Genomic DNA, 60,948 nt, shown 5'->3' with positions numbered 1-60,948 from the left:
GTCAAACAAACCATTATTCTCTCATATTTTGATATATGTAACTAGCTTTTTTTATTAAAAATAATTAAAATTGTACTTCAAAACAAGAAAAAATTGGAGACTTTTTCAAATACATTATTAACTAATGCTTATGTATAATTATTAATATATGAAAAATATTTGTATACATTAAACAACATAATATAATATTTTTCATTTATAAATTTTAAAACTTTTAATCATGAATATTATAAACAAAAAAATTTATAATAAATTGTAAAATAATTTGTAAATAAAACTAAATTTGAGAAAAATGTCATGCTTGTTTTAATAGCAAATATTAAGATACACAATTTTTTTAATTTTATTTTAAACAAATATTAAAAGAAACATAATATATTTTTCATTCCATTTTTTTATCTTTATACAAACCAAAGGCAAACATGAGCATCATAGCCCATTGATATCATGTCATATTTAAAATAAAGTCCTCATACACGTAAGATGATATCCAATTTTGCCAACCAAATATACATATTGAAATCAAATCATCTTAATCGATGACATGCTTTTGAAATAGATTAGGTATTTGGTCAATCGACATACAGTCCATGAGATTTATTGGAATATTTAGATAAATTTTATTAAATTACACAAATGGTACATGTAAAAGTACACGTAAAAGGACACAATCTGTGAAACTAATTCCAAAGAGAAACCAGAAACGATGCCATGAGTTTGGTACCAAGTATCAAATATCATCTCCATCTTTGAAAAACAAATGGATGACGTACCTGCTTCCTCAGATGAGTTTTCTGGCCACTACATTCTATAACTCGGTTTGCAGTTCAATTTTCTTCATGAAGAATTGGGTACAAGATTTGACATATCTTCACAGCTTCACGTGTCCGAGGCCTCCTTTGAATGAGCCATACAGGGGTTGTGATTTTCTGAACTTGAAAATATCATCTATCTTAACTTGGATGGGTTGATTTGCTTCCTTTTGCTCCTCTGCATACTCTGAAGTATGTAGGCACCCATAAACTCGTACACTTAATGTCTTCTTCTGAGGTGCACCGACTTTTATATGTTCGTTGAAGAAATCTATAAGTTCTTTTTGGGTTAGCTTCTTCAATGCTGCAACCTGTTCATCGCCATTTGGAAGTGTTAGGTAAAAGGGTCTGTTTTGAATGGTTCATGCCACCTTGAGAAATCATGGGATTCACTTCTAAAGGATGGGGAAAAAAATAATTATGCTCATACCTCAGCTTCTGTCCTATCAAACTTGAGGGTCCCATCATAGATTTCTTGCCAGTAAAATCCAGATTCTTCCCATAAATTCTTGTACTTCTCGAGCTTCATATCAACGAGTGTATTCACATTACTCTGTCAATGATCAACTCAGCTGTTATTTCACTGTTAAAAGGGCCGTAAGCTCCCCAAAAGGGGACAGCTGTAATCATGGAGCCATTAAAAAGAAAAAGAAAGATATGCATGAAATCCATAATCACCAAGACGGAATACACATGCTTCAAATCAATCACTTCATCTACATTACCTTATAAATCATCACTCCAGTTGTTATTTCACATTAAAAGGGCCAGACCTCTGAGTTTTTAAGGCAGATGTATGGTAAAAATAATTCACCAAGAAGGTTCAGTTGAACTCGCCGTTCAAAAAAGACGAGAATAAAATCCATTGATACCCCATTCATGTTACCAAACACCTAAAATCTGTTCAATGTGCAGGATATTCTATGAGTCCAATTGCTTGAGTTCATGATCATGTGGGGGCAACAGCTGATAGGATTTGATAAACTTCCTAGCCCTCACAATATTTAAGTATTGCATCATGATTGGATCCCTCCTAGAGCAGCAGAGTTAAGTTAGATGCCTTTGGCTTACGATCTTATGTAAGGGAAAAGAGTCAGAAATTTTTTGTCTACGGACAAAAAACAGAGGTGAAGGTCAGTAGCTAAAATAAAAAATTGGTGCAGACACTCCTGCCTCTTTGGCCAGGTAGCGCTGTAGGTAAGATCCTCACAGAAATCCCATCCTTCCTTGCAAGTAGGTTGAAGGGTTCGATTTTACAAACTAGTTTTGTAGTTAGAAATATAGAAGGTTCAGCTTTTCCTCCACAAACAGGAAAGTCTAGTGTCTGATTTTGATTTACAATTTTCTCCATCTTATTTCACATTCCCATTTTAAGGAGATTGAAATAGAATATTAAAGTTCAGAGAAAACTTCTAAAACATCTTCAAAATTATTAGAGGGGGAAGAGGTATATCTACTTTCTTTATGGTTGGGAAGTGATCAAATAGATGAATTGCTTCAACAAGTATGATAGAGGTCATTACAAAAAACAGATCAGTATAGAAAGGAAAAATTACTGAAGACAAAATGGCATTATTTATCTCACCTTAAATTCATCTTCAGACATTGCATAAAGTTTAAACTCAAACATCTTTAGAAACTCCTCGATTCTTGAATCAATATGTCCAGGACCCTGTCAAGATCCAGAGAGTGTTTTAGATGCAGCAAATGGGGACATGCAAAGCAGAGAACTATTTTATGTACCTTTACTGTAGATTGAATCATAAACTGCACTCCATGAATACCAGAATCATTCCTACATTGAGAGAGATTTTAGAAATTTTAAATATAATAGAAGAGATTCTGAATTAAACAAGTTTAGGTACAATTTCTTTTTCATTTTTTCATTTTTTCATTTTTATTTTCTCTATACCTCAGCATGAGCTCAGTGATGTACCCAAGTTGCTCAACTGATCTAAGTTGGTGAAAAGCTTGTTGCTTTGCAATGAGAGCAAAAAGCTGAAGTTTCACATTTGGCAAGAAATCATCCCTATGCACCTAGACACAAATTACAATAATGGGATTGCATATCAGAACCTGAATTGGAGATAATACATATTGCTTGAAGGTCATAGGAAAATGAAGTTCCAGAACTCATAAATCAAACAGAAAGAAGCATCTTACATTCAAGTTTGAGTACTATCATATAATCATGCAAAAATTATAAATTTCAATGAGCTAAAGTCTATTTGTAAAGCAGGAAGTATTTCCTCTACATTGAGAAGTAGAAATGGAAAATTTGTGAACCGGAGAGGAAGCCAAGACCGTCTTATTTTATTTTGAAGCAGCATCCAGATTGAAGGTGAATTTGAATAAAAAGTGAGGTGCAGGTGGGGATATGTTGCGAGTTTGCTGGGCGTAGTGGGGGATATTGGGTTTTCTTGTATATCTTGGGCCGCTTTTCTGGAGGCTCTTTTTATTTTAATTTGAGTCTTCATTTATCAAAAAATATTGGTTCTGGAACTAGGGGACTTCATCGTACTATGTGACAAGGAGGAAATATACTTAACATGGGTTGATTGGTGAGGGCCAAGGAAGTGAAGGAACTCATTGAGTACGGTTAAAATAAAGTATGCTTCTAGAATAGGCAGGAACTATTTTGAACAGAGAGTTTACTCATCATTTCCTGTTCTTTTCTCAGGCAATCATCCTCCTGCTCTCTAAAACTTTCCTCCTATCTACACGTACATTCCTTAGATTGGTAACAGAATATATGGGTAGAGAGTTAGTATAAGAAACGGAGAACCCTAGAAATCATCTAGGAATCGCAACTCATCGAAATGGACCTAGAATTCCTTTCCTTATGTTTGCCGATGACTGTATCATCTTTGCTAAAGCATCTCAAAATGCTTGTGCAAATATCAATAGGATTTTGGATCATTTTTGTGCCATGGCAGGACAGCTTGTGAATTTTCATAAATCCTCAGTCCAGATTTCTAGTTATATATTCAAGGAGCTATGAGGAGGAGGCTTGGGGAAGCTCTAAGCATTCCTATTTCCCATAGCATTAGCAAATATCTTGGTTGTCCAATAATTCAAGGTAGTTAAAAGAAGCACTTTTTCTATAGTAATTCTCAAATCTCAAAAAAAGCTTGCATCTTGGAAAGCTCAGTTCCTTTCAAGAGCTGGTAAAATAGTCTTAATAAAGGCTAATTTGGCTAGCTCCCCGCAAAATGTTATGAATTGTTTCAAACTTACAATGAGAAATAATGAGGATCTAGATAGAATCAAACAGAAGCTTCCTCTGGTTATCAAATGTAGGGTCTAATGAGTCTAAAGATTTTCCTTTGATAGCTTGGGATGACGTCCGTAGACCTAAATCTAAAGAAGGGCTAGGAATTAGGAGTTATGAAGATGTTAATAAAGCTACAATTACTAAACTAGGGTGGAGAATCCTCACGAATAAATATAACATTTGGGCTAGGATAAAGAGAGAAAAGTATATTTTTTTTTGATAAGTAAAATATATTCATTCAAAAGGCAAGACGCCATAAAGTATACAGGGGGTATACAAGGCATCTAAGCCTCAAAAACAACAAAAAAACACAAACCCCTCCCTTTAAGTGGAAGCCATCCACTCAAGAAATCCTATAAGAGAGAACGCCTCCTCACCTACATACAGTTTGGCCCAGCTCCACAAATTGCAAACAAAAAAATTCTTTAACTTCTGAATATTCAACACCCCCCCCCCCCCCCCCCCTAAATGTTAATCTATTCCTTTCCTTCCACACCGTCCAAAAAATACACAACGGAATGGCTTTCCAAATCTTTTTCCTTTTGTTTCCCACAAACGAGCCCCTCCAACTAACTAAAACATCCTTTACAGTTTCTGGGAAGACCCATTTCACATCTACTAAACCAAACACTATATCCCATAGAACTCTGACCACTGTACAGTGTAAGAGAATATGATTTACACTTTCTTCCTCACAACCACACAGAAAGCATCGATTTGGAAGTTGTAAGCCTCTTCTTTGAAGTCTATCCAAAGTCAGCACCCTCCCCCACGTCGCCTCCCATGCAAAAAAACAAACTTTAGTTGGCACCCTTGTCACCCAAATGCTTTTTGAAGGAAAACTTGTATCATCAGATCTCACCAGCAAATTATAAGCTTCCTTTACCCTGAAGTGTGCCCTTCTTTCTTTACTCCACAGGACTGAGTCTTCTACCCCAGAGGGTTTGTGGCCCCTCAAAACCTGAAGAAAATCCCCCACCAACCCCATCTCCCAATCATTGAAATCCCTCAAGAAATTAAGATTCCAATTTCCGCGACCCGAATTTTGGTCCCACATTTCCTCAACCGTTGAGTTCCTTTGAACCGCCATAGCAAAGAGATGAGGAAAACAATGGGACAACGCTATCTCTGAACACCACACATCTGTCCAAAATCTGATTGTGTTGCCCTTCCCTACTTTGAGACTCATGTTATTCCAGCACCATTCTGATTCTTTCCAAATTTCCTTCCAAACCCCTACTCCCACCGCCCCCCTAGCCTTCTTTGTCTTCCACCCGAAGTCCTCCTGTCCGTACTTCATCTTGATCACTTGTTTCCAAAGGTTATCTTTGTCACTAGCAAACCTCCATATCCATTTGCCAAGTAACGCTTTGTTCAACAAGGCTAGCTTTCGAATACCTAGCCCCCCTCTAGCTTTATCTGTACAAACCACCTCCCAATTAACCAAGTGAGTTTTCCCCTCCATATGTCCTCCTCCCCATAAAAAGTCCCTTTGCACTTTCTCAATTCTTCTAGCCACCACCTTAGGCATCCTGAAGATTGACATTTGATATATTGGCATGCTAGCCAAGGTACTTTTTATTAAAGTAACTCTTCCCCCTTTAGACATATACTGCCTCTTCCAAAGAGCTAGTCTTCTCCTGACCCTCTTTTCCACCCCATCCCACATATGAGGCGCTCTATTGAGGACCCCTAAGGGTAGACCCAAGTACTGAGAAGGTAAAGAACCCACCTTGCACCCTAGCTCAACAGCCAGCTCTTCCATCCCCACCACCTCTCCCACTGGAATGATTTCACTCTTTGCTAGATTAATCTTTAGTCCTGAAGCCGCTTCAAACCAAAACAAGATCCAACTTAAATGAGTTAAGTGGTCCTTTCTGGCTTCACAAAATATGATGGTATCGTCCGCAAAGAACAGATGAGTGATATGCAAAGAAGATTCCCTACCGCCCCTTATGTTGCACCCTGATAGAAAGCCCCCCTCCACTGCTCTCTTAATAAGAACATCCAACACTTCCATTCCCATAACAAAGAGATAAGGAGACAAGGGATCTCCTTGCCTAAGACCTTTTGAACTAGGAAAGAAGCCTGCAGGCACTCCATTAACCATCACTGAGAATTTTGCTGAAGATAGACAACTCCACATCCACCCCACCCACTTAGACCCAAAGCCCATTTTCTGCATCACCTTCAATAGGAACTTCCAATTGATACTATCATAGGCTTTCTCTATATCCAGCTTGCATATAAGACCCTTTTCTTTTCGTTTTTGCCAGGAGTCTATCACTTCATTTGTTATCAGAGAGGCGTCAAGGATCTGCCTTCCCCTCACAAAGGCATTCTGAGAATATGAGACCACCTTACCAACCACTCTCTTCAATCTGTTGGCCAGCACCTTAGCCAATAACTTGTAGAGGCCCCCTAACAGACTTATAGGTCTAAAATCCCCAAGATCCTCAGCACCACATTTCTTGGGGATCAAGACCAAAAAAGTGTTGTTTAAACTTTTGAGGAAAGAACTAGTCTCATAGAATTCCTTGAACATTTCTATGATCTCCTCTTTCATAAACTCCCAACAACTTTGCCAAAAAGCCAAAGTAAACCCATCCGGCCCAGGGGCTTTATCCCCATTCATCTCCATTAAGGCCCCCTGAATCTCCTCCTCTGTAAAGGGCCTCTCCAAAATCTCAGCCTCTTCTTGACTGATCTGATCTATCTGGAGACTCCCAATATCCGCCTTCCACCCCGTATCTTCCGAAAGAAACTCTTTGAACGCATTAGCAATTCCTTCTCTAATTTCCTGCTCCTCTAGAAACCACTCCCCATTAATCTTAATTTTCTCCATGCAATTGTTTCTACGGTGCGCACTTGCCATGCGATGAAAGAAGCCCGTGTTTCTATCCCCCTCTTTCAGCCATATCTCCCTAGAAAGTTGTCTCCAGTGAGTCTCCTCCATAATCACCCATTTTTTGTAATCTTCTTTTGCCTCTTTCTTAAGTTCTGATTCCTCCATAGTCAGAACTCTATCCTTTTCCTCCCTGTCCCAAAATTCCACCTGTTGCAAAGCTGCAGATTTGTTGCTCTCCAGCTTGCCAAATACTTCTCTATTCCACACTTTCAGCTTCTGTTTGATTTCCTTCATTTTAATAGCCAACTTGTAGCTAGCACTACCCCTAACATCAATTTCTTGCCACCAATTGCGTACTAGCTCTTTAAAGCCCTCAGTCTTGAGCCACATATTTTCAAATCTGAAAGGGGTCGGCCCTCGTCTTATCCCATCCCCCACTAGCATAATTGGGAAATGATCGGACACCGGCCGGGGCAGCCGACACTGATAAATCCCACTGAATTGATCTACCCAACTAGGAGACACAAGAAACCTGTCCAAACGAGCCCAAGACTGATTATGAAGGCCCCCATTCCAAGTAAAGTCTCCCCCCTGAAGAGGAAGATCCACCAGCCCCAGATCATCCACAATTTCAGCAAAATTTCTCATTGCTGAATTTATCCTCCTCTGCCCACTCCTTTCCCTTGAAAATAAAGTAATGTTAAAATCCCCCCCTATGCACCAAGGATCCTCCCACAGCCCTCTAATCGCCCCAAACTCTCCCCACAAAGCCGCCCTCTCTTCCTTAGAAAAAGGACCATACACTCCCATAAAAACCCATACATTTCCGTCTTCTACATTGCGAAATCTGCAGGACAAGGTAAACTGACCCTCCTCCCAATCTAGCAATTCCAGAGCCCTTCTATCCCAGCATATAAGAATACCTCCCGAAGCTCCCTCCGCATTCACTGCTTTCCAGCCTAAGAATCTCCCGGATCCTATACTTCTCGCAATGCTATCCGTCATGCACTGCACTTTTGTCTCCTGAATGCACAATAAGTCCACCCTCTGATTTCTTATAAACGTCTTAATCACTTTTCTTTTGGAGCTATCATTTGCCCCCCTCACATTCCAGCTCAAAATTTTCACCTTCATTGGACAATTACTATTTGACGCCCTTTGCCCTGTACCAAACCTTTCTGTTTCAGCCCTCCCTCATAGTTTATGGAACATTCTAAACGTTTTAACTCCCTTTCAAATTTAGACTTTTCCAATAACTCTTTGCTATGTATTTTCTCCTTTCTTTTCCTGATCTTTGTCAAAAAATTCAGAATTTCCTTCTCTAATCCCTCCGTAGAGAAGCCCAGAAACTTGCTGAATCTTGCCAAACCACTCTCTTCCCAATTACCCTCCATCTCACTTCTCACAACTTGAGCATCATCTATATCGCCTGCCCTTTCCATCTCCCTACTTTTGTCACCGTTGCATTGGATACCTCCCGATTCCTTACATTCCTTGATTCTTTCATTGCATGCCTTATACACTGTTAGCCACAGTGATTTATCGGCCCAGCCCTCCTCCACCAAATCCCCAGAGTGATCGAAAGACTCCCCCCCTGGAGTCCGATCAAAAGAAAGAAGATTAAGATGAGAATTCCCCATTTCCCTTTTCCCCCTGAAACCAACCCCCTTTCCATACCTCTTTGATTCCTCCTCCAGCGCCCTATCCGTCTCTGTCAGCCTCACCCCTCCTTGTGACTTCCTTGTCTCCTCACTCTCCCTCGCAGCAAAGAATTCCGCTTCTGGAAGATGCTTGTGCGCAGGACCCTTCAGACTAAGGCTCGTCACCTCTTGGGCTGCCAATGCCTTAGAGCCCTTCCATGAAGTGCAGGCCTTATAACCCAATATGGCTTTATTTGTTAGCTGGGCTGGAGACCAAGCTGGATCTTTAAAATAGCAACCCACACCTTCCGATGGGCCTTCGTCTGGGCCAGCCTCACTTACAGCCACCCCTTTATTTTTCAAATCCATGGACCCAAGCAATAGACTGGGCCCGTCCTCCCTCCTTGTTTCCTTTGAACCCACGATTGGGCTTAAGGATATCGTTTCATCAGGTGAGGCCCAATTACAGTTTGACGGGCTTAATTCTGGATCGGACTCGATCCGACCCGACCCGCCCCCTGCAACACCGTCCCATCGTCAGAAGGTTGCAGCACCTCGGGCCTCCCGCTCCCCCAGCCCTTCATCACTCGCTGCCCCGCGCGTGTTTCCTCCTCACCCCTGACCTCCCTGCTTTGACGATCAGCTTCGTCCCTACATTTCCTCCTCAACACCGGCCACCATTCCCACCAGAGAGGCACGACGTAGCTTTCTTCCTCTCCTTCGATTTCCAACACGTTCGGTCTAACTTCCCCTCCCCATTTCACTAGAATTCTGAAAATATATTAAAAACAACAATTTCTTCAGGATCCCAAAAAAGAAAGGAGATTCTATTGTTTGGAGGGAAGTCATTAACCATAGAAAATATATTGGAGTTGGGCTAAAATGGTGCATAGGAGATGGGAGGAAAGTCTACTTTTAGACAGATTTTTGGGTTTACATGTCGCCACTTATTTCTTTTGTGGATGAAAATCACTTACATTACATCAATTGGTATGCCAAAGTGTATGACTTTATAAATCAGGATTTCAAAGAGTAGAATCTATAGTCTATTTCCTCAATCCTCCCTCTAAATGTTCTAGCAGATATTAAAGCAATCCCAATTCCTTCCTCTCCCTTATGTGATAGGATTTTTTGGGAATTCTCACAAGATGGTAAGTTCACTCTTAAGTTAGCCACTTGGGCTATAAGAAAGCCTTTGATGCACCCTAGATCCAAAATACCACATTGGATTTGGAATTTAAATCTTATGACAAAATTAAATTTTTTCTTATGGCTAGTTATTAGAAATGCTCTTCTTACTTGCGAGTTCCTAATAGCTAGACGAATGGAAATTTCGAACATGTGTTGTCTTTGCAATCATAATAGGGAAAATATTGACCATATTTTTAAAAGTTGCCTTTTTGTCCAAGGAATTTGGGACCGCATCAAGTTTAATTGTCCTACATCTCTTTTGTTTGAAGGTGATTTTTTATCATGGATTGAAACGGTGTATAAAAACTATAAAATTAATTGTAAGATTTTCAACAGTCCTATGGAAAAATTTGCTATCATCTTGTGGAATGGATGGATCCATAGAAATCAAATAGTGTTTAAGAAGATCCAACCAAACCCCTTTCTTGTTATTGAGAAAGCTACCTCTAACTTTCAAAATCTTTAGGAATATGTGACCGATCCCCAACTTCAAAACGAAGGACGATTTGTCCCTCGAGTGGTTCAAAAATGGATTCATTAGATTCCTCCGATTAGTGGAAATTTCAAATTAAAGTTCCAGGGTAGAGAATAGAAGTGCATTAAGATGGGTTATTAGAGATTCTAAAAGTATAATAAAAATGGCTATAAGTAGGCATATAGGCAAGACGTCAATAATTATTGCAAAATGTATGACTTTTAGAGATGATGTGTTAGTTACTAAGAATAATAGGTTCTTAAATCTAGAGATTGAAGGTAACTCAAAGCAGTGATAAATAGTTATAACAAAAAGAGTAACATTCCTAGTTCTATTATGTTGTTAATAGAAGATATTTGAAAGATAACTCAAGACCTTAATGTTTGTATTTCTCGTCATATTTATAGAAAAGCAAATAGAACAACAGATTGTTTAACTAAAAAAGTTATCTGCACTTATATATCTTTCACTTGAAGGTCAGATTTTCCTAGAGATGTTACAAAGTTTGGCTTTGAAGATTACTATGGTTATTCTTTCAATTGAATGTGCAGATACTCTACCTTGTAGTTTCTTTCCATAATAAAAAATAAATAAATAAATAAAAAATAAAGAGGCTTTTCTTTCTCTTTTTTCTGGTAAAATCTTCTTCCAAGAATTAAGTTTAGGCATAACAATCAATTACCCCTTCATTTTATTTTTTATTTTTTATATGGGAATAATCCCTACAAGGATGGTGATTCTTAATTGGAAGGATGTTTTAGGCAAATTACTTATGACGATGGATGACTTAATAAGCCAATATTAGCTAATCCGAAATAGCGATAACATGAAAAATAGAAATAGATTTCATTGAACCCGATTTATTCAATGTCTGATATCAACATCGTTATGGGCTTTTGTGTTCTCTCTGGAATTAAGTTTGATGCCATGGAGAAGAGAGAAATAAGAGGAAAAGAAAGGCATAGGAAGTTGGTTATTTAATGGTATAATTTGAGTATGTGATCATTTTTTTCTTTGGGGGTTGACAAGCTTCTAGCTAAGGTCCTTGCAAACAGACTTAAAAAGGTGGTATGCAACTTAGTCTTAGATTTTCAGCATGCTTTTATGGTGAGTAGACAAATTTTGGATGTTGTTTTGATAGCAAATGAGGCCATTGATTCTAGAATTAAAGGCAACTTGAGATGAATCATCTGTAAGCTTGACATTGAAAAAGCTTATAATCATGTTGATTGGAGTTTTATCCTTACTTTGTTAGAGAAAATGAGTTTCAGATCCAAGTGGATTAGTTGGATTAAATGGTGTATCTCTATAGCATGTTTCTCGGTCTTGGTAAATGGATCCTCTTCAGGTTTCTTCCAAAGCTCTAGGAGGTTAAGACAAAGAAACCCTTGGTCTCCTTATCTTTTCATTCTGGCAATGGAGACTCTTTCTCGCATTCTTCTTGAGGCAAAAGAAGGGGGTTTTATTGATGGCCTCTTAGTAAAGGGTTGAGGGTGGAGGTCTCCCACTTCATTTTTTGCAAACGACACACTCATTCTTTGTGATGCTAGCAAAGAGAATTTAGAATACTTGAGCTAGATCTTTATATGGTTTGAAATGATATTAGGGCTAAAGATCAACCTAGAGAAAAGTGAGTTGATCCCTATTAGAGATGTCTCTAACTTGGAGGAGCTTGTTGGGATTTTAGGTTGTAAGGCGGGTGCTCTTCCTACTACCTATTTAGGCCCACCATTAGGAGCCCCTGACAAGTTTTATAAGGTTTGGGACAGAGTATGTAACGACCCGCTCTCAACCGTGTAGATATTGTCCGCTTTGAACCTAAAGGGGTCCTCACAACTTTAAAACGCGTCTACTTGATTACGAGGAGCCTCTACATATATAGTGCCAGAAACTTTCTCCCCTATTCGATGTGGAACATTACAAACACCCTCTCATGCAGACACAACGTCCTTGTTGTGTCCCATGAGATTTCGGGGTCAAACAGACAAACACCCCTTACGGGGCCAAACAAACCCCCACACCGGGGTCGAGGATCGGCTCTAATACCATTTGTAACGACTGACTCTCAATTGTGTAGATATTGTCCGCTTTGGACTCAAACAGGTGTTTGTCTGTTTGACCCCGTAATCCCATGGGACACAACAAGGACGTTATGTCTGCATGAGAGGGTGTTTGTGATGTCTCACATCGAATAGGAGAGAAAGTTCTTGGCGCTGTATATGTAGAGGCTCCTCTTAACCAAGTAGATGCGTTTTAAAGCCGTGAGGACCCCTTTGGGTCCAAAGCGGACAATATCTACACGGTTGAGAGCGGGTCGTTATAAATGGTATCAGAACCGATCCCTGACCCCGGTGTCGGGGTTTGTTTGGCCCTGTAAGGGATGTTTGTCTGTTTGACCCCGCAATCCCATGGGACACAACGAGGACGTCGTGTCTGCATGGAAGGGTGTTTATGATGTCCTACATCGAATAGGGGAGAAAGTTTATAACACTATATATGTAGAAGCTCCACTTAACCAAGTAGACGCATTTTAAAACCGTGAGGGGCCCCCTTAGGCCCAAAGCAGACAATATCTACATGGTTGGGTGCAAGTCGTTACAGAATAGAAGAACATTTTTAGAAAAGGCTTGCTTTATGGAAAAGACAATATCTTTCAAAGGGGATAAGACAAACTCTGATAAAGAGTACTTTGTCTAACTTAACGATTTATTTCATGTCCCTTTTTGCCATCCCGAAAAAGATAGTTATGAGTTAGAAAATATTCAAATGGATTTTCTGTGGGAAAGGAGGCCTATGACTCACAAGCCTCATTTGGTGAACTGGTTTATTTGTTGCATGGAAAAATAAAAAAAGGGTTTGGGCATTAGAAACTTATCCATTCTTAATAAGGCTTTGTTGAGAAAATGGTCCTAAAGATTTGTTAGTAAAAGGAACCCCCTTTGGAAACAGGTAATTATAGGAATCTACGAACAGGAAGAAGGGGAGTGGTGCACTTGTAGATCCTCCATTTTGTCTTAGTAGCACATGTTATTCTAAGTGTTTTTCTCTCATTTGGTGTTATTTTTAAGTCACCTTTAGAGATTCGTTGTCAAGAGATTTTTATGGATCCCAATTGTGACCTTAGTTGCATTAGTCTAACTCATTTAAATGCATTTTTAGGTTTAGCTCATTTAACTACATTTTAGGTTTAGTTCACTAAGTTGCATTTTTAGCTTAGTTCATTTAGTTGCATTTTAGGTTTAGCTCATTTAATTGCACTTTGCCTTAGCTCACATGGTGACACTCTAATTTAGCTCACACATTTTTGGGTTTAATTCACTTAGTTGTACCTTAACTCAGCTTATTTAGCTGTACTCTAGCTTAGCTCACTTAGTGACACCTTAACTTAATTCACTTAGATGCATTTGTTAGGTTTAGTTCCTTTAGTTGCACTAGTTGCATTTTTAGCTTAATTTATTTAGTTGCATTTTAGGTTTAGCTCATTTAATTGCACTTTACCTTAGCTCACATAGTGACACTCTAATTTAGCTCACACATTTTTGGGTTTAATTCACTTAGTTGTACCTTAACTCAGCTCACTTAGTAACACCTTAGCTTAGCTCATTTAGTTGCACTTTAGGTTCGACTCATTTAGTTGCACTTTAGGTTCAACTCATTTAGTTGTACTTTATCTTAGCTCACTTAGTGACACCTTAACTTAATTCACTTAGATCCATTTTTTAGGTTTAGTTTCCTTTAGTTGCACTTTAACTTAGCTCACTTAATGATACCTTAGATTCAGCTCACTTAATTACACTTTAGCTTAGTTTATTTAGTTGCATTTTAGGTTTAGCTCACTTAGTTGCATTTTAGGAAATTTCTTAGTTACATCTTAGTCCATTACATTTAAGCACACTTTAAAATAGTTCATCTAGAGACATTTTAGTTCATTACATATAAGTATACTTTAAGTTAGGTCATTTAAGTACATTTTAGGATAGTTTATCTAAATGCCTTTTAGGAAATTTTTTAGGTGCACTTTAGGATAATATTTCATATCACTTCATTTCTGACAACTTTTCCAAAATCAATTGTTATCACAGAGAAAATTTTGTGGCAAAGTTTAGGTATAGGATTAGTCTCAAGAGAGGATCACGACATGTTGAAGAGAGACATGGCTAGCACTTGCCATAGCAGATGAGGACGACTTTGGTTTGTTTTTTCTAAGAGAAATCAAGAGATATTCACATTATTAGAGAGGGTATATAGCTGCCACTATTTTTTGGATGAGAAAAGGTGAAGTTTTGAGAGCTTTTTTTGAGGAAGAAATAGACATCCACGGTTTAGCCATTGAGAGAGGGATTAGGGTTGTCACCAATTGATCTTGAAGGAAAAAAGAAATCATCTTGGGAAGAAAAGTTGCTATCTTAGGTCATTAGAGAAACAAGAAAGGAGTAAACTTACATTTTTCCAAGAAGAGAGGTATGTTCTTCAATTTTCTTGCATATCTTGATCATGATTATCTCTCCACCTGTTTCTTTTTCTTCCATCTTGCTTAGGTATAGGATTTTTCTTTGTTTGGGGTAATGAAGACCACTTTGATTGTTGATGACATATTGATGAATGGTTGAGTGATCTCTTATTAATTAATGCCGATTAGAATTAGGGTTAGGATTGTTTTCTTTGGAATTATTCTCACTTGATTGAGACCCTTTGATTATGCATGATAGCAGGCCAAGGGATTCTCTATTTAATTATTATTGTCTTTGGTCTTATTTTTTGGTTGTTGGTTTTTTATTTTTTGATAGGAAACAACAAGTATATATATTGAAAGAAAAAAGAAGTACAAAAGAAGGATGAGGAATCCTCCCACCAAAGATAAAACTAAACAACACAATAAAAAAACATGAAACTACTATGAAAACTACGAACAAGCTCTCTTGGCTAGACCATCCCGCTAGAACTACACACTACTAGCCAATCTAGTTGTAACACGTTAAGGGGAATGCCCTTAAAAACCACAGAACAAAAAGCCCAAAGAGAAGCAAGGAAGTGAATGGAATCTCATAGATTCTCTAAGTTCCTAGCTTTGTCCTCAAATATCCTAAAATTTCTTTCCCGCCACACAACCCAAATTAAAGCAATGCACGCATTTTACCACAAACTATCCCTCTCTTGGAAATGCCAAAACATTTATAATTGATGGACATCATGTCGGAAATGCTTCTCAGAGGAACCCAATCCATCTTGGCTAACTGAAATAATCTATGCCACAACCCCATCATCAAAGAACAATGTATGAAAAGATGATCTGCTGATTCTCCTTGTCTCATACACAACTTACATATGTCAGGACTAAGAGCTTTGTATGGTTTCTCAATTGTAGCAAGTCATTAGTATTTACCTTCTTGTGTGCCACTAACCAGACAAAGGACTTGACTTTAAAAGGGACTTGAGAATTCCATACAAACTTAGTAGGGAAACGTGGAGAAAAATCGAGTATTTGGGACAAAGCTAAAAAGAAAGACTTGACTGTAAACAATTCTGACGAAGATAAAGACCAGGATCTTGCATCTGAAGCCGAAATGGATAAATGCATACGATCAAGAGATCGCATGAGACATTCTAGATCTTCTATCTCAGAATCGGAAAGATTACGACGAAAATTAAAGTTTCAAGAGAAAGGGCGAGCAAAACCGAGAATTGAAGATATAGAAATATTTTTATCCGTGACTACTCTTAATAGTCTTGGATATTGGGATCTCAAAGGCTGGTCCCCCCACCACAAATCTTCTCAAGAGCAAATTCTTTCCCCATCTCCTACCACAAACCAAGTATACTTGGAAAAATCCTGATAGACTTGTGCAATAGCCTTCCAAGGACAACGATGTGACCATCTGACTAAAGTGTTGGCATCCCAACCATTGGAATGTGTCCCATAAATGCTTAGAATGACCCGATGCCACATAGTTGTACTCTCCCTAGGATACCTCCACAAGCACTTCCCTAAAAGAGCGAGATTCCTTAAAGAAATCTTCCCAAACCCCAATCCCCAATCCCCTTTTTACTCTCGGCTTACACACTACATCCCAACTAACAAGATGATCTCTTTTACCTTCCCCAACCCTTGACCAAAGGAAGTCCCTTTGCAATCTCTCAATTTTTACAACCACTAGAGCGGGAATCTTAAACAGGGAGAGAAAGTAACTAGGAATGTGGGAAAGGCATGAGTGGATAAGAGTTATCCTACCACCGAAAGATAAGTAAGCCTTTTGCCACCCGTCTAATCTCCTCGAGATTCTCTCAATCACTGGATCCCATAATCCACAAGTGATTGGATTCCCTCCCATAATCCACAAGATTGACCTTAAGCCCAGAAATTTGCCCAAACACCAACAATAAACCCTTGAGAGTTTGTAGTTCTTCCGCACAAGAGTTAGAAAAGAAGATGGTATCGTCTGCAAATTGCAGATGGGACACCCTTGTTCTATTCCTACCTACTCTGAAACCCTCTAACAAACTTCTTTCTTCAGCTCTCAACATCATCCTACTCAACACATCTACGACAATAGTAAACAGAAAAGGGGATGAAGGGTCACCTTGCCTTAATCCTCTAGATGCCTTGACCCACCCTTTAGCATTTCCATTCACTAGAATAGCATAAGAGACCAAAGGCAGACAACCTCTCATCCAATTCCTCCATTTAGGACTAAATTCCTTCTTCTCCAACATGTGATCCAAAAAATCCCAATTCACGTGGTCATAAACCTTTTCAAAATCAATTTTGAAGACAACTCCTTCCTCCCTTGATCGCCTTTTCTCATCCACTATCTCATTAGCTATAAGAACTGCGTCCAAAATTTGTCTCCCTTGAGCAAAAGCACCTTGAGTATAATGGATAGTTTTGTGTAGTACTCCTCTTAATTACCCTGATAGGATTTTGGTTATTATCTTATAGAGACAAGTGATCAAGCTAGCAGGTCTAAAATCTGAGATCTTCTTTGTCTGGCTTTTCTTAGGCAAAAGAACTATGAAGGAGGCATTGGTGATTTGATTAATAATCCTACTACTGTTTTTTGTCTGTGCTTTGGTTTTTTGTCTGTGATGTTTATATTGTTTACCTGTATGCCACTTAATCATCTTCATACCCTACAGTTCCCTGGGGTTGTTTGTGTTTGATATTTTATATGTTTTAGTACCTTTAGAATGACTTTTTCAAACCTTTTTCCAAATAGATTAATCTTCCAACTTTTCTTAAAAAATCATCTTAGGTCATTAGGGTTTAAAAAAAAAAAGAATCATATTTTTTAAAAGACGTATAATCAATTTCAATTAGTATGGATTTGTTCATTGACTTTCAAATGAATTTTGATTTTGTGACACATGAATCCAAGTTCATGGTTCCAAACAAAAATAAAATGATTCTTTGCCTTGATGAGCCTACTATGAACTTGGATTCATGTGTCACAAAATCGAAATTTATTTGAAAATCAATGAAAAAATGCACACTAATTGAAATTGATTGCATGTCTTTAAAAAAGATAATTGTTTTTTTTATACCCTAATGACTTAAGATGAATTTTTAAGAAAAGTTAAAGGATTGATCTATTTGGGAAAGGTTTGAGAAAGAAAAAAAAAATATTAAAGACACTAAAACACATAAAATATCAAATACAAACAACCTAGAAAAGTGTATGGCATGAAGATGATTAGGTGACATGCAGGTAAACAATCTAAACATCACAAATAAAAACCAACAACAAAAAATGAGACCAAAGACAATAAAAAAACAAATAAGGAATCTCTTAACCACATATTATGTATGATCAAAGGGTCTCAATCAAGTTAGAATAACTCCAAAGAAAACAATCATAACTCCAATTCTAATAGACGTTAGTCAACATGAGATCAATCAATCATTCATCAACTTTTCATCAATATATCATCAACAATTAAAGTGACCTTCATTATCCACCTCAAATAAAGAGAATTTCTATACCTAAGCAAGATGGAAGAAAAAGAAATAGATGGAAAGTTAATCATGATCAAGATATACAAGAAAATTAAAGAACATACATCTCCCCTTAAAAAATGCAAGTTTACTCCTTTCTTATTTCTCTACGTCGTGTCTTGCCTTCTTGATCTTCAAGACTTCAACTTTTCCTCTAAGGACTTTAGCTTTTTTCCCAAGACTCCACCTTTTTTCTCAATTTTGTGGCAACCATGCTCTCCTCCCCCAATGACACAATCCTTTCCTTTAGGCGAATCTTGTACCTGAACAAGATTGATTTAGGAAAAATTGTCAACAGTTGGTGTGTAGCTCTTTCTATTAGTTTTCCATAGCTTCAATAATCAACTTATTTTGATATTTGTAGCGAAAATTACGCTCAAAATATTGAAGCTTGTTCAGCATATGACGAGAAAGCTCTCCTACTCTTTCTCAATCTCTCTAAATCTCCCAAAAAATCTCAATCCATATATCCCTTGAAAATGTGGCAGCCGTGTGTGACCTTAAGAGTCTTTCCTCCTTCAAAAATCAATATGTCGTGAATGTCTTCCAAAGAGAGTCCTCTTCTCTAAAAAAATCTACTCTTTCTTACCAAAAAAACAAAACTCTTGCCCAATATCCAAAATCTCCATGTCTTAATGTCTTCTTTGTTTTCTCAAACAAGCCCTAATGTACATGCCATGTAAAGTGATATGAAATAATATTCTAAAGTACACCTAAAAAAATTCCTCAAATACATCTAAATAAACCATTTTAAAATGCACCTAGATGAACTAACTAAAAATATATTTAAATGTAATGAGCAAAAATGCCTCTAGATGAACTATCTTAAAGCATACTTAAATGTAATGAACTAAGATGTAACTAAGAAATTTCCCAAAATGCAACTAAGCAAGTTAGGACGGAGTGCAACTAAAGTTAAACCTAAAATGCAATTAAGGTCCTCGAGGTTAAATTCGGTAATAGAGTGAAGTTCGTGATAGACAAGTGGTGTGGAGACACACCTTTGAGGGAATCATTTCCAACTCTTTATTATATAACCTCCGCAAAATATGCTTAGGTGGTTGATGTCTGGGATGGTGGTAACTAGGACCCTAGGTTTGTTAGACAATTCCATGACAAGAATTAGAGGAGGTTGATGTATTTTTTGGGAGATTGTATGACCACTCCATTAGGTTGGCCTCTAAGGATACTATGGTGTGGTTGGGGCCAAAGAATGATAATTTCTCAATTAAATCTTTCTATTCTTCTTTGGCTAGTAGGAGAGTTGAGTCTTTCCCTCATGATATAATTTCGAATTCTTAGGTCCCCGTTAGAATTAGCTTCTTTACTTGGGAAGCCACATCGGCTAGGATTTTGACTCTAGATTAGCTCAGTAGGAGGAGTTGGAGGATCCCTAATAGGTGTCACATGTGCAAAGAATATGAAGAAACGGGTAATTGTGTTCTCCTTCATTGCACAAAATCCCATAATTTGTGGCAGTTGGTTTTTATTTTGTTCGGTGTACAATGAGTGATGCACTCTTCAATTAGGGCATTTCTCTTAAGCTGGTACGATTCTTTTGTAAGGAAAAAAAGAAAAAAATGCTTAGAAGGTTGCTCCGTTATGAGTTTTTTTGGACCATGTGGAGGGAAAGAAATAGAGAGCCTTTGAAAATTGCGAAAGTTTAGACCAAACAATTAAAAATTATTTCTTGAACCTTTTTTGGGATTGGGTTAAATTGTATTTGGGGATGGCTCTTTGTCGGTGTTGGAATTTGTGGATTGGTTAAGCTCTTTGTAGGGTGCATTTGCTGGTTTTTGTGTCTTCATGCGTCCTTTTTTGGGTCTTACCCACTTTTATCTATAACACATTTTCTATATCTATCAAAAAACTCTTCGGAAGTAATTTCTTACCCACAACAAGAATCTGTCAATTCAATGCCTCAAAACTCAAGCTTAGCAAGAGCAAGGACCAGATAAAGACAAAGAAACACACAAACTTCTAGCTACTACTAATTTTCCCAGAAATAATTAGCAAGGATCTGAAATTTTATTGGGATGAAATGGCAGCAAAAGACCTCTCACTTTCCATTTCTCTTTTATGAGATGCTTTTAGATTATATATATATATATTAGAATAAATCACAAGAGAATAAAGTTATAGTTCAGTTAACTAATGTGAGACAGTGTCATTATCATCTTTTCTTGAATTCCAAAACGTTAAATAAGAGTCCAGCATAGATAACTAAGTAGCCCAAAAGTAATGAACCATTCCTCCTTTACTAATGCAATTACCTGGATATAGTGAACTAAGGCAGAATTCTCATCACTTGGATTTAGGCCTTCAGCAGGATAGAAGTAACTCATGCCCCTATCAAGTTTAATAACTCGATTTGTCAAATACTGAGATGGGAATAGAGGTTGGCATATAGGGCGTGGACCACTGTAGAAAATATCTTCAATGTGATGGATCATTGCCTCTGCTTCTTTTGGTTCAATGTTTCCTGAAAAATGAAATTGCTAGTTGATGATAAAATCAAGGTAAAATGTCAGACTTCTAAAAACAATAATAAAAAAAATCGCTGAAATAGAAGAACCTGCTATGTAACACTCCAAGAATGCCCTTGAGAGCAACATGGGAACAAATTTAGCAAGATCATCAGCTTCAAGATGAGGAATAACTTCAAGTCCATCCATCCAGGGCCATGTGTTATCATGTAGAATTAGTGAGCGATAGCACATAGCTTGCTGATATGGCTGTTGAAACTTCACGTTTTGATACCCCTTTGTTACCAGTTCCTGTTAATAAAAAAATGCATAGAACAATAATTACCATGTTTTCAAAAAGACAGCTCCTGAGATATTTTATGGTATTTCAAAATATTATTTTTTTATGAAAAGAAAACCACAAGCATCAATAATGAAATAAAGTACAGTCCCCCAAAAAGGTACAAGCATATATGAGTGCATAATTTAGACCTAGCCTTGGAAGCTAACCTTCATGAGATATGGATTTACAGGTAAAACTTTTCCTAGAATTCCGAAAAGAAATATCATCCATAAGGGGACATGTCAATCTGTCACCTTTGTCTTTTTAATAATAATAATTAATGCAGGAATTTGTTGATTGAAGATGACAACCGGCTACCTCTGGCTCTTCAGGTATGCAACCATTCTAAGCCAGGATTTCTATGATGGTGGTTTGTACAAAACAGAAGAAAGAAAATCAGAAGAAAATAAAAATGGTGTCTCATTCATTCAGCATGTCATCTCCACATGCCTGTTGACTTTTCAAATGCCTAAGATAAGACAGAGGAAGAATTTACGCCAAATTTGTGGGGATGAGAGGAGAATCCCTGGATATCATTGTACTTCAATATAGAGCCAATGTCAGTCTCACTTGATATTCATGAGGCAATATCTAAGTGCAGATAAGTTTCATTAAGCGTCAGTTCAATTAGTTTAAAGCTAGAATATCTCATTGCCTCTCATTCTAAGATGGGAAGCCAAGAAGATAGGTCTGTCTCACAAACCCAAATTTTGGTCATCAATAACTTGAATTGCAAAATACACCTATCTGGAAGGTAAGCCTTGAAGTTCATGGTTAGCAGGATTACATCATTGGAAATTGTAATACATAATATTAGTGATCATTTTGTTTCTCTTGCACCTATGACTGATGAAAAAGAGACAAAAACTCAATGAGTTATTTTAATGCATTAAAGGTACAAAAAATTTCGACTTCAAATTTAAAAAATAATAATTAGGGAATGATCAATATCAAGAAAAAATTATAGTAAATTAATCAAGGCCTCGTTTCTATTGTGGCTTTTGAAAAGCCAAAAGTTTTTTCTTATGCTCAATAAGAGTTTTTGGATGTGTTTGGGTATAAGGTACATTTATATAACAAGCATCCATCTTGCCTAGCAGTAAAGGTGCCAATTGTTCAGTCTGGGTTGTGTATCAACAAGACTATAATTATAAGAAAAAGAAAGAAAGGAGGAAAAACCATTGCCATCTAGATGGACAAAGAATTACACACAACTGCTTTTGATAGGATTAATTATAATCATTTACTAAATAGGGAGGCCAATGCATTGGAGGTGTATATGTATGTGTGGCTTAGAAGGGATATACAGAGGAGAGGAGGAAATCACTGTAAAAATGTAACAAAGCCTCTGGAACAGTAAAACACAGCAAATCACTGTAAAAATGTAACAAAGCCTCTGGAACAATAAAACACAGCAAATCACCGCAAAAATGTATAAATGATATATCAATTACAGTCCTAATGCTGTTGGTGTGATTCACTTGGGGAAAAAAAATGGTATCTGAGAAGAACCATCAGAAAAATGAAAATACATAAGTTGTGACCTTTCCAGTGGCATAAGAGGTGTTGATCATTACCTTGATCACAAGAAATCTATCAGGCTTCACTTTAAAGTTTGCGATTTTTTTAACAACTGTTTCAAGTAAGATCCTCAATTTGTGATTATACCCAGCCATAGCCACCTAAAAAAGAAAAACAGAATTTAAAATATCAATGCATATAAGAATTGATGGATCTTAGCGTGTGCATGTAAGAGTGTCTGTGGATGAATGAGAGAAAGAGAGAAAGTAGCACATCTGATAATTGAATATAGAAAACAATTGAGTGACAATTCTTCCATATATCATTTTTTAAAGGCATTGCAAATTAGAAATATAGAAGGTCCTTTAGGATGATTCACAAGGCACTCAAGGGAAAAGAAAAGACCTACCAAGATATAATTCTATATAAGGCAATATTTGAAGCAATACAAATATTTGAAACTAGACGAAGTTTCTTTGGTAATTTCTCAATTTTCTTTTTCAAGTTCCCTGTTATGCTTCTTATTTTCCTAAAAGGAGGTATCGGGCCTGTTTGTTTAGTGTTTTCAAGAACTGTTTTCTGTTCTTGAAAACAAAAAACACCAAAAACTCGTTTGGTTGAGAGAGTGATTTTTGTTTTTGTTGTTTCCCGTGTTCTCAAAATGACACTGTTTAGAGAACAACAAAATCTTGTTTTCCCCGTTTTTTTACTGTTCACAGAACAAAATTAAACCAAAAAAAACAATCTGTTTCCCGTGTTTTTTTTTTCTTCCCGTTTTCATCTCTTCTCCAGCACAGTGGCTCGCCTCTTCTTGTTTCTCAGTTTTGATTCAAGGTTCGTGAAATTTAAATCCAATCGCACAATAGCAAAGAGACCCCTAAAACGGATCCAGAAAACGCAGGGATTTTTGGTTTTCCTTGGGGTTTTTGCTTGGATTTTCTCGGAAATCAAACGAGGATGAATTTTCCCGGAAATCGAATGGGGGATGGGTTTTCTTGGGAATCAAACGGGGGTTGCAGGGTTTTTGCTTGGATTTTCTCGGAAATCAAACGAGGATGAATTTTCCCGGAAATCGAATGGGGGATGGATTTTCTTGGGAATCAAACAGGGGTTGCAGGGTTTTTGCTTGGATTTTCTATAATTTTTAATAAAGTTAAAGATTAAATAAAAAAATATTAATAAAAATAATTTTATTATGTTTGATTTATTTTAAAAAAATATAAAAAATATTTTTATTTTTAAATTAATAAAATAAATAAATTTTTTAATTTAAATGAACTATATATCTAAAAATTATTTATAAATTTATAATATAAAATTACTTGAAGAAAATATTTTATTAATTAGAAAAGAAAAAAAAAATCTTTCAAACATGTTTTTTGTTTTATTTGTTCTAAATTTTTTTATTTATTAACTCAACCAAACATGTTTTTTTGTTTTTGAGAACAAAAACTGTTTTTCAAAATTCAGTTCCCAAACACAATTTTTTTTTAAAAAACACCAAAAACTGTTCTTAAAAACTGTTCTCAAAAATTGTTTTCCAGAACAGTTTTCAAAAACAGCAACCAAACATGCCCATCTTCTCTTCACTATGACCATCTTTGATAAATATGAATTTCATGAATAAAGGCAATGGAAACTTGAAGTAATTGAAATATTTAAACAATTAGAAAAAATTTGGAGTTACACTAAACTATCATGGGGCTGCAGTGCAGTATTTTATTCCACAAATCAGGATAGGACATGTTTAAAATCTTCTGAACTTTTATTTTGACAAGTAAGCAAGGATCAGTGCAAACGCAATCCAGTCTACAATGACAGGATACAGCACAATCATAATGATATTATATTTTGTCACCATATCAATCATCCAAAAGTCCTTTTGAATTAAGATACCCTTTCCTAACAACAGCATCTGCATTTTTTGGCAATTGAGTTCAATAAAATTCAGCAAAGCCTTTTAGAATGTCTTCTAGGAAAGATACCAAGACTCTGGAAGTAAACTTTTAGTGAAGCTGTGCAAACAAACTTCCTTGAATTAAAAATGCCGCTAGAGACTAATTCCAGCAAGGTTAGTTCAAGGAGAAATATCAACAGGATGCAAGATTTATCCACAAAGGTTGAAGGTCAGTGCACACAAGGTTGGAATCGGGATTATTCACTGTGTAACCTGGCCCACCCCACCTTTACAGGGGCGATTTTGAGATTTACCATAATCAGATTTGCAATGGAAGCCCCAACAAAATTTGTGTAGAATTCAGAACTGGAAATCTTCCCTTGGTTTAAAGCTTTTCCTCTAATAAGTTTTAAATCAAGAATTTGCATGTGACCATAATGAATATCACATAGAATTTTAATTGGCGAACCCACTCTGAAGGATGCATAGAATTAGATTTGGAGTGTGGGTAAGGAAATGGGTTGGAGTCGTTCAGGATAGGTTTGGGCTCATTTCACCATCCCAAACTCACCAATCACCATTACCAAAACCAAATCAGCTTGAACATGTGAATTGACTATTAATTTTGAAAGTCGGATGAATGTAAAACAAAATAAAACATAATTTGTAAAAATTAAAATAGTAAAAAAGATAACTTACCTGAAAACCACTATCTGTGTTGCTTAAGCAATAATAAAGACCGGCAACTTCAGCATAGTAAGCTGAAAGATAGATAAAAAATAAAATGGAATATAGTAAGCTCTTTTTCAAGAAAATAACTTCACCAATCTGATGTAAATAAATTCAAATAAATACAGCAGGAATTATAGGGAGAAAAGATCAATATAAACATCGATAAACCATAAATTATATAACGCAAAAACATTTCAATGTTGTACTGTCCCTCAGACAAATAAAAACTAATGTACAATTTTCATAAAAGAGAAGGGCAACTTTCCACTCATTCTGTACAGCCTACCATCTTCATTCAGGTAATCCATTAACAACCGTGTAAAGATATCAGTTAGGACGTCTGCTTCAGGGGAGCTACTAGCAAAGGGGCAGTTGAAATCTATCTTCACATATGCCTTTGGAGTGGAGAACATTGTATCGGGCTTATACCATAAGGTTGAATATGATGACTTTCTTAAGAGAACTGGAAATTTAGCCTGTTCCAGAACAGCCACACCAAAGTGTAAACCTTTTGGAAAAAGATAATCACATTAGGTTAGCTTATCATATCTACCATACCTTCTCTTGCACATTCTTAAGTGACAAATCAGTAGGGATAAAATCATTGGGATCTGGTAGATGCAGATGCTCAGTAGGGGCTGCTAGCATCCATTGCTGCAAACAAATACAGAAAGTTTAGCTTATCAACATTTTTTTCCCAATTAATTCTTTTAGCAGAAAGAGGAATATGGCAGGGAACAGAATGTCATAAAACTGTATGACATTAGGTTCCAAGTTGTAAATCACTACATATTATGAAGTATATTACAAAGAACATAACAGCAAACCTGAATCATGGAAACAGTGATCTTCTCAATAGAAAATGCAGTTCCATACCATGGCTCAACCATGTCAGTGTGGCCTTCAAAATTCTTTGACTCCCAAAAGATTCTGTTGACCAGAGGGTTTATCATGAAAACTACCATGACTCAAGCATGTCATTATCTCATTTCATAGATTCAGTAGGCAGCTGAATATGCATGAAGAAGACTACAGGGCAATAACCAGAAGGAATGAATCTTGAACACAGCACTCAGCAAGTAATGGTTATGCTTACTGATCTCACCCTTTTAGTTAAAACAATTTTTGCTTTTAATTAATGATAGCTTGTAGGAAAGTGGCCAATCAGTTCTGGAACCTTAAAGTGCTAAAACAAACTGATAAAAATTTACATTGATGTAGTGACTATTTCTATAATTGGGAGCAAGAATACAAGTCCATCAATGAGATAAAATACATGCCCAATTCAAAGTAAAATATGAATTACATAGCTGTGCAACATTTTTATTGCAGTGCACAAGTTTCCATATTACATTAGCTATTCTTTTAGAGTGAATGCAATCAGATTTCTCTGCCAATCTTCACTGCTTGACACTTCTCTAAATAGTTATAGATGAGTGGATTCTGTCTTTTCATTTACCATATGATAAAACGAGCTTATCTTAATGCAACCATAGAAAAGACAAAAAGAATGGACTATGAACGCAGCAACTTGATTTTCTGAAGCCTTCAAACAGAATCCTCAGAGAAGATTAAATCTTAATATATACTGTGCTAAAATGTTAAGATAGAACAGATACAGATATAATTAACACCTCAGAGAAGCTTAGCAGTAAAAATGAAAGGTAAACCATCATAATCAGGGTATTCAATATTTTCAGCCAATGCTATTAAAAAGAATCCAAATTTTAAAAAGACGTGTAAAAAATTTTTATACTGAGGAAAAACTTAATGCATTACAGGATCTCTATTAAAAGAGGGGGGGAGGGGGGGAACTTAGTGCATCATAGGAAAGTGAGTTTCTGACACATAATTAATATTTCAGTACATTTTTACTGCATTTTTTTTTTATAAGCTCATACAAAATTAAATCAGTGACTAGAGATCCATAAAAAACAAGGAACTTTGTCACGAACTACGATTCCACAATAATCAATTAAAACTGCTGTGACAATGGATTAAGATTGACAAACAAATCAAAGATACTACCTAATTCAAGGAATACAACAATAAACCATATAGAGGGGAGGTTGGCAAATCAACGAACATGTTCAAAATCTTTTATAATTTTGTGATTATGAAGTGGACTATTTTTGTCTAAATGGACCAGATTCAACCTTGAAGTCCTTAAGGGTAACTGTTATGTCCAAACCCCAACACCACCACCCCAAAAAACAAGCCCTGAGCATCCAGCCTCCCACCTACATAGGGGGAGGAAATTAAAAAGCCATCATTTTAAAGTTTCTTGATTATTTTGTGATTATAAAGAGGATCTTTTTTTTTTTGGTCTAGTTGGATGTGCTTCAAGCTTGGAGGGTGACCACTATGTCCAAACTCCAACACCACAACCCCATAAACAAACCCTGAGCACACCACCTCCCACAACACCCTACACTGAAGAATATCCTGCCCTCCTTCAGTAAGCCTTTCTTCTTGTATCAACAAAACCTTATTACTTACATGAAAAAAAAACAATAAATCAGTGATGATATAATACAAATTTGAGACAAATGTTTCAGCACATTGTATTGATTTAAGAATGCATGTGGATGTCTTTACATTCAAAATGGCTGCTTTGAGCACCATACAAAAACCCTAATGCCACATGCAGATGTCTTTAATCTTCAGATGCAATAATTCATAGTTTCTCTTTTATTTATAGGCAAACTAGATATACATTAAAAAGATGCCAGTTAACAGGGAGGGTGCAACCTATGTACTGGGGCTATCTATACAAGGCACAACAAAAGGAAAAGAGAAAAGAAAAAAGGAAAGTAAAGAAAAACAATAGGCTCACTAAAAGATTTACCTGACGTTATTTGGAGCAAGCTCATCTAGTACCTTCTGAATAACATCTGGACTGAACTTAGAAGGCAATGATGACCCCACCAGCCAATCTTTTGGGGGATATAACTGAAAATATTTGAGTGGCAAAGAATTATTAACATTTTATTCTCAACAAGTTCACAGTATCAAAGAAGTAATGACAATTAGCTCCAATTTCCTCATTTACTAGCAGAGAAATTCAGATATCATTAAAAGGGAAACTTGAGGTTAAAATTTTTGAGAAATCTAAAAAAAGTAAACAGTTTCAGAAAGATTATACAGAGAATGTCTCTGAGAAATTTAAAACAATTTCAAATTTGTCATTCCTGGTTAATTGGCCAAATAAACATAAAGACCACTGAAAGTGGTATCAGACAAAATCCAAAATACTAAGGGGCAGACTCCTCAAACCAGTAAAACCCCCACAAGCTAAGCCCGTGAAACTAATTCCCCAAATCCTATTCTTTAAATTTGGAGGCCATATTAGAGCATTCCATAATTATTATGAAATCTGCTTGTCCTTCAAAATAACTTTCAAGAGAGATGACACCACTTATATTAAAATTTTCAAACTGCATTACTCCAATCCATGACAATAAAAGGAAGCTTATTATCGTATTAAAGATCCTCCATTTCTTAGCATGCAAGACTGTTAATAGGTGTTGAAAGAGAGAGAGAGAGAGAGAAAACCTTGATTCTCATTCATATGATTAACTACTTACAATTGAGAAATATATATACAAGGCTAGGAGAACTAACTACCATACATGTGACCTATCTTAAAAAGGAAAGATTGTACACTATAAATACATTATATTCAACACTCCCCCTCAAGCTGGAGGCTGGAGCATATACGTCATATGCACCAAGCTTGTTACAAATGTATTTAATCCTAAGACCTCTGAGAGATTTAGTGAAGATGTCTGCTAGTTGATCATTTGAATTAACAAAATTTGTAGCAACACATCCTAATGCGATCTCTAATGAAGTGACAGTCAACTTCAATATGCTTGGTCCTTTCATGAAAGACTGGATTAGATGCAATATGTAATGCGGCCTGGTTATCACAGATGAGTTTCATCTGTTTATCCTTTCCAAATCTCAACTCTCAAAGAAGATGTCTCAACCATATGAGTTCACATGTTGCCAGAGTCATAGCTCGATACTTGGCTTCAGCGCTAGATCTGGCCACTACATCTTGTTTTTTACTCTTCCAAGATATTAGATTACCTCCAATAAAAACACAGTACCCTGAAGTGGAACATCTATCTGTGGGTGAGTCGACCCAATCTGAATCTGTGTAACCAATAACTTGAGTATGACCTCTATTCTTGTACAACACACCTTGGTCTGGTGTGCTTTTGATATATCGAAGAATGCAGATTACAGCATCCCAATGGCTATCACATGGTGACTGTAGGAATTGACTAACAACACTCACAGGAAAAGAAATGTCTAGACGAGTAATGGTGAGGTAGTTCAATTTACCTACGAGCCGTCGATATCTCCCAAGGTCTCCTAAAGGCTCCCCCTGTCCTAGTACAAGTTTGACATTCAGATCCATAGGTGTGTCTACCAGTTTACAGTCTAACATACCGGTTTCTTCCAGGATGTCTAAAGCATATTTCCTTTGGGAAAGGACCACACCGAAACTGGATTGAGTTATCTCAATTCTCAAGAAATACTTGAGTTTTCCCAAGTCTTTAGTCTAAAAGTGGGTACAAAGATGTTGTTTTAATTTCTGAATACCATCCTGATCACTGCCTGTAATGACGATGTCGTCCACATAAACAACCAGATAAATACACTGCCCCAAGGAGTTATGATAATAGAAAATTGAATGGTTTGTTGTACTGCGAAGCATACCAAACTCTTGAACAACAAAACTAAAACGGTCAAACCATACTCGAGGAGATTGTTTCAAGCCATATAGAGAACGGCGTAACTTGCACACTAAACCAGACTCCCCCTGAGCAACAAAACCAGGAGGTTGCTCCATATAAACTTCTTTGGCAAGATCACCATGAAGGAAGGCATTTTTAATATCCAATTAATAAAGAGGCCAAGAACACATAGCAGTCATGGAGAGAAGCAGACGGACAGAAGAAATCTTGGCAACAGGGGAGAATGTGTCACCATAATCAGAACCATAAACCTGAGTATAGCCTTTAGCAACTAAACGGGTCATAAGGCGATCAACCTGACCATCAAGGCCAACCTTAACTACGTAGACCCAACGACAGCCAACTGTAGATTTACCAGAGGGTAAAACAACAAGATCCCAAGTGCCATTAGAGTGCAGAGCAGTCATTTCATCCACCATTACCTGTTGCCAACCTGGATGGGAAAGAGCCTCATGGGTGCTCTTTGGAAGAGAAACAGAGGATATAACAGAAACAAAAGCATAATAGGGTGAAGATAATCGATGGTAACTCAAAAAATTGTAAATAGGATGAGGATTACGAGTAGAGCGAGTACCTTTCTGAATAGCAATGGGTAAGTCATCAGGAGAAGGCAAAGCCAGGGAAGGAGAAGTCGAAAGGATAGGAAGTGAGTCAGCAGGTGCCTCAACAAAAGGGAGAGGAGCAGCGACACGAGGACGACGTTGATAAACCTGAAGTGGTCGAGGAGGCACAGCATTAGGTGGGGAGACAATGGGAAGAGGCAAGACTTCAGAAACAGGAAGAGACTCAGAAGTAGTGGAAAAGAATGGTGAGTCCTCAAAGAAGGTGACATCAGCGGAGATAAAGTATCGATGAGTCTCAAGGGAATAACAACGATAACCCTTCTGAAGTCTGGAATATCCCAAAAAGAGGCACTTCATGGCTTTGGCGGAAAGCTTGTCCTGTCCAGGAGTGAGAATATGAACAAAGCAAGTACAACCAAAGACACGAGGAGGAAGGAAATAAAGTGGTTGGTCAGGGAAGAGAAGGGACTGAGGAATCTGATCGTGTAAGACATACGAGGGCATACGATTAATCAAATAACAAACTGTAAGAACAGCGTCCCCCCAAAAACGAAAAGGAACATGACTATGGAGGAGGATAGTACGAGTTGTCTCAACAAGATGTCGATTCTTGCATTTAGCTACCCCATTTTGTTGAGGAGTATGAGCACAAGAAGACTGATGAATAATCCCATGATTAGACATAAACGAAGTAAATGGGGCTGAAAAATATTCCCTGGCATTGTCACTACGTAACACACGAATAGAAATATTGAACTGGGTCTGGATTTCAGCATAAAATTTTTGGAAAATAGAGAATAACTCAGCTCGATTTTTCATTAAAAATAATCAAGTACATCGAGAATAGTCATCAATGAAAGTGACAAAATACTGAAATCCTAAAGTAGACGCAGTCCGACAAAGACCCCAAACATCAGTGTGGACAAGTTCAAAAGGAGACTTTGCCCGATTATTCAAACGCTTTGGGAACGAGACACGAGTATGTTTCCCAAGCTGACATGACTCACACGCAAGAGACGACAAAGTTGAAAAACGAGAGACCATTTTCTGGAACTTGGAGAGACTAAGGTGGCCCAGACGACTGTGAATGAGGAGAGGAGCATCAGTGGAAATGCAAACTGCAGGAGATGAATCCGAGGTGAGGTGATAGAGGCCTTGAGACTCACGTCCTATGCCAATCGTCTTCCCCGTACTCCAGTCCTGCAAGGTCACAAATTTATCAGAAAAAGTAATAGAGCAATTAAGAGTACGAGTGATTTTGCTGATGGAAATAAGATTAAAAGGACATTTAGGAGTATAAAGGACAGAAGTGAGAGGTAGCAAAGGCAGAAGAAGGGTCAAACCAATACCTTTAGCCACAGTTTGAGAACCATTAGCTAAGGTAACAGTAGGTAAAGCAAATGTAGTAGTAATAGAGGAGAAAAGATCCTTATTACTAGATATGTGATCAGAAGCTCCAGAATCTAGAATCCAAGGTCCAAGAGAAGATGTGTGGGTAAGGCATGCAGAGGTATTACCAGGCTGGGCAACAGAGGCAACAAAAGCCTGAGATGTGGAGGAGCTCGGAGGTTAAGGCAGCTGAGAATCAGATGACTGGGCCACGTGGGCAGTGCGGGGAGGCCGTCCATGTAACTGATAGCAACGATCGCGAGTGTGGCCAAGTTTATTGCAATAGGTGCAATGAGGACATTGACCTCTACCTCTGTTACCACTGCGTCCTTCTCAAGAGGTAGTTTGAGAAACTAACATAGAAGAATCTGAAGTGCTATCAGATGGCAAAGTCTGAGTGGACGAAATACGGAGGAGGCGAGCAAACACATCATCCAATGACGGAACTGATGAACTACCAAGAATCTAATCGCGAACAGGCTCAAGATCCGGACGGAGGCCAATAAGAGTAAGGACCATGAAGAACTTGTCAAGTTGTATTTGTTGAGCCCCAATATCAGCAGTAAGAGGCCTCACAATCAAGAACTCCTCCTTAAGAGAGATATAAGTAGATAGATCCAAGTCCTGTTGGTTGATATAGACAATAGCAGAAGCCACCTCACAAAGACGTTGGATATCATTCGTGTATAATCCTTTAACCTGAGTCCAAAATTTAAAACAAGTTTTGTAGGCCCGAAGATGAAGAAGAATCTTGGGATCAACCGATTGCCATAATACACTACATAACTGTGCATCCATCTTCCTCCACTGTATGCGGTCAACCTCAGGGATATCTGCCTCCTGTGTAACCAGGTGATCCTCATATCCTTGACCCATAAACCAAAGTCCAACAGAGGCAGACCAGGAAAGATAATTTTCACTGCCAACCAATTTTTTCGAAGTAATCATAGGAAATCCATATATAACAGAGGAAAAAATGGAAGTTTTAGTAGCCGTATCTACTTATCTGGAGAATGAAGTATATTTGGATCAAAGAGAGCCTTAATACGGTTTCAGATCACGGTTGAAGAAGGAAAAACCGAGGAATTGCCGGTGTGAGAGACCAAATAGTAAAGAAAAACAACCATGGCACCACCAGAAAAGTAGAAGAACACTTCCCAAGGCATGTACAGGGATTAGGGTGGAGAAAAAATAGTTGGAGGTCACCGGAAAAACTGTTTGGAGGGTCGGCGGAGGCAAAAGAACCCCAAAAGAGGTACGTGCAGGGCTTAGATGTCAAAACCAGGGATGAAGGGTGGCTAGTTGGCGTCAGGCGAGGCTGGAGGAGGAAGCGCGTCGTCGGAAAGTGCCTCACGCGCCCTCACGCGACGATGCGTGAGATTCAGTCGCTGGCCGGAAAACCGCGTGTGACCGAGTTTTTGGTTACAGTGATTTGGAAAAAGTTGAAGATCTCCTCCAGGTGCTCCTTACGGTATGGTCGGTGTCGGAAAAAGACGTCGCCGGAAAGTTGTCGGAAAAATTCGCCGAAAAAGTTGCCGACGGTGAGTGTTTTCTGATGATGATCCGACTGACCGGAAAGTTTTAGGAGATGGGGAAGATGACCGGAATGAAACACGGTCACTGGAAGGTTTCCCGAAATCGATGACACGGGGAAACTGGAAAGAATTAGGTTTTCTCCCTTAGCTCTAATACCATGTTGAAAGAGAGAGAGAGAAAGAGAAAGAGAGAAAACCTTGATTCTCATTCATATGATTAACTACTTACAATTGAGAAATATATATACAAGGCTAGGAGAACTAACTACCATACATGTGACCTATCTTAAAAAGGAAAGATTGTACACTATAAATACATTATATTCAACAATAGGTAACAAGGAAGCGGTGTCCTTATAAGCATAAGAACAGAGAGACATGAAGGGATTCCACCCTTTTTCAATCTTAGAATCTAAGAGCACCTTTCTCCAAGAAGGGATTCTTGATTGTGCCTTCATCCACATAGATTCTTTAGTATAGGGCTTAGAGAGTGTTTAATAAATCAACTTATTGTGGCCTATTAAAACAAATAAATAAATCAACTTATTGACTTAATATGACTTAACCACTTAATTTAACTTACTAAGCATATTAAGTATGTTTGATAAGGTAACTTAAAATTAAAAATAACTTAATAACTTAAACATAATTTAACTAAGTCGTTTTAAGTCACAAGTATTTAAGTTTTACTAAAAGCCTTCTCAGTATGGTATTTCTTTTACCAGATAGACCAATCAGTGGTATTTTGCATGATTTACGCAGAAAGGGACATGGGGAAAGACTAGGATAGCATCAATTGGAAGTTTTCAACTATCACGAGGTACAGTTTGAAGTTTGACAACATTAAAATAGATGGTGTATATGCTCTGTTGCTTTTCTATTCTAGGAATAGCAAAAGGATTTTCCTCCAGATTCAGAGGAATTGGGCAAAGCTGATGATCTTTTGTCTCCATAATTTGAACTATATTTTGGGAAAAGCATTAAGTTGACTTATGATGGGAGTGAGACAAAGATTTGGTGGATGAGCTCTTTATAAGTTAGACCAAGAGTTCCACCAATCATCACTTCCAATTTACCAATGACACTTTATGAAAATTCGTTGAGGTGGGGTTGTTTAGTGGTACTTTGACGCTTTCTTACCTATTTACCAAGTTGACATATTTTGAGATGTTTACTGATGACTGGCTTAAGAATAAAATTATTTGCTGACCTCATTGGTGCTAGAGAGCCAATGACACTCCTTATATAAAATAATTTGGATGGCCATCTTGGCTCCAGTATTAATAGAGAGAATCACCAGAAGTTGAAGTTAATCAGTGAAACAAGATGAAAAAAAAAGCAATTATTCGAATTACCTCCATATTTGATGAAACATTAACCACATAATCAATAGATGGGATTTTGTCCTGATAATGGAACATTGTCTCGCAAATTGCTGAAAGCTTCATCAATAAATCGAAATGCCTTAGTTACTTTGAAGAATGATCATAAAGACAACCTTTTGATACCAAATATGCATCTAAAAAGCGATACAAGTTAAAGCATTGACAATAAATAATTTTATATATACTCTTACCAAATACTTTTCTTATCGAACCATTACAGGAAAAAAGTGCTAAAGAAAGATGTTAACAATTCAGGATTTGTGGTGCAAAAGGGAAATAAAGCATACTTCTAATAGTTTTGATAAGATTGCCAGCCACTAAAGTCAAGAAATGATAATGGTCAATCTGCTTATACCTTTTTTTTTCCTCTTTAACTAAAATTGATAGATTCAAATGATATGATGCAATAAAAAGAATTAACAAATGAATCAAAAAGTTCAAAAAGATCAAAACCCTGCATTTTGGATTAGTCAACAAATTTCAGGATATCAGCTGAAGTGTGAATTCAGTAAAGGTCACTCTCGGGATTCATTTTCTCTTCTACTCATGAAACTAAGCTCATTATCCCTTCAAGCTATTGCCATTTCCACAAAAAAAATGCCAAGCATTAACAAACAATTTAATAACAAGTAGCTAGAATGTCAAGCATTCATTTTTTGCAATCCAACAAATCTATCTATTTCACTCAAATGTGTTTTTCTGATCAACCTTGTAGCTGTGACAAACCAAGTAAAATCATGAGTACTGAGAGAAACCTACCTTTTGGCATTGCAGAAAAATCTGTTTCAAAGTATTTGTTTACACAACACAAAATAGTATATGTTTAATATGCCATGTTTTTTTTTTTTTATCAAAAACAAACATATGTATCAATTGAGAAATAAGGAATTTAAATTTCCATTTTAGGCATTAAAATTTAATTAGACCATTAAAACTAAGCAAGCTGTATTTAGGTTTCTAAGTTGTTCCTCATATTTTGACAAATAAGGAATTAAGCAAGCTATATAGCTGAAGCTATAAGATACAAAGTCTATGAAGATGTCAATCATATCACATGCCTTCTTCAAAGATGTGCTACACATGAAACTTCCTTTGTTATTATTCATAGTTGTTGGATAACCAATTTTTCTAAAAGCTTAAGCTTGTAGGATTTTGGTCCACAATATATATTATACTTTTTAACACCCTCCCTCACATGCAGCCAGCAAGTGGAGAGACACACAGGTTCATAGGCAAATAATCACAATCAGCCCTTTTTGGGCTTACATGTGGGCTCAATAAATATGGGAAATAAACATGGGGTGAGGCTTGAACACATGACCTCCTGAAATAAGGCTCCAATATCATATCCCTCATGTGCGGCCACAGACCCACACAAAATGAGGCTCTGATATCATGTCCCTCATGTGTAGCCCCATATGTGCACATGGACAGACACACAAGCCCTTAGGGAAACAATCAAAATCAGCTGCTTTTGGGCTTACTTGTGGGTGTAACAAATTAGGGAAAGAATCATGCAGTGAGGCTTGAACATATAACCTCTCACCTAATAAGGCTCTAATACTATGTTGAACTATCAATTTTCCTAAAAGCTTAAGTTTATAAGATTTGGGTCTACAACGCATATCATACTCTTTAACAATTGTAAATGTTTAATATGTCATCTTAAGCAATGAAATGATCTTTCCCATAAAAGTTTATCATTTGAAGCCTCAATCATGGAGGCACCAACAACATGTACCTCATCAAATATCCATTTGCAAACACCAGTCTGCTGTAGGAGGCTAATATATTTGAAGAGCAACCCAACAATATCTTGCATGTGTTCTGTAATACAGATAAGGGCACCAACGTCAGTCCAGCAAATCAATCAGCACAAGTAAAAAGGACACTGCGAATTTCTCACAAAGGAAAAAAATATAAACAAAGCTCCCTCTGTAGGAAAAGAAGATCAATGAAATCTCCACAAAAAAAATAAATATATTTATTGCATTAATCAAAAGAAGGAAAAATGGATATTGAGAAAAAAAATTACTAACCATGACCAGCATCAGTTAGATCAATAACCACCTCAAAGAAAGAAAATTCACAAGTCCAATCCTCTTCCCATGCTGATAAACTAGTAGCCCATCCTGCAAGTTATTTTATTTTTTTCAGAAGTAACTAAATCAGGTATATCCAATGAACAGTATTTGTACCTTCAGAAAAGTAGACATAAAAAAAGCATACACATGTTATAACCAGTAAATAATCATGCAAAAATTCCTATAAAAAAGAAGTTAAAAAAAAAAAAAAAAAACGTGCAAAAGTAAAATAGAAACCGTAGGATGTTCAACATTTGTATTCAACCAGTATTACCAAGCATATACAACCTTTGTCAGTGTGCTTGTGTAAGAGATTATAAGGTGTGGTTGTGCCTTACCACACCTATTATAAGGTGTTGGTGGTGGATTCTTTGATGAAACAGATCAATCCTGTGGGCTGCTGAGGTGTTTGAGTTTGAGGAAAATGCTGACAGGAGGGGGCGTAGAAGAGAGGAGTGGTGCCCTGAAGGAAGTTTGTTAATATAAAATTATGTATATTTGCAGAAGATTTCAATAATCTTTAGGAAAGCAGGGAGTTGACCTAGAGTGAACACTCTTATTGTGCAGTGATAAATTGAACCAAGATTCTTGACTTTTAGAAAGTAAAAATCACATGATACAGCCACCATTACAGTGTGAGGTCTGAGGGTGTCAATTCATATCTCAAGGAAATCAGTGTCCACCTCCTATCCTAATCCAGCTGAAATCAGCTACACACTGTCACCATGCCTTGGTGAACCACCAAAAAAATTGATTACTAGTTTGAACAAATTTTTTTTTTTTTTTGATGGGTAGTTTGAACAAATTATTTTGATTTGTCATAGTTAGAGAACAATCTCATTTAATATTATTATTTCCAAATACTATATGCAAATTATCATATGAATAGAAGTAATGGAAAAATCATTCTTATAGCTAGAAGCTATTTAGAAATAATTTTATATTTCATTATAGCCAAGAGCTATACTAATGTTATTAATTTAAAACTTATATAAAATTTATTTTATATTGAAGAAGGAATTAGTATTATTTATTCATTTTTGTTCGTTATATGAAATCGGTGGTATAAATTCAAATATACATATATATAAAGCATTCTTATAGTCAGAAGTTATACTAATGTTATTAATCTAAAAGGAAGTTCAAAGTATCATAGTGAAAATTACAACCATATCAATGCCTACAAAAATTCCAAGCAAGATTTCAGCTTCCAAGCATGAATGAACAACAACAATCCAAAGTGTCAAAATATGAAGCATGTCAAGGATGTCTAGAACTTACCCAATGTCTTCAAGATGTAAAATAATGATCCTTTCCCTTCATGGCCAATAAGGTGACCAAGATATCTGCATGGCCCTTCCTTGTAATTGTGAATGCTTGGAGTTATTGGCCAGACAACTATCAACTTGTGACCTTGTTTTATTGGTACAGTCTTGACAAGAATCTGGAATGTATGGACGACATAAAGAAGGAAACATGGGAATATCTTTTTAGAAGTTGAAGACATTACACTACTAATATTTCTTTGCATTAAAATAAGTTCTAGAAGTGTGACAACTAGTGCTATTTTTGTGGGAAAAATGTCAGTAGCGACAACTATGGCCATTTTACCAGGCCACTGCACTAGTACTATGAATACCTGTAAATGTTCAGATGTGCAAGGCTGACCACAAATATGGAAATTGATACGATCTTTATTTTGGATTTCCTGGAATTTGTGCTCCACCAGGCTCTGAATTTTATCAAGACTCTCTGCAATATCAACAAGTCATAATTGTAGACATCTCACACAATTCCAAGTGTACTCATGTCCTAACAATTGCAGGGAAAACTACTTACCTTTTGTATATACAACCAAATGCATGAGGTTGGCTGAATAATGCTCTTCATAGAATTTAATAAGCTCATGCCTTGTATCTAGACCCTTCTCTTTTGGCTTTACCTCCAAAGTATCCCTGTTTCCTATGCATGAAAATTTTTTGCCACATTTAGTTGTAAGAAATGATAGCTTCTCTCTCTCTCTCTCTCTCAATTTAAGTGAACAAGACAAAACAAAAAATTTGGAAGCCTTTTTCTGTTTTCAGAACCCTTATCTTCATTAATACTAATAAGAACAATAACTTAACAGGCTGCACCTGACTCTAGTACAGGAAAATAGGTAATTTTTTTGCTTAACTGATTATTATTCAAAAAATATGAAGTCACTGACCTGTACTGAATTTATGATATGGATGACCTTCTGCACTAACATGTTTTTGAAGCTGTAGAGAAGGCAATTTCATGCAGAAAAAAGAAAAAGCAATTAGAAGTATATTTCTCATTGTTTCTATTTCTCATAGAAACAATACTACTATATGACATAGACCTAGGTGGAATGATGAATTTCTAAAGAAGTTTTGAGAAAATGGTTCCACAAACTCCTGTTGCTTACTACAACTAAAAATATACTAAGATGAGAGCAAGGGGGCATGTGGCCACCAATTCTTCCAGAAAGTGGGAAAAGAAGGAAACTGAACTGTGGAATAGGCAATTATGGTAACAGCAACACAAACATGAGAGTTGCAATATGATTTTTGAACTATTTCCAGGGTTTGCTAATGAATTTAAATTTGAAATAGGGCCCACAAAGTTTAAATTTCCAGAATATTGCACTTACTAAATGGCCTAAGAAAAGTTAGCATAGGTATTACATTACATGCTAAAATAAAGGATACCTGATCCATTCTCCAAGCATCAGACAGCAAGTTTTTTTTATTCTCTGGATAAGGAAAAAGAGATGATGATTAACAATAATTCATTAAATATGGAAGCTTGCATTTAAATCACAAAGGAAAATCTAACCAGAATCAACAGCTTTAATTTCTCTAGTGGTAGCATCAGCTGACATCAATGGTTTGACAAAGAACTGTGCAAATCTGATTGGTAAACCATATGAAAACATCAGAGATTGCTAACTATAAAAGAAGATATACAAAAACCACAGCCAAAAGACGAGAGAAAGAGAAAGCATCTACCTGTCCAAAGCCTCTTCAAAACAATCAGTGTTCACATCAAAGAAATAGTTGGTGTGCTCAGAAGCTGTAAAAGCATTTGTACTACCGCCATGCTATGCATGAAAAAAAAAAAACAAGAGGAAAACATAGGTCAATAACATAAGGCAGCAGTCATACAAGAAATATTTTATACAAAAATATATATGGAATAAATAATAAAATATCTCTTCATTTCATAAAAACACCATTACCCAGTGCAAGTCCTATATTTTAGCTTTTCCAAGAAATGGGAAAGGGTGGACCAATAAAGGGCCTAACCTTCAGCAATTTACAGGAAGTGGCTGCACAGACTCAAACTTGCATTTTCATGCTTTAAAGCCCAAGAATCTACCATCGCACCAAGCTATGGCTCCTAAAAGATATACAATGGCATTGAGGAAAGGGAAACAGAATTGCACACACAAGTTAAGGAGGAGAAACCTAACTAATGGATAAAGGGCATATGGAAACACAATAAATCCTCCATAAAAGGGGAAAAGGAAGAAAAAGAAATCATCTTGAGAAATGATAACAAGCATAATACTTTCCCACCATGACTTAATTCTTGCAAAAGATAATCATAGAAAAAGCTCTTCCACTTACAAATGACCCCAAAAAAGACCCTAATAGACAAATTCTCCACACACACTCAAGAAAAAAGGTCTCTCTCCAAGATGCATGAATAGAAGTACAGCTAAGCCACATTACTACTAAAGTCTTCTGGTCCTTTGTCTCATGTACCAGATGAAAAGAAACACTTTCAAATAATGTTATTTCTATTCAGAAACACTAAGTTGCAAGTCAGGCTATCTTGGTAATTGGACCACAGAAAATCACGTCATAAAGGGGAATATCTGACCAAGTTTCCCTGAAATTCCTTAAAATAGTTCCTTTGTATTTAAACCTGAAATAAGATTCTTTTAACCCGATTGAAAGACATAAAATAGCGCTTGAGGTTAGGACTTATGAACAGAAAAGAAAAAAAAAAGGCTCATTGAACAATTAAGAATTTGGCTTCAAGGAGGAAAACTTTTACTCTCTTACATCCCAATGCCTTATAATTAGACTGACCACCTCACTAGAAGAGGCATCCTTTGGGTGAATCCAAATGCAAGAAAAGATGTTTTCATCCTCCAACTCCATTTCTTGCAGTAAAGATCTACCATTACAAAGAACAAAATGGATAATCAGAAAGAAAAACAGAGTAAAAAAGAGTGAAACTTCCAGAACAAGTGACCCATTATTAATAATATAATCAAGATTAACCAGGCATCCCCACTAAAGGTATGAATTTTTTTTGATAGATCTCCATTAAAGTTATGATAGTACCTCTGTAATATACTTTGAGTAACTGTCTTCCAATGGATATTTTTCACTGGCATAAAACAGCATATGCTCTGCAAAACAGAAGAATCAGAAGGCAAATCACACAAAGAAAATTTCAAACAAGAGTACTCCACAAAGGCAAAGCCACAAAAGCTCCTTAACCAAAGAAAGATGCCTAAAGTATTCTAGACTTAAGAGAATGTTAATAAGTGTTCAATGTAATAAAATTTGGAATTAAACAAGATATGTATAAAATGCTAGGCAAAAATTTATAACTTGGCATAAAAAAAAATTCAGAAAAAAATTCCTATTAAATCCATATAGGATTTTTCTTTAATTCATCTGGAGAAGCAAGGAGAAGTTGTTGCAATTTAATTTCATTTCCACATAGGGCAACTTCATAAGCATGTTACACAGTGTTTATGTACCCAAATTATCAAAATACAAAGCTGCCAGTATGAGCAATTCTACCCATCAAGTCAAGAGATTGATTTTAAAATTTAAGCAAAAGCCAAAAATATAGTCTGAAATTACAAACTGGCTGGTTAAAAAGGAAATGACCATAAAAATGCAAATTTCAGGTTATCTTCATTCCAAACAACTGAACATCAAAGACTTGACAAATTAACATCCAATCACAAGCATAAGATCCCACCACTACACCTGCTTGGAACTGCACTAGTGTAAGATCTGATCACTGTACCAGGTTGGAATTTCAGAAGGTTTCAACTTGTCATTAAGATTTCATAAAGACATTCAAAAATGTGAAGTAACATGTTCTAAAATTTGTTAAAATGCATTTGGTTAAAGTAGCTTCCTGGTTTAAGTAACCCATTTTCCCATGAAGGAACCCTGCCTTTGACCATTGCTCATGCTCTCCTTATGAAACTGTAAATGTGTTCCTTCTTCCCTACATTTAGGTGGACGGCCTATAGAGAATACTTTAAATGATCATGATTTTTCACCCTAATCTGCACCATAACTAAATCTGCCTCAAGCCTCCACAACCAATTTTCAATTCACAATTAATCATAAACCATACCACTCCTTTTATTTTTTATTTTTTGGTTTTTGGGGTATATTGAATTCACAACTCTTGATATATAAATCTTCTCAGCCATGCAAAGACAATTAATTTATTTTCCAGTATAATCCAACAGGCACTGAACATTAAATTACCATTCAACTCAAACCATCAATAAAACAATTAAAAAGATTTTTTATTTTTTTATTATTTTACAATTCTAGGCAGGCCTCTGCTTCATTGATTCCATCTCTAACTTCTTACAAATACAATCATTTCTTAATCTATATCTTCTCATATTACCACTCATCCATCTTAACACCCCTCATTTCGGCTTTTCTCATTTGTTAGCATGGTTTCTAATTGTTCATCATCATGTACTATAACACAGCAGGCCTTATAGTTGTCCTGTAGAATATGAAAGCAATTAAATAATTTGCTCGTATCAACCCCCAATCAAGGTATGGCTGCAAATTTATGATCATAGGAATATGAAGTATCTCTTGGTTGTAACCAAGGTTTGAAATACCGGCAAACACAAATATATCAGTACTGGAATTTTACAGATATATCAATAATATTGGTGAATATTTTGACAAAAATATCAATGAGACAGAAATTATTAAAAATTCTTAGAAAAACTTCAAAAAAAAATGATAAAATAAACAGGAAAACACATATTAAAGTTATTTTGTGAGTATGACATAGATATGATCAAAGATAATGTTTATCAATTTTTTTAAGAAAAAATTAACTTAAATTCCTTTAATATATTTATATTCATTTATTTTAAGAATTAAAAACTATTTTTATTAAAACATGTTTTATTACATTTTAAATAAAAAATTAAATCAATTTACATAAAATATTTTATTTGAGATTTAATTTCTAAAATTTTGTTACAAATTTGTGGTGACAATTTTTTTGCTATTAACATTAATTTATTTAAATAATTAAAATTATTAAAAATTATATTAATAATTCATTTTATCAAATTAATTTTAATTTATAAAATATTAAAACTTTATTAATTTTTTTATATTTTATCAATTTTTGAATAAATTCATATTTTTAATATTTTTAAAATAAAAACATTTAAAATTAAATAAAATTAGAAGGATAAATATAAAAAAATTAAAGTGAAGTGGTAGTAATTTTTTAAAATGAGATTAATGAGATAAATATAAAAAATAGTTAAAAATAAAAAGATAATATAAAATAAAAGGGTGATATAAATTTTAAATAAAAGATAAATTGGAAAAAAAAAATTAAAAAAACACGGATAAATTAAAATATATATTTATATAGGATTTTTTCAATTGATTTCATCGATTTTTGGGCGATTTTCCGTCTTTGCCAGGTCTTTGCCGATTTCATTTCGACCACCATAGATAAGCGATATTTCACCGAAATTTCGACAATTATTTCCGATTTCCGATTTTTCAAACCCTGGTTGTAACCGCAACACTGAATGAACTATGTCTTCTTTTTTAAGTATTCTATGTGCACATCAATATACAAGAGATTCCTTCACTAAACCAGATTTCAAATTCCTAGTGAGGCATCCCCATGCAACAATTAGCACATCTATTACTAAAACTATAAAGAAACTCATGATTTCAGTTATACAGACCAAAAATTGCAAGAGGTTTCCATTACCCAAGAAGAATTCAAACTCAATTGAAGCATAAAATGCTCGTTTATCACGTATTAATCACTAAAACCACAAAGAATATATATGATTAAATGAAAGAATTTAAATTCATGGGACAACAATCAGCACATGTCCTTACCAAAACTGCAAAGAAATCTATACTTTTGTGTGCATGGACCAAAAATTGGAAAAAAAAAAAAAAAAAAAAAAAAAAAAAAAAAGCAAAGAAAATGAATTCATTCCCAGACATCGCAATTATCACTCGAACTAAAAATAAACTTATAATTTCATTTATAATAAACCAAAAAAATTTTAAATACAAATATATGATTCTATTTTAACTAAGACTTAAAAAGAAAAAGAAAAGAAGTAAGATATCGAACTGAAAATTCAAATTCACTCAAACGCATAGCAAGACAAGGCAATCCAAAAATCCGGATGTTTCTATCACTAGAATCCTAGAATACCAAGAAACTTATAATTTCATTCATAAGAAACTAAAAATGTCAAAATCTTCCATTATTTAACGAAAACTTTTCAAAGTTTCCATTCTTGAACGAACAATTCAAAATTCGATTCTCAGACATGGTATCTATCACTACAACTACAAAACACTTGTAAATTTCATTGACAAGAAACCAAAAATTACCTAGGAAATGTGCAAGGCCTGGGAAGCCCTCGGGATCGCTGAAGGAACCGACACTCACACTCATGGATGCCGCCGCCTGAGACCAAGAAAGAAAAAGAAGGAAAAAAAATCAACATAGCCGATTATCTGACCATCGCGTCCAAGAAAAACAAGAAAAACCATCAAGAATTGAAAGAGTGACCTTATCGGTATCAGGATCGCTGATGAGGAGGGCTTCGAGAGAGTTCCGGAGAACGATTCTTCTGTACTCTCGTGTGTCCGTACGAGGCTTCACTATCTCCACCGCCGCTTCTCCCATTCTTGGAAAGAATCTGAAAGATTATTCTCTTCTCCTCTCTATCTGTATCCAATTTTTCTCAGAGAGGAGAGGGTTGGGTCTCTGTACTCTGTAGAGACTTGTAAGAGGGAGAAGCCGTGTCAGAAACTTCAGTAGCAAGGATGAAAACATCTATATATATGGAGTTTATGTTCAAAATAATCCATTGGTATAAAAAATTGGTAAATATCCATCTCAAAATATTTTTCAAAGTAATCTTTTGAATCGTCCTAAGCATCACATAGATTTCTTTTTAGTGTAAAAAACCCCATTTATTGACATTAATTTTCATATGAAAATATAAAATTTTAAAATAATATAAACATTTTGTTTAGTTATTTTAAAATTTTAAAATAATATGAAAAAAATAATTTTCTTTAATTCATATGTGATAAAATTTATAAAACAAATAAATATTTTATTTACTATAAATATATAAATTTTTATGGGAATGTATGTAGAGGAAATTATTTTCTCAAATTTTCAAATAAAATATGAAAAGATAAAGATAAAATATATATAATTTTAAAATATTCGTAAATAAAAAAATATTAAGAATAATTTGTAAAAAAAATAAAATTTTAAATTGACAATGGAAAATTGTAAGAAATTTTCTCCACTCTTAAATAAAATTTAAAGAAATTTGGTACATCATTAAAAAATTTTGGTACATCCATAATTTACACTAAAATTAAAAATAAAAAAATAAAATTATAACATCTCATACTTTTTTTATTTGATGTATAGTTACATGAGTTCCCTTTAAAGATATTTGTAAAACACAGTTAGTAATTATGATTTTAAATAAAATTATAAAATCACAATTTGTGAATATGGTTTTAAATAAAATTGTAAAACCATAATATGTGAGACACTAAAATTAAAAATAAAAAAATAAAATTATAAAATCTCATACTTTTTTTATTTGATGTATAGTTACATGAATTCCCTTTAAAGATATTTGTGAAACATAATTAGTAACTATGATTTTAAATAAAATTATAAAATTACAATTTGTGAATATGGTTTTAAATAAAATTGTAAAACCACAATATGTGAGTGTGGTTTTTATTTTAAAATCACAGTCACCAATGATAGTTTTTTACACTAAAAAAATTCATATGGATATTTATGTGGACACAAAAGATTACTTTGACAAATATTTTGAGATAAGTAGATTATTTTGGACTTAAACTCATATATATCGATACTTCAATTAAGGAATATATTGAATATACCAAGACACATGTTGACATAAAATAGATTTAAAATTAATTAGAATTTATAGAATGTAAAAAAACTTTAAAATTGAAATTATAAATATAATATATATTTTAAAATTGTTTTGTTCAAAAATTTAATATCTATATAATATAATTTATCATATTTCATAATAATATAGTTTATTATTAAAAAATATTAAATTATATCAAATGTTATTGGATAATAATATTGTGATATTCTATTATAATATGTATAATTTAAAATTATAATTTTATTTTATTTAATTGTATTCAATTATATAAATAAAATGATGCTAGGTGGAGGGGGAGGAGGGAGAGAGGCATTGGCTAGGGTTGTTGGGAGAGAGGGGAAAGTTAAAAATGAGTTTATATACAAATCAAAACAATGTCATTTCGATGTTAGATGCATCAAAACGATATCGTTTATTTGGGGGAAACTGACCGATTCAAATAGTTCATCAATTCGACCGTCGATTCGACCGGTTCAAGGATGGTCCAATCCCTGGGTGGTTCAAATGATCGAACCGAATCAGAACGATGACCATTAGATGTGGATCAATATTTTGAAGAAAAAAAATATTGATTTGAATGGAATGATTCATTATTTTAATGATTTCAATTGGAAAATGGTTTGAATGAAAAAAAAAAAACCTTCAATTTATCTACTGTTTAACTAAAAAAAATGTTTTTTTATAACTTTGAAAGGTATTTCTAAGATATGCTTGTGAAATGGTTCATTCTTTTAATGAATTCAAATGGACAATGATTTAAATGGATAAAAAAGAAAAAAGAAAAAAAAAAGACTTCAACTGGTATTTGGTAAACTGATGGCAGTTTGGGGCCAATAAAGCTGGAGTTACCAAGAAAAAAGTGTGGGAGGAAATAGACTAGTAAAGTGACGGGCAATGGTTCCTTTGTGGAAAAATACATTTTGTCCTCGTGGAATGGTTCATTCTTTTAATGAATTCAAATGGACAATGGTTTAAATGAAAAAAATAAAAAAATGGACTTCAATTGGTATTTAGTCAACTGATATCAGTTTGGGGCCAAGAAAAAAAGTGTGGGAGGCAATAGACTAGTAAAGTGACAGGCAGTGGTTCCTTTGTGGAAAAATACGTTTGTCCTCATGTAAACTTTTTCTGGCCGTCTGGATGGACCAGGATTTTGAAGCAAAAAAATATTGATTTGAATGGAATGATTCATTCTTTTAATGACTTCAATTGGACAATGGTTTGAATGAGAAAAAAAAAAAAAAGTTTTCGGGAACTTTCACGGGTGTTTCTTAGAGATGCTTGTGAAATGGTTCATTCATTTAAGCTATGTTTGGTTCTCAGAAAATTTGAGGGAAAATGCAAGGGAAATAAAATACAAAGGAAAAATAGAAGGAAAAAAAAAAGTGAAGGAAAATAAAAAATAGATTAAAAGTTGATAAGTTATTTTTATTTTTTACTTCAAACTCATTTTATTTATTTTAACACATTAATATAAAGATTAAATAATTTTAAAATACATAAGTTTTTAATTAGTTTTAATAATATTTGATTTTCTTTTATGTTTTTCATAGGACAACCAAACATGAAAAAATTATTTTCCTTTGCATTTTTTTTCTTTCCTTAGTATTTTCCGGGAACCAAACATAACCCTAAAAAATTCAAGTGGACAATGGTCACGTGTGTTTCTAAGAGATGCTTGTGTTGTGTTTGGTTATGACATCAAATGACACCCTTTTGATGCAATATTAAAAGTTGCCACCCATAAATCACATCGGATTATAGTATGATTTTATTGATTTTTTGTGTTCTCATTATTTTGTTTCACATTCTTATTTTTCTTTTTTTTTGATATAATTTGATTATATTTTGAGTTTATTTGTTTATATCACCATTTAACAATCTAAATTTGATTAAATTATGAAATTTGAATCAATTTTATCATGTTGTATCAAAGATGCCCGAAATCTTTTGATTTAAGGTTTCATTAAAGCTCCAAAAAATCATTTTGGGACAGTGAATAAATGGTTTATATATTAGTCTACAAATTATGGCGGAACGAGCGGAGATGAATAAACCCTGCTTGGTTTCCCAGGCAATATATCAGTAGAAAAAATTGTCTGGCGTAAACTTCAAAGATTTGTTGACTTACGAACGGGGCTTCCGGGCCACGAAAAAATACATGGGTGTGAAAATCCCCTCCCTGTAAGAGCCAAATACACGAACATGAGGAGAATTGATTTTTAGTCATATTAGCAGTGTTTCAAAACTTCGATAACGAGAACCTGCAAGCTTTGATAACAATATTCATAGCTCAACAAACCCCATTTTGAGGATCTACTTCTATACTAAAATAAATAGTGCCAAAATGGTGAGAAACCCAGTAGCTGGAGAAGCTGAGAAAGTATAGGATAAGAAGGTTAAAAGTTAAAACACTTTGTGCATGTAGTGCTGCATGAACCTTGAATTACTTGGAATGAAAATGGATAAAAATGATCATAGTGGAGTTTAAGTTATTGTATGGTATTTAATTAAGAGGAACCGGGAAAGACATAGACAAAGAACTAAGAACTAACCTTCCTCCTTCAACCAGAGCTTCTGCTGCTTTCTCCAGGAAAGCTTGAACTCTTTGGCTCCCCTCTGGTGCAAGCCTCACAAACTCTAAGGCTTTGACCTGTAGAGTTGAAGGATAAGCTGTAGCCGCATTTAATCATATAAATATTATTTGTTTTGGACCCAATGAGACCCTTAATGGCTTTAAAATGAGTCTACTTGATTAAGATGAGCTCATAGATATATAGCGTCAAGAATTTTTTTCCATGTGGGATATTACAAAAGTATATTACCATGTTTCTAGTGATGAAGCGTCCAAAAGACGTTGTCCGAAAGTTACTTAGTGAGAACTGAGTTGTATCCAGAGGGAGATACCAAGGGAGAGGTGAGTCTGCGGCAACATCCTTCTCCCATAGAACCTTTCACACAAATGACAAGGAAAATGCAATTTTTGCTTTAGTAAATTCAATGTCGACAGAAAATGTAACAACCCTGTTGTTGTCTTGCTACTACTCACTTCAAAACCTGCCAGTTTCAGAGCTTCAAGACATTGTCCCACTGACCTGATGTCAGGAAGTCCGTTGCCAAGCTCAACTTCTCCCTGTTTTAATGTAAGGTGGTTAGATAAAGGATATGAAAAGAAACAAGGAAATGGCAGCAGAATGCAGCTGCTTATAACCTTTATCCTCTGGTGTTCTCGGTTCATGGGATCAAAGCAGTCAGTAATGCACCATTCATAAGCAGCAAAACACTGGCCAGGCTTCAACACTCTATAAATCTCCTTGTAGCAATCAAGCTACTCCAACCACCGAAAAAAGATTAAATGAAAAAGGGCATATGCTCTACTTGGAGGGAAGAAAAAGAGTGGCTTTACTTGAACCATGGGATGCTTTGAGCCTTAAGCAACATACCACATCTGGTGCATGGCAGGTGGCTTCTATTGCAAATACTGCATCAAAAGTGTCATTTGAAAATGGCATTTTCATGAAGTCGGCCTGATTATCATTTAACAAAAACTGTCAAGGGGTCGGACATCATTGAGCTATAGATTATGTGTTCTAAATGATACAGACATCGAATTCAATGTGAAAAAAGGATAAGAAAGCTAGGAGAAAGCACTTCATCACAAAGTTGTCCACACATGAAAGCAAATTTGAGTCAAAATAAATCTAACCAACTCAAAGTTGCAGGTCTTGTCCACTCCAGCAAGGCGGTTTAGCTCCTGTAAAGCAACCAAGGCTCCCAAGCTTAAATTTTGAACAAAAATCATTTGGACCATATCTTCATGGTCACAAAAAAATAAAAAAAGAATATATAACGAATGTTGAATCAATGAATTTCCCAAGGTGTGTGTGCCACTTATCACAAAAGAGAAAAAAAATCCTGTACCTTTCCCCTTGTTATTTGATATTCATTGTTATTCAACCCTGTAATAGAAGTATCACTGTACAGGGTTATTAATATCAGGCTATCTCTTGCAGTGGAAAAAGACCCCCAAAAAAACCACTAAATGAGAGAAACCATTTTTCCAAGTATGGAAATGTAGTTGAACACATGAATCACTAGTTACCTGAATCTAGCGATTTCTCTTAGGGGACCTCCAATGCCACAGCCTACATCCAACACCTGTTAATTAGAAGACCACAGTTAAAATTAGTGAAGGATGAAAATTGCCATGCATACGACGAATTTCTATCTCCTGCTGCAGCAATAACTGAATCAAACAAACCTTCTGTCCACATTTCAATCCTAGTTGCACTGCAAGAAAATGTTCATGTCGTTTGATGCTCTCTCGAAGGGACTCCCCTTTCCATCTACCAGTACAGGAACCATGATGCTATCTGTTAAATTATATATCTTCAAATATTTATGGCAATATGCTTGTGGAAATTATTACTACTTACCTAGACGCAAAATGGAAAGACTCACCCCACCCATATTCGTAAAAGCTTGTAGCAAGATCATAGTATTTGTTAACCTGAAATCCATGAGACCTTTACCACTGATCCAATAAATCTTTTTTCAGCAGATCAAAATTTATCAAAATGCTTTTACCATGTCAGTGTAATTAGCTCTTCTCTCTTCCTCGTCCCCTCCATGACAAACATGATACTTCTCATACCTACAGAGTCAAAACAAGCTGTCACTACAGAAATCTCCCAAACATAAAAACCTCAGTGACATTATTTTTATTAACAATATAAAAAATCACCATTCTGTTGCTGCAAGTTCAGTAAAATTAAATCAATCCATTCCATCCTACATAGGATTTTGGATGAACAATTCAGGATTTGTGTTAATACCTACTGGGATTAAACCAATCCATTCTATTCAACATGGCATCTCTGGATACAAAACTTGGCAGTGTAAGTGTGAAAAATCATTGTAGGGACCAAACAGAGATGGAATGAATTCATTGATTCCAATCTTAAGAAGCCTCATAACCAAGATTCTATTTACTCTTTTAGAAGTGCTTTTACAAAGATATCATCACTTCAGAAGCACTGAAAAGTACTGTTATTTAGACCCAGTTTCAAAATGTGATTTTTAAATTTATACTGTAGGTACAATTTATAAATACCGTCTCCTTTCTTACTCTTGGGTTTGCCCAAAAGGGCATTTTGACCGGAAAGTCTGAAATCAAACTACCCTACAGTCATGTCGATGACTAAAAGCACAATGGACCCAACATCAATGCTTTAGAAAACACAATGAATTGATTCCATATCAACATATTGGGAAAAGTACTTTTGTTATTGAGAGCAAAAACAACAACCATTTTCAGTTTTCGTAGCAAGAACAAGTGTAGCGATCCATATATTGATTGAAGAATAAATTTAGTAAAGAAAGAGAGGTGGATTGAAGGAGAGATACTTCTGAACAGCTGAGAGTACTTCATTTTTCTCAATCTTCCCACCAACCCCAGAAGCCAGATCCAATGCTCCAGATCTCGACATCTGGCAACCACAAACAAACCCACGTCAAGATCTGTGGAAACGAAGTCGATGCAATGAAAATCAACTGATTTTCGACAAAACAAATAGGAGAATGAAACGATTACAGTGAGATGCCTTCTGGACAGGGAAAAAATAAAGAAATAAGACTAGTTTTATCTGAATGATCAAAAGATTAGAGATGACAATGACCCCGTGAACGGTGGGCTCCTTGACTTTGAGAGTCACGGGATTACAGATACTTGGGAGTTGGGACCCCAGATTATTATTCAAAATAATGCTTTTAATGTATGGTTCAATTCATTCATTTATTTATTGTGGGTGGGAAATGGGATCGAGCAACTGAGAAAGTAGCCTTGGATTTTTGTTGGAAAAATAACCGTTGTGGGGGCCATCCATCAATCATGACGAATCATATGGAGATCTCGTCAGAACCCACTTCATATTTTCTCCCCGGGGGTTTGAAAAGGTGGAGACTTTCCTTTTTTCCTCCTGGAGGTATGAAAAGTAGAGAGATCTTAAGTTCTTAACAACAAATCTTTTTTCCGGATTACGGTGAAAAAGATAATGGTCGGTCAGGTGCCCTTTCACTTGTGAGCAATACATTAAAAGAAAGGAAAATTTTAGGTACCGACTTCCACAGTTTTAATTTGTATGACTAAATTAAATCAAATATGAATAAAAGAAAATTTTAGGTACGGACTCCCAAAGTTCTTATATAAATTTATAGGTTATATTTGATTTTCGAAAAATATAAAAAAAAGAAAAAAATACTAAAAAAATTATTTTATCATATTTGATTCTTTTATAAAATATTTTAAAGAAAATTAAATATAATTAAAATTAGTTAAAAACTTATGTATTTTAAAATTATTTAATTTTTATATTAATAAATTAAAATAAATAAAATGAGTTTGAAATAATAAATAAAAATAATTTATTATTTTTAATTCTATTTTTTATTTTTTTTCACTTTTACTTTTCTTCTATATTTTCTTTCCTTTATATTTTTCCTCAAATTTTCCTATGGATATGAGAGTACGATGAAAAAGAAAAACACCATGGTACAAGATATTAAACATGAGACATAAATTAATGATACTTTATATATATATATATATAGTAAAGTCTATTTGGTATGTAAGTTTTGAACTAAATTATTTAAACTATATGATAAAATTTGATTATTGAATAAGATTATCAAATAAGTCAGATTAAAGTTTTTAAAAAATAAAATAAAATATAAAAGCATAAAATTATGTTTACATACATGACACTATCGTATTAATAGTGGCCAAAATTACCTTTCAGTGGCGTAATGCATATTATTACAAAATTAATAAATAAAAAGATAACAGAATATTTTTTTTATTTAATCAAAAGCATTAATCACATGATAACCTTTACTTTTGGAAAAGGTAAAAAACACCCATATCATATTAGCGTTACAAAACACTTGAGTTTGAACTTTCAACCACTACAAAATCTAGTCGATTCAAAAGGACAAATTACATTAATTTAAGAGACGGGATAGACCCTAACATCATCCAAAACAGGGCCACACATATGACCAAAGTCATGAAGCTTGGTATGGTAATAGGCACTGTAGAATGTTATCCTTGTTCTAGCTGAAAGTGCTTTGAATTTGAGACTTGCAGCCTTGAACTCACCCTTGCCTTGAGATGCATGGGGGACTTTGACAGTTTCCTTAGCTGCAAAAGCCTCGACCGTCATGGATCCATGGCAGCCATTCTTGGCATCTCCAATAGTAAATGTGAGGTTGTAGGATTTGTTGGGCACTGTCCTTATGATTTGGGCAATGGCACTTTCTCTCCCTCCAATCAGCTCAATTGCAGCAAGTCCTGTGGGGACTGAGAAGTGCTTTGAATCTATGTATTTCACTGGTTTGAGGGACTCAATGATCCATCCAGGGAGTGGTGAGATCAGGTCTTGTTGCTTGGGAAGGAGGAGGACCCCAGTTGAGAAGTTCTTGAACACGTGTGGGCCAGTTTCATATCCTCCATTTTTAGCTAGACTACCTGCATAGCAACAAGAGAATCAATACTCTAAAATTATTGATTAGCAAGTGAAAAGCCTGTTTAAAAGTGCTTTTAATCAGAATTAATTAATTAATAGGATGAAATAATGTCAAATTTATAAATCAACATCTCTCATCTAATCTCAACATGTATAAAATTGAAAAATAATTCATCTTTAATATAAGTTTTTTTAATATTTTGATTATTTACATATAAGTTTTAAAGGATATGTTGTTATTTTTATCTTTATCAAAATGGATTTTTTTGGGATTTAAAAAAAAAAAGAAATTAGAAGACTAGATTTATAAATTGAAATTATTTTATTATTTTGCATAAAAAAATATATTTTTTAAAAATATTAGATATGTAATAAAATTTTAAAACACTTGTAAAATATTAAAAAATTATTTATAATATTTTTTCTATGGTGTTTCATGTCTGAAAAATGCTTTTAAAAAAACATTTTTACTATATTCTGAACTAAAAATTTTCAAATATTAGAAACACAACACTCTAAAACAAACCTCTGGTAAGCTTGAGAGGTGGCATCTGCTTAATTGCAATAGCATCCAACAGGGGTCCACAGGTGCGATCCTCTTGAATCCCAGGGTTGTGGAATGTGACATTGACAACTTCTGTGGTGGCATTGAAAGCCCAAGCATAGGTGTCTCCACCATCAGTACTATACAGAGTCTGGATAGGGAGATCTGCCGATTGACCAGGGATGGACACCCTCAACACCTCGTCTTGGGCACAAGTCCTAGTGGCCCCAAAGGTGAGCGAGTAGATGAAGCCAGGCCTCACTCGAACATTCTGAGAGATCGAAGCCTCATTCCCAAGCTTCACTGCATGTACCCCACGAGGAACAGCCAGGAAGAACCCACCTGGCTGCGGCCCACCTGAAACATACTCCACCAAGCCCTTGATCTCCCAGTCCGGGAGTGAGTGCTTCCCTTTTATCACTGTCTTCTTCAGATTTGACGCCTTGGGCCCTTTCTCAAAGTCCCCATTTGGAAGAAGCCCTGCATAGACAGACATCATCAAACATCAGAACCAGACACCCAAACCCAAACCCAGAAAACCAAACACCCAGACTAGGTCATTTACCATCAAGATATGGAGGAAGAGTTGCAGAAGCAGAGCTGCAGACGATAGAGAAGAACACAAGGCAGAGTGAGAGAAACAGAGCCATGGTTTTTGCAGGTGGGTTCAGTTCAGATAACAAAAACAGAGTAGCTAAGAGCATGAATTTATACTAGACTCAGTGGAAGAAAATGAAAGGAAAAGAGAGAGGTGGCTGACAAAACCATGTTGAAGGGCCATAAAATTAGGCGTGAGATGTGTGTGGTAGTCTCCTTTTTCCTTCAAAATAAGGCCCACACCCCACCTTGGACCCGTCATTGGTAGGCGTGATTAGCTCTTTTTTTGAAATCTTGATTCCAATGAAGCTTCGTTTTAGGGGGAATTGTGTTTTGGGCCCAGCTGGGCCCAAAAATTAAGAGAAGGTCCATGTAACTGACCTAATTAATGATAAGGATATCAGATGTTAACAGACGAAAATGCCCTTTACATTTCTAACTCAAATGGTTGTGGGTTTCACGGCTGGTAAACTTGAAATGCCATGTCACCAGAGTGAATTCTCCCTTATTTTTATTCACATCCGCCATCGCCTTCTTCTCTCTGATTTTCTCTCCAACACCCACCTCTTGAAATTCAATTTTTGGATAGAAAATAGTGGAAATTTTTCTTAACTACCTGTGATACAATGACGGTTTCTTCTGGTGAAAACTCTACTGATAGGTAGCTTTTTCTTTGCTAATGGTTTGTTTTTGTTGTTGGATTTGATTTTCTTTTTCTTTGATTCAAGATTGATTGCAGTATCTATGTGGGTTGTTGTTATTTCTTCAGATTGATTGAGAACTTGGGAGATGTGTTGAAATGTAGGTCGTTCAGCTACTTAATAACTCCCATTTGTTTGGGTTCTTCTATGTTCCGTTTCCCTTGATTCTGTTCATACCCATTTGCAAAAGTAATTTTCCCTTTCACAGGTTCTATTCTGCTTTGTGTATACTTTTGATTATACCAAGTTTGCTAATTCCCAGTTCTTTGGCTTTTGTGTTGTTGAGCAATTTTAACAGAAATTCCCACCTTTTATCTTTTATTTTTTTGGATTCTATTCATGTTCTTGAGCCACAAACAGAAATCAAACTTTTTATTTTTGGAGTTTTTCATGTTTTATTGGTTTCGTACGAAAGAGAAAAAAGAATTTACAGAAGAATGGGCTTGTTGGCAATTGGCATGCTTGTGATTTCATTGTTCATTGTTTACTTGCAGATTTTTTTGGTTAATTTGTTTTTCTTTCATGGTTGTGATTTTGCTTTTTCCTTGTGAAAGATCAAGATCATTTCATGTGATTGGTTGAGTTTGATAAGATCTCAATCGATGAACTCTAAGCTCCATTTTAGATTCCCTAATCTGTCTTGATTGTGTATTAATTGAATAAATGCAGCATATGATATTGTTAGTCTTTTCATTAAGTAATGTGCGGAAGCCACAAGCTAACTTTGATTTTTGATCAAGATCTAAAAATATTATTTTGTAATCTGTCCTAACATGCAAATGTTGTGTGTTGGTAATAGAGAAATCGATGTCTTCTTGATTGTTTTTTCCTGTATACAATATTGATTGTAATAACATTCTCCTTTCTCATCCCTTCAAATTAATTTGTCTCTCAATGGATTGATTTAGTCAACCTTGAATAATTCCTCAACTCTGGGATATATTTTTGGTCATGAGATTCGAAAGTGTTCCAATACATCAATATATATACTTTCAAATTCTCAAACATCTATGTAGTCCATCAGCTTCAGTTTTAGTGGGTTGTGGGCCATATGGTGCACTAGTTGGACAATGCAAGACCTCCGTTCTATTTGATGAGTCCAGACCTCTAAAAAAGCCTCAAATGTAACTATTGTTCTGTGGCTCACAAACACTGGGCAAGATGTATATGCATAAGGTGTTGTGTTCCTCTGGAACATTCTAGGTTATTCCATTTTTTACATTTTTCCTTTTCGTTTTGTATACCTTGACCTGGTTACATGATGCATGCGCAGTTAATGCTACTTTTGGTCCTATTGTCTTTCTATGTGGCTGGAGACTTTTGTAATAAGGCTTTATAAGCTCTATAGGCTTGGGGCTCATAGAAACTGATATCATGAGATTAATTTAGGATCCACTCTCTCAAAATCTCTCTTGCTCTTTGTGTTAGTTGTAAGTTCATGACTATTTCACATTCTATTAAAAATTCTATTAGCTATCTTGATTTTATCAAACTCATGACCTTTTGCTTTCTGCTTGAATTCCTAAATTTTCTTTTTGAAGATTTTTCTTGTCTTAGCCCACTCCACCCAACTTTTCCTTTCTCATTCTTTTGATTAGTATCTGAAACAATTCTTATTTCGTTGATCAATGTATATTCTTGCAACAAATGAATTAAAAATTTAATTTGTGCCCAATTAGTTTGGTGTAAATTTCATCTACATTTATCTCATGTAATTTTAATTGGAAATATTTAGTGTTTATGGGAATAAACAGGAAGCTTGAAATTGCTAATCATTGGCATTAAATTGAAGCAGGTTTAGAAATGAAAGTACTGGATCAGGAGAGAAAGGATGAGAAGGAGAATTGCGGACATAAGAAAATAATGTCTTCCTGTTTGGCTCTGAAGATTTGCTTGGAGGAGAAAAGGGTGACTACTCTAAAAGTGAGCCACAGTTAGAAGCATTTTGGTCTTCTTCAGAGTTTCCTTGTAAATTATAGACAATTGTTAGGCCTGGTGCCACATGTGATGTTTAAAAAGTTGTTGACTAGTTGAATGGAACCCATCTTTAGGCATGCTTTTTACTGAATAAAATATATGTTTGAATAATAATTTGTCATGCTTAACATATAATCTTCTTCTGAATTGTAGCTGGAAAGTTGGAATTAACTTCGAATAGCTTCACATTAATGGACAGATTGCTGTTTTTTTTTAATTTGCTTGTATTGTTACAAAAGTATAGGGAACAAATTGATACTTCAGTTTGTCCTTATTTTATTAACCAAAAGATTGCAAACATAATTAACCTATGCATGAGCAGACATTCAATAGTGGTTATATGGATTTTCTGTCTGTGTACAAGACATTTACACTAAGTGTACAAGGTACGTGTGCTTAATGTACAAGGGTGTACAAAGGTACCTATGTTGAAGTATTTGCAATTGTTTTAAAATCATTTCCATTTTGAAAGGATGAGGAACATTTCCTCACACACATTCCTTGATCACGCACTCATCCCATTCCATTTTATTACTTCATACATGTTGATTGGATGACCAACCACAATAATGATGAATAAGAACCTATATTGGGTTTCACTTCCCCCTTTTTCCTTAGGCATCACATTGGAACATGGTAGCTCACCCATATGCACACTTTTAGTTTTAGGTATGTCAAATTTTTGCCATTGTGTAAGACATTTACACAAAGTGTACAATGCAAATGTGCTAATTGTACAAGTGTGTACAATGTTATATATGTTGAAGATTTCAAATGGTTTTGAATAAAAGGGGAATTGTGTTTTGGGCCCAGCTGGGCCCAAAAATTAACAAATGGTCCATATATCTAACAAAATTAATAGGAAGGCTATGAGATATTAACTGACCAATATGTCCTTCATTAGTTCCAAGTCAGCTGGTTGTAAATTAAAGTGGTTAAACTTGAAATTCCATGTCATGCTGACTGAAAAATCTCAAATAATGGCAAAAAAGGTCACCACTCTCCTGCCCGTTTCTCTCCCTCCGTAAACACCATGGTCAAAGACGAAGCCAACTATGAATGTCCCCCAATCGTGTAGCCGAGGATTGTGAGCAACTCAGAAAAGCCTTCGCATGTATGTGACCATCATCATTCCCAAATCAAAATGAGGGTGGGTGTGATTAAATTTTTTGAGATTTTGATTTCATGTTGGTTCCTTTGATGATGTGGTGGATGTTTGTTTACAAGGTTTGAGGAAAAACGTCTGTTTTGATCTGGCGTTGGGGTGTTCTTAAAAATTTTTGAACTTAATAACAACGTGTTTTAGGGTGCAGGGTGGGGTATAAATGAGGCTTTGATCATATCCATCTTGCCTCATACGAATGAAGCACAAGCTAAGTAAATGAAAGAAACTTCCAGTTAATCTGTCGAAAAAAATCTCCTAAAAATTGGCATTTCAGCTGTTTGAAAATTCCTCACTTTATAATCTGGTTGTTAGGTTTATATTCTAGAGAATAAATGGGTATGGTGCAGAAGGTGAGCTGTGGGGACTAGTTAGTGCACTTATGATGAATAGGAAACTAAATTGAGTTTCATTTTCGCCCTTTTCACTGAGCCATGACATTGGGAAATGGTTAATCGGCCCATATGCACTCATTAAAGTGTACCTAGGTCAATTTCCTGCAACTGTACAAGGCATTTACACTAAGTGTACAAGGCCAATGTGCTAACTGTACAAGGGTGTACAAGGGCGTGTATCTTAAGGGTTTTCAAGTGATTTTGAAGAACTTACTCATTTACTTTTTCCAATCGTTGGGGACATTCCTCACACATATTGCTTGAATGGTGCCTCATTGCACGTATTTTATGTGATGACTACCATGTTAATTCATTCTATTAGCTCCCCTACTAATGATGCATATGAAGCGAAACGAGGCTTAACTTTTTCATCCTTTTCCCTTATCCATGAGAGTAGAAGCATTGTTTTCCCACCCATATGCACTTGTTTGATCGTCCCTATTATGGATTTGTCCAACTGTACAAGGCATTTACACTAAGTGTACAAGGCCAATGTGCTAACTGTACAAGGGTGTACAAGGGCGTGTATCTTAAGGGTTTTCAAGTGATTTTGAAGAACTTACTCATTTACTTTTTCCAATCGTTGGGGACATTCCTCACACATATTGCTTGAATGGTGCCTCATTGCACGCATTTTATGTGATGGCTACCATGTTAATTCATTCTATTAGCTCCCCTACTAATGATGCATATGAAGCGAAACGAGGCTTAACTTTTTCATCATTTTCTCTTATCCATAAGAGTGGAAGCATTGTTTTCCCACCCATATGCACTTGTTTGGTCGTCCCTATTATGGATTTGTCCAACTGTACAAGGCATTTACACTAAATGTACAAGGCCAATGTGCTAACTGTACAAGGGTGTACAAGGCTATCTAACTTGAAGGATTTCAAACGATTTTTGAAAAATTCTTTGCTCATTTCTTTTTTCAAAAGGGGACATGCCTTGTACTCTCTCCTCATTTCCCTTCGTACACATTCATTGAAATGTGCTAGCACACGTATGATGAATGGGAACCTAAATTGGGTTTCATTTTCCCCCTTTTCATTGACCCATGACATCGGCGAGTGGCTATCCCGCCCATTTACACTCATTCAGCTGTAGCTATGTCGGATTTCTCCAACTGTACAAGGCATTTACACTATGTGTACAAGGCCAATGTGCTAACTGTACAAGGGTGTACAAGGCTACCTAACTTGAAGGATTTCAAACGATTTTCGCAAAATTCTTTGTTCATTTCTTTTTTCAATATTCTTTCAAACCTCCCTTCTTCCTATATTCATCCTCCTTACTTTCGATGTCACATAATGTTGCCTACCATGACAAACTAATTTCGAGTGACATAGTATCTTCTAAATGCCTTGATTTCTGCAAGTGTTGTATGTGTGCATAAAAAAGGGGAAGAAAACATCCAAGTTGTGACATGATATCATATTAATTTATTATGAGTCATTAATTCCTACTGTTTCAAGGCACCTTGGAGGATGCGAGACTGATTTTACGCTTTTTTTTTGTTCGCTCTCAGATTGAATTTTTGGTTCGCACGACCGAGAACTTTGATGAGTTGATGGTTGCTACAGCTGAAGAAAGCGAATGTGGAGACTACAAGGAACAAAACTGAATTAACATGTTATGATCATACTTGTGTTAGGAGTTTTCAATTAAATATAAACAACAACAAAATATCAATTGATATACATATTTCATAATGTTTTTTGAATTACTACCATTACTTAAGTCTTGACATAATGGACATGTTGATCTATTAGTTACTGTATTTATAATCTTGAAATTTTATCCGAATGCATTATATAACCATACTATAACTGGATATAATTGGAAGGACCCCTTCCATATACGGTTGCATAATTGAAGTAACC

General features: G+C 35.5%; 3 protein-coding genes and 1 long non-coding RNA gene across 8 annotated transcripts; 1 reads left to right on the top strand and 3 right to left on the bottom strand.

The window, feature by feature from the left end:
• Positions 1-514: 514 nt before the first annotated feature.
• LOC100246976 (insulin-degrading enzyme-like 1, peroxisomal) lies at positions 515-45,157 on the bottom strand. Of its 4 annotated transcripts, none has more exons than XM_010655477.3 (26): positions 44,780-45,157; positions 44,599-44,674; positions 41,275-41,342; positions 39,928-40,019; positions 39,755-39,828; positions 39,628-39,671; positions 39,123-39,174; positions 38,753-38,875; positions 38,553-38,665; positions 38,195-38,357; positions 36,869-36,961; positions 36,571-36,656; positions 34,800-34,886; positions 28,037-28,140; positions 26,016-26,118; positions 25,747-25,842; positions 25,475-25,664; positions 25,156-25,217; positions 22,616-22,720; positions 20,806-21,007; positions 20,504-20,712; positions 2,725-2,849; positions 2,556-2,607; positions 2,398-2,484; positions 1,243-1,365; positions 515-1,123 (listed from the first exon to the last, which is right to left on the bottom strand). In XM_010655477.3, exons 1-26 carry the CDS (start codon positions 44,894-44,896, stop codon positions 872-874), a joined length of 2,898 nt encoding a protein of 965 aa, XP_010653779.1. In that variant the 5' UTR covers positions 44,897-45,157; the 3' UTR covers positions 515-871. The 4 variants fall into 4 exon arrangements, with proteins under 4 accessions (XP_010653779.1, XP_019077161.1, XP_019077162.1 ...); XM_019221616.2 differs by lacking the exon at positions 44,780-45,157 and adding an exon at positions 40,990-41,104 and having other exon boundaries at positions 44,599-44,680; XM_019221617.2 differs by lacking the exons at positions 44,599-44,674; positions 44,780-45,157 and adding an exon at positions 40,225-40,318.
• Positions 45,158-48,106: 2,949 nt separating this feature from the next.
• Positions 48,107-51,922, bottom strand: LOC100252116 (cycloartenol-C-24-methyltransferase). 2 transcript variants are annotated; one of them, XM_010655479.3, is made up of 14 exons: positions 51,848-51,922; positions 51,576-51,658; positions 50,757-50,823; positions 50,606-50,679; positions 50,431-50,515; positions 50,272-50,327; positions 50,091-50,145; positions 49,876-49,923; positions 49,613-49,696; positions 49,381-49,497; positions 49,219-49,302; positions 48,995-49,120; positions 48,725-48,822; positions 48,107-48,351 (listed from the first exon to the last, which is right to left on the bottom strand). In XM_010655479.3, the coding sequence occupies exons 2-14, from the start codon at positions 51,656-51,658 to the stop codon at positions 48,297-48,299; spliced, it is 1,032 nt and encodes a 343-aa protein (XP_010653781.1). In that variant the 5' UTR covers positions 51,848-51,922; the 3' UTR covers positions 48,107-48,296. The 2 variants fall into 2 exon arrangements, with proteins under 2 accessions (XP_010653781.1, XP_002283950.1); XM_002283914.4 differs by having other exon boundaries at positions 51,763-51,890.
• Positions 51,923-52,999: 1,077 nt separating this feature from the next.
• LOC100257236 (protein DUF642 L-GALACTONO-1,4-LACTONE-RESPONSIVE GENE 2) lies at positions 53,000-55,022 on the bottom strand. Its single transcript, XM_002283904.4, has 3 exons — positions 54,802-55,022; positions 54,219-54,716; positions 53,000-53,694 (listed from the first exon to the last, which is right to left on the bottom strand). Exons 1-3 carry the CDS (start codon positions 54,938-54,940, stop codon positions 53,174-53,176), a joined length of 1,158 nt encoding a protein of 385 aa, XP_002283940.2. The 5' UTR covers positions 54,941-55,022; the 3' UTR covers positions 53,000-53,173.
• A 283-nt stretch (positions 55,023-55,305) lies between these two features.
• LOC132254153 (uncharacterized) lies at positions 55,306-57,625 on the top strand. Its single transcript, XR_009466320.1, has 2 exons — positions 55,306-55,494; positions 57,330-57,625. It is a non-coding gene; the product is annotated as an uncharacterized LOC132254153 (long non-coding RNA).
• The last annotated feature ends 3,323 nt before the right edge of the window (positions 57,626-60,948 follow it).

This window comes from Vitis vinifera, chromosome 8 (assembly GCF_030704535.1).
Source record: "Vitis vinifera cultivar Pinot Noir 40024 chromosome 8, ASM3070453v1".
NCBI lineage: Eukaryota > Viridiplantae > Streptophyta > Magnoliopsida > Vitales > Vitaceae > Vitis > Vitis vinifera.
This window is presented reverse-complemented; position numbering and strand designations above follow the sequence as displayed.

Coding starts and splice junctions, on each gene's coding strand:
- LOC100246976 (XM_010655477.3), bottom strand. CDS start 44,896: ATGGGAGAAGCGGCGGTGGAGATAGTGAAGCCTCGTACGGACACACGA. Junction 20,713..20,805: donor CTTGGAGTGTTACATAGCAG/GTTCTTCTATTT, acceptor TTCATTTTTCAG/GAAACATTGAACCAAAAGAA. Junction 2,485..2,555: donor TGATTCAATCTACAGTAAAG/GTACATAAAATA, acceptor GGATCTTGACAG/GGTCCTGGACATATTGATTC.
- LOC100252116 (XM_010655479.3), bottom strand. CDS start 51,658: ATGTCGAGATCTGGAGCATTGGATCTGGCTTCTGGGGTTGGTGGGAAG. Junction 49,697..49,875: donor AGACCTGCAACTTTGAGTTG/GTTAGATTTATT, acceptor AATGATAATCAG/GCCGACTTCATGAAAATGCC. Junction 48,823..48,994: donor GCTTCATCACTAGAAACATG/GTAATATACTTT, acceptor TCAACTCTACAG/GTCAAAGCCTTAGAGTTTGT.
- LOC100257236 (XM_002283904.4), bottom strand. CDS start 54,940: ATGCTCTTAGCTACTCTGTTTTTGTTATCTGAACTGAACCCACCTGCA. Junction 54,717..54,801: donor TCTTCCTCCATATCTTGATG/GTAAATGACCTA, acceptor CTGTCTATGCAG/GGCTTCTTCCAAATGGGGAC. Junction 53,695..54,218: donor ACCTCTCAAGCTTACCAGAG/GTTTGTTTTAGA, acceptor GTTGCTATGCAG/GTAGTCTAGCTAAAAATGGA.